General features: G+C 40.5%; 1 protein-coding gene and 1 non-coding gene across 5 annotated transcripts; both read left to right on the forward strand.

Moving 5' to 3' along the window:
* Nucleotides 1-40,801: 40,801 nt before the first annotated feature.
* On the forward strand, nucleotides 40,802-43,079 carry LOC118240896 (zinc finger BED domain-containing protein 4-like). 4 transcript variants are annotated; one of them, XM_035523445.1, is made up of 5 exons: nucleotides 40,802-40,953; nucleotides 41,103-41,119; nucleotides 41,732-41,809; nucleotides 42,135-42,179; nucleotides 42,919-43,079. In XM_035523445.1, exons 1-5 carry the CDS (start codon nucleotides 40,816-40,818, stop codon nucleotides 42,935-42,937), a joined length of 297 nt encoding a protein of 98 aa, XP_035379338.1. In that variant the 5' UTR covers nucleotides 40,802-40,815; the 3' UTR covers nucleotides 42,938-43,079. The 4 variants fall into 4 exon arrangements, with proteins under 4 accessions (XP_035379338.1, XP_035379335.1, XP_035379336.1 ...); XM_035523442.1 differs by lacking the exon at nucleotides 42,919-43,079 and adding an exon at nucleotides 42,261-42,592 and having other exon boundaries at nucleotides 41,095-41,119; XM_035523443.1 differs by lacking the exon at nucleotides 42,919-43,079 and adding an exon at nucleotides 42,261-42,592.
* Nucleotides 43,080-45,497: 2,418 nt separating this feature from the next.
* LOC113569200 lies at nucleotides 45,498-45,616 on the forward strand. The gene has a single exon (XR_004775692.1). It is a non-coding gene; the product is annotated as a 5S ribosomal RNA (ribosomal RNA).
* The last annotated feature ends 20,174 nt before the right edge of the window (nucleotides 45,617-65,790 follow it).

Consider the following 65,790-nt stretch of genomic DNA (forward strand, 5'->3'; position numbering starts at 1 on the left):
TCTACAGCACAGGGTGCAGGGTCAGCACTCTACAGCACAGGGTGCAGGGTCAACACTCTACAGCACAGGGTGCAAGGTCAGCACTCTACAGCACAGGGTGCAGGGTCAACACTCTACAGCACAGGGTGCAGGGTCAACACTCTACAGCACAGGGTGCAGGGTCAGCACTCTACAGCACAGGGTGCAGGGTCAACACTCTACAGCACAGGGTGCAGGGTCAACACTCTACAGCACAGGGTGCAGGGTCAACACTCTACAGCACAGAGTGCAGGGTCAACACTCTACAGCACATACTGGTAGTATCCATGATTGCTGTCCTCACAAGCAAGCACGCACACACACACACTCACAGATCAAACCTGCATGCTCTCACATATGATAATTTATCCATACTAATAATCACTTCCAGTATGAAGCATCACTAGACACATCAGTCCAACTGCACACAGTGTCCCACTGGGGGTTTTGGTACTGGACGGAGCAGTTTAGTCACGGCCAGGACGGACACTGCAGCTCCTCCTACAGGTCATTATACACATTATTCATGAAGGGTGCAGGCTAGAGGATCAGGAAACACACACACACACACACCCAACAGGAAGAGTCCAGACACTGGGATCAGATGGTACTAAACACATTGCACACATCTTACTGAAATGGAACTGTACATACCTGTTTAAACTTAGTCCGGTGGAGAGGCGTCAGGATCTAATTCTGATGTTCTGAGAGCAGGTTCTCATAAAGGTGCACAATACTGCCACCTGCTGTCCTACATGACAATCAGTATGTGGGGGCATTTGTGTGCTCTTCCATATTTCTTGAAAATGTGGACCCAAGCGCAACAGTGGCAAGGAAAACCTCCCTAGAGCAAACATAGTATAAAGTAGCTCTAGGGAGAAACCTTCAGAGGAACCAAGACGGGGATATAGTAGACCAGCTTACCTTGATGAGACCTTCTACCAATCAAGACCAGTGGGACAAAGCTAAACATCTTAAGACACCTCACACACCCTGCTTTTGTGTGACATCATCTCCCCTATTCACTACAATGTGTTTGTCCTTCCTGGAGCCCAAAGCAGGTAAACTGCTTGTGGGTAAAAAGTCAAAGTGACTGAAACCAAACTTTAAATCAGGTGTTGAACTGGAGCCAAAGAATGTGGGAACTTCACTGCCATCATCAACATGCACACACACGTGCACACACCTTTCTCTCTCACATACACACACACACTCTTTCTTAAACACAGATCTGATAGATTAGTATAATAGTACATTCACATTTACAGCATTTGTTAGATGCTCATATCCAGAGTAACTTACAATTTTATACACACACACACACACACACACACACACACACACACACACACACACACACACTATATATACACTTTACATGGAATATCATGATACTACAGTTCCTCTCTCCCTCCCTCCCAGTGTTAATGACCTCAGTCACTTCTTCATGTGGAATGTGGTTTGTTGTTCTGTGGAACCTGGAACCAGTTTTTGTTTTCTGATGAAACACCAACAAGTTTCAGACTTTTTAGCAGCCTTGAAGTTAAGTGAGCTTTGTCATCATAATCATACACTAGTCTATAGTGGAACTGCATAATATTACTGTAATCATACACTAGTCTATAGTGGAACTAAATAATGTTATTGTTATCATACACTAGTGTATAGTGGAACTAAATAATGTTACTGTATTCAAACACTAGTCTATAATAGAACTAAATAATGTTCCTGCAAGGTCTGGGTGTAACACAGCCCGAGTGCCGAAGGGCATGGAGCAGGACGCACAGACTCCCTCAGCTTGGACAAACATTTATTTACATAAAACATAAAGACGAGAATGGCACTTACATATAATACAAACAAGATAGACACACTAAACATTAATGATGTTTAACACTTAACAGGTTTAAGACATAGTTTCCACTGTTTACATACAAACAACACGCTACATCAGCAATGACCAACAACACTGCACCCACAGACACGGGTTTAAATACACATAGACAAAACAAGGTGCAGGTGTGTGCGGGTGTGACCACAAACGAAAATCCTCCCACTGCACGTGGCGGGCCAAACCACGTGATTCGCAGGAGGCGAGCATTCCGTGACACTTGGTGCATTATATAAGTCAGTAACTGTGTTATGTGTGAACTGTGTTTATAAGACACAGTACAGGTGAACAGACAAAAATAAATTGTTCACAGTGACTACAAATAGTGCACTTAGACATGACAGTGTAGGAAAGTTCACTAAATTACAGGCCAATAACCAAACACTGTAGTACTGATCTTCAAGCTCAATACAGAAAACACTGCACAATATATATGGCATATAGGGAATATGAAACAGGCAATATGAGCATGTATTGGGTGTTCAGACTATAGTGAAAATGGACCGCAGCACACATACCTGCTGAATGACATGAGATGGGCCCTGTCTGTTCAGAGGCATATGAGTAGCAGTCTCTCTACACAAGCACTTGCTTATAGTGCTTTGTTCTATTTGATTATTTTAATTACATTTACCTGGTGCACACATGTATACAAATTTGCAATATAGTTTGATTTGACTTCAGATATACTTGCTTTGTAATATGACTGAAATGTGTTCCAACTGGTTTTTCTCTTTCATAGAAAATGAAAGTACAGAAGAATTATAATTCAGTCTGTTCTAAAGCAGAGCAGAGTGAGTGTGTGTACAGGTGTGTGTATAACAAAGTATAACAGTATAACAAAGATATTGGACTGTGAGAAGCTGCAGTACTGAAATGGAGATGATGTGTGTGTTAGTGTGAAGAAAGGCTACTGTAGTCCTGGGTGATGAACTTTTCTACCTGAAGACTCACAGAATGACTTCAGGAAAAGGTAACACTGCTCTTTCATGTTTCTGGAGGATATAATCACTGCTTTACCTACTTGTGGATTTGACTTTCAGTATGAAACTGACTCTCAGTCAGAAAGTGTTAAACTAAACCCAGGTGCTGTGTCATTCAGTTCACATAACTGTAGGTGTCACTTTCTCTGAGGTTGATGGTTTAGCTCAGGTTTAAGAGCATGCCTTTTTGTATCTTATGCATTTTAGCACACTTTAAACTATGTATGATGCTATGTAGACCCTCCTGGCATCCCTGTTGTCATAGGTTCCCTGTTGTCTGTTTTCCTTCACTCCCTCGTTCCGCTCCTTGGTTTCGTTTTCTCCTCCCTTTGTCTGTTCCTTTATTCCAGTCCGTGTTTTGGTTCTCCTTGTTCCCATGTTCACCTGAGTCTATTTAGTGCCTGATTGTCTTGGTTATTTATGCCGTGTTTTGTCTTTTAGTTTGTTGGTTATTTTGGTAATTCACGTTCCTTCTGTCACGTCTATGTTACACTCCTTGTAGTGTCCTCGCCATTGGTTTCCGTTTAGTCCGTTCGTGTATCAGTTTTACCCTCACTGTTAACCCCGTGCCTCTGGTTATTTTGCCTTTTGTGTTTGTATTTCCCTTGTTAATAAACCGTCCCCCAGCACATGCATTCTGCCTCTTGCCTGTTACTATGGCAATCGTTACATTTACATACAACATAGACGACAATGTGGCACTGACAAACAACATTAACGGTAATCATGAATCTACATTTAACATTAGATGAATAACACACACACAATAACTCGTGACATACACAAACCAGCGTTACGGTTACAAAGATTGACGGTAACACATACGTAGTGACAATAACCAACCAAGGGAGTATATACGGACAGGGGTTTAAATAGATATACAAGACATTAACATTAAACCCTATACACGTGTGTGCAATCCCGGGGGGCGTGGTTACAAACACAAAGACACAGTACATTTATGAATCCCCCTGCACACGACGGGCCGTACCACGTCACTATGGGGGGGAGGAGCAGTCTGTGACAAAATGTAAAGACCAGCTGTGTTTTCACTCTATTACTCATATAGATGGGAAAATAGCAAACACTTCCTGATAAAAGACCTTTAGTCTTTTAATTATGGCTGTTACTCAGATGTATGTGTAAGCTGCAGGGCAGCAGGTCATTGAAGGAGACTGTGGGGGTCCATAAATATGGCAGAGTGAAGGATCAGCACTCTACAGCACAGGGTGCAGGGTCAACACTACATCACAGGGTGCAGGGTCGGCACCTTCAGTGGTGCAGAGTGTGAGGTTGGTGCTGTTGGTCCATGGTGTTAGAGGCTGGAGACACAGGTGTAGAAACAGGCACAGCAGTTTCTAGTGCCCTCCAAGGCCAGCAGGCTCTCCTGTGCAGGGGCTAGAGAAGGACTGTCATGCCAGAGAAGAGCTCGAACCAGAGGCGTCCAGAGACTTACTCCAAAAACATAGAAGTCCTCCTCTCTTGAGGATGGGGCATCAGTAGTAGATGGGGTTGGTGCAGCCAGGACCACAGGGCTATAGAGCCTGAGCTCTAAACTTCTGGTATTGGATCAAAGCCAGTAAGAGATAAAAGACACATTCCATATGTCTGCCACTTCATTCTCCTGCAGTGTTTCTGTCCACTCTGTCCTCCCTGATACATGCTCTTTTTTTGGGGGGTGGGGGGTATCAAATTACCAGGCACAATCAGCATGATTGGCAGCTGTTTCCCCAAACAGAGGAAGCTTAAACAAAAATGTAGACACCTCACTTGCCTTATATGGTCACCCACTAGGAGAACTAGAGCCATGCGCACAGCAAAACATCACTTGAGCAATCTAATCAGATAAAGTGTTGCACATGCGTGTGACGCTGTTTGGCAAAACTGATGCAGTCATGGATATTGTTTTTAGTGAATAATTTGGTCATCAATACATTTGGACATCATGGAAAGAAGAGGCTTATTTTAGCTGAAGTTTATGTGGAGGTGCATGAACATAAATGGTCCTTTATGTTGCACATGGATCAGGTGACAGTCCATAGTCATAAAGCTGGTATATACAGATATAACCAGAAAATATAGTACAAAGTGTAGTGAAACAAAAACATGAGGAACAACAAGGATACACTAGAGGAAGTTATGTAAGGCCTGAAAAAGGAAAACAGGGAAACAAGGGCTGTAAATACACAGGTGGATTATGGGAAATAAGATGCAGTTGCAAACATTGAAGGGCGAGACAGAGCAGAGACTAAAATGAAAACAAAAGCAAAGTCACACAGCCTTAGCCTCATGGAAACCCAACACCAGGGGCAAACCAGGACAGTGTGTGTATAACTCAAGCCTTAGCAAAAGCCCTCAGGACTTCTTCTACAATCACTATAGTGGATCTGACCTTTGGAATTTGACAGGAATTAAGTGTCTTATCAATGGTATGAAAAAACTTCTAACTGCCCCTTTTTCTGAAAATGTTCTGAATAATATTGTAGACTACACAGTAAATGTTATTAAAAACTTTCTTTCAGGGATGCAGTGGATGTGTGCTGCCCTGCTGATTTTCTCTGGATTTATGGAATCCACATCAGGTATATATGTGTGTGTGTGTGTGTGTGTGTGTGTGTGTGTGTGTGTGTGTGTGTGTGTGTGTGTGTGAGAGAGAGAGAGAGAGAGAGACAGACAGAGAGAGAGAGAGAGAGAGAGGGAGAGAGTGAGAGAGAGGCAGAACTATTGTGTGTGTGTGTGTGAGAGAGAGAGAGAGAAAGAGAGAGAGAGAGAGAGAGAGATACATTATTTATAACACAGTAACTGAGTTTTGTATCATCAAAAACTTCCTCTGTGAGTATTTTTGTGATTCATCTGTGAGTATTTCTGAGTATAGTCATCTGAAACACAGATTAATCGCATGTACAGTAATTATAGGATAAAAACAAATACAACCTGACCTGGGAGTCAACAGTGTTATATTGTGTGTTTTTACTGTACTGCACCAACTGAACCAGATTCAACATGTAGTGCTCAATGGGCATTTTCATGATCCTTAATGCCTGCAAAGATATAAACACTAACCACATAAGAACCTTCTGAGAACCTTCTATCAACCCTTTTCAGCTGATGTTCACTCCTCATGTTCAGGAGGAGGCTGATGGTAGTTCCACACCTGCATCTGTACCAGTATCCACTCTTATTGATTACATGGATGAGAACCTTCAGGTCTATGCAGAGCAGCAGTGGAGACAGAGACTGCCCAGTTCTTCATGGTTCTGACCTTCTCTTGGACATTACTGTTGTAAACCTGACTGGTTCCTACTCTGGGAGATTATAATACACTGAGATCTCTTAACCACTGATGACTGATGTCATGTGATGCCTTATTCTCCCATATGCTCTTCCAGTAATATTCTGTGTCAGTTCTGGGTGAATCCACAGTCACAGTTGCACTGTAACTCAGAGGATAATTTGGATGGTTCATTGGTGAAGAGGTATTTACTCTTTTATCTGCTGCTTCTTGTGTGTATCTCTGCAGTGTGGTTGCCAGTGCTGTTAACCTTTGATTAGCAGACTGTACAGCCTCACTTAGGGCTGTCCATTGTATTTGTCCTGCAGTCAGGCCCCATCTTTGATCTTTATGCCCTTCTGGAACTCTGCCAGTTTGCTAATATCCATCTAATTTGTGGTGTCCAGCCTCTTTATCTAAGTGCCCAGCCTCTTTATATAGGTGTGCAGCCTCTTTATCTAGGTGTTGAAGGGGAACAGCAGTAGTGGCCTGTGTTTTTTATTCTGTAGTCTAGGGTCTCAAACATGACTACTGCAGCAGCATATACCAATTTGCTGGTTTCAGTTTTACTAGTTGTTGGTATTGTGCTTATTGCTGCATTCATATCTGCTAGCATGCTGTCTGATGGTAGCTGTCCACTAAGTCAGGGAGCCACAGTGGTAGCTGACAGTAGTTAGCTAGTCATGATCATCTTCTGCATGTCCACACCTGGACCACACAACATGCCCACATTACATTACTGGTACTCCTGGATTCAAGTTGCATTTTGACCATTCTGTCTCAGATGTAGCAGGTGTCCTATCTGGGCAGTGACATTTCTTCTATATTTCATCCCTCCCTTTGTAACAAATTGAATAACTTCATGATGTTTCTGTATCTAAGTGATTGTTTGTGAGAGTAGATGAAGGCCTTCTCCTCATCCATAGTTCCCTCATGTGCTTAATATAGGCTCTTTGATTGGGCGTGCTGCTATAATTACATTCCAATAGACCATGTTGTCCAACCTCCTCTGTCTATGGTCTGATCTATTAAACTAACTGCACTCAGTCTGTGCTTTCTCTGACAGTATCTTTCATCCTGCTACTAGGTGCTGGATTTTCTCAGACACTCCATCAGGGGGATTATAAATATTTTTTTTTTACATTTTCTTTGGTGTTAATTACAGAGGACTTGAAGGTAGTCGGCCCATCAGTTCCTCTTGTTGCTAATGCTGGTGAAGACCTGGTTCTGCCCTGTTCTCTACAACCCAACATCAGTGCTGTGGACATGACAGTGGAGTGGCTCAGACCAGATCTGACTCAAGCAAACAGACTTGTGCATCTGTATGAAGGACATAAAGACAGAAATGAAGCTCAGATAAAGTCCTACAGAGGAAGGACAGGCCTATTTAAAGAAGAGCTACAGAAAGGCAACACCTCACTGAAGCTCTCAGCAGTCCAACCTTCTGATGAGGGAGATTACAAATGTTTAATCCAATCAGAGCCCTGGTATGATGACATCACTCTTGGAGTCACAGTTAAAGGTGAGAATCATCACAACAGTTTCTGTTATTATTATTGTTGTTCTGAGTAAAACAAAAGAATTTATCTTCATAACAAAAAACACTAGTATACTAGTACTAATACTTATGTGACATTTTGAGGGAAAGTGCAAGGCATGAGTGAGATGCAGAAAAACAGCTGTTTTATTGAAGACCTTAACAAGAACATAAAACAGAAGAAAACACAAACTAGAAAATAAAATGTAAAGGAAACAAGCCAAAAGTAAGATGAAGTGAAATTGAAGGCTTACCAGACATGAACTCAGGGGAGTCAGTCAGTGCAAAGGAAAGGGAGTGTGAAAGTGATTGGGTGTTGTGATTGGCAGAAAAGATGGTGATTGACAGATTGGAAGTGTCTGATTGGCTGGATGATACAGAGTGGTGATGTGTGGGTGATTTAATAAGTGTGTGTGTTTGGAGTCAGGACATTTTATATATATATATATATATATATAGCACAATTTTAAAATAGGTTTACAAAGGGCTCTACAGAATTATATATTTAGTTATTTATTGTTGATTTTTTTATTGTTAATTTATTTGGTTGCTTGTTTATATAATTGCAAAATGTAAAAAATTGTAAAAGATTTATTTTAGGTGGCCTTACTTATTTTAACAATATTTCTGCTGTCACAATATCCTGGGCACCCAGCCAGAAGGACATGCCCACTGACACACACACACACACACACACACACACACACACACACACACACACACACACACACACACACACACACACACACACATATCGTCTTTCCCTTCCCGTTCCCAGTCACCTGAGTATTAGTCACCTGACTAATCAGTGACACCTGTTCTTTGTACTGTTCTGCTGTTGAGTCTTCACTACAAGTACTTACTGCTACTGTGTTACTTTCAGTTTGCTGATTTAGTCAGCTTGATGCTGTGTTTGAGTTTTTATTATGCAGAATAAAGAAACTCCTTCACTACACTCACATCTTGCTCCCTGCATGTTGACATCACATCTGCTAATGTTTCCATAAAATAAGTATAAAGACACAGAGAAGTAAGTCTGAGCTTAGTGTTGTCCTTCAGTTTGAGCTCAGAACTGAGTTAGAGCAGCACTGCTTGTTGCTGTGTGTAGTTGGTGATCCTCTAGGAGGCCACTGAACTATATGTGACACCAACCATTCAGTTATTTATTGCATGGCTGGTAATATCAGACGTTTAGGTGCACAGTTACACTGACTACGTTTATATGCAGTCTGATTAATGTTAATAATCTCATTAATATATCAATCTGAACAGACTACACCAATTTAGGCCATTCCAAATACAATTTTTATACAAATGAATGAGGTGGACAATCCTATAAATATTCTGTTAAATAGAAGAATAGTAGCCATGTAAACTCCTGTATCTGATTACATTCTAATTAGAATCTTTGATTACATTCTGTGCATATGCATTTGCCTTATAGTGATAGTTTACAACAAGCAATTTTAAAAGATTTAAAAATAGTTATCAACATGGATGGCAAGTATAAGAGCAAATAAATGAGTGTGTCTACAGGAGCTAATAAACTATTAAAGAAAATTAAAATATATGTTGCAGAATGTTGCAGCACATGATGATAATATATTTGTTTGTTTTAATAACTAGGCTGTGAAGTACACTTTCCTGAGTCTGCCATAACTTTAAAGGAATTAAAAACAAAAGTGTGCCATCTGAAAACTTGGGTAACACTGCTGCTCATCTCACTAACTGGACTCATGTGTTTCTCATCTCACTGCCTGGACTCATGTGTTGCTCATCTCACTGCTTGGACTCGTGTGTTACTCATCTCACTGCCTGGACTCATGTGTTTCTCATCTCACTGCCTGGACTTGTGTGTTTCTCATCTCACTGCCTGGACTCATGTGTTTCTCATCTCACTGCCTGCACTCATGTGTTTCTCATCTCACTGCCTGGACTCATGTGTTGCTCATCTCACTGCCTGGACTCATGTGTTGCTCATCTCACTGCCTGAACTCATGTGTTACTCATCTCACTGCCTGGACTCATGTGTTTATCTCACTGACTGGACTCATGTGCTGCTCGTTGTCATGGTAGTGTTCACACTAAGTGGTGATCAAGCCATGTGTGTGATTTCAGATCTGATTAGTTGTAGAGATTTTCATTGGATAGTTGAGTAGAGAGTGTATGTATACAGCTGAGTCAGTCTATAATTGGAATGAAAATCTTGCATGTAAACATGGGGTGGAGATCTGCTGTGGTGCATTGTGGGACAGTCCTGCTACACACTGGTTATGACTAAACTGGGAGAATAATGAATAATGGGTATAACTGGATAAAACCTTTTTAATCTGAATATATCATATTCACTGACTTATGTGTTTGGCTTTCTTTTAGTGGATTTAAAACTAAGTGGTCCAGCTGCTCCTGTTGTTGCTGTAGCTGGTGAAGACCTGGTCCTGCCCTGTTCTATGCAACCCAGAGTCAGTGCTGAAGACCTGAGAGTGGAGTGGTACAGACTGTATATGAGACAAACACTAGTGCATCTCTATGTAGAATATAAAGACAGAAATGATGAGCAGATAGAGTCTTACAGAGGGAGGACAGACCTGTTTAAAGAAGAGCTACACAAAGGCAACACTTCACTGAAACTGTCAGCAGTCCAACCTTCTGATGAGGGAGTTTACAAATGTGAAGTTAGATCCATGTCCTGGTATGATGACATCACAGTTTATGTTGAAGTAAGAGGTAAGAGCTTTCACAATTTCAGTTTGCTAATATTACTCATGAATTGTTTATTTGCAACAAATTAATTGGTTCTTAACCTGTGACCACTACTACATACAGCTACAGACTATATTTCAAGTAAAATCCAAAATTATTTCTAAATGATATCTGTTATTAGCCTTCATTATGTGAGAAAACATTCATTTTATAGTTAAATGTAGGCGTCATTATAGGTTCAAACTGTCATGATCGTGGTTCCCTTGACTACCTGCCTCATTTGCTCTGTTCCTGTTTGTTTCCATGGTTCCTTGTCTCCACCTCTGATCTACTTTACTTGTTCCTCATTTATATCTATACTTAAGTCCGATGGTTTCACTCAAATATTTAAAAGATATTTAAAAGATATTTATATTTAAACCAAAATGTTTTTCAAAATATTTATTGTCTGTATTTTTTTAGCATGCTGTCTGTAACATATTGTAGGTGGGCCATTTGGAATCAGTTTTGTGGTATATGGCCTGCTGTAAAATGTTATGTGGTTTGTATTTCAGGAAAAGGTTTTCATACTTGGAAGATTGCGATCATCTGCATCTCAGTATTTCTTATTTTATTAATTGCATGCACAGTTTACATCTTGAAAGGTAAAATTTTAAAGAAAACTTTTAAGCATAATTCATATATTCACATCATTACCCCTTTCCTATTGTAGTTTAGTTAAATGTGTACATGATGTCTGTCATTAATGTTGTGTGTGAGTGCCACCATTATTCGTGTTATGTTAATAAATGTATCACTTTATCGAGGGAGTCTGTGCATCCTGCTGCGCACCCTGCGGCACCAGGGCCAATTACAAATGGGTGTAATTGCCATTTTTATTCATTAATCTAAACTTATTCAGCCATAATGACTAAGTGAAAACATGTTTTAAAGAGTTTCAAAAATTATTTAAAAATGAAAACCTCCATTAATTTGTATACATTAATCTAAACCTATTCAGCCACAATGATGAATCAAAATTTAAGATCTCTTATTCATAAAAATCATGCCCATTCATATCCACTATTCAATATTAGAAGCCCTTTTGGCAGCAATTACAGCTGTAAGTCTTCTCAGTTACATCTCTATAAAGTGTATACAAGTGGATTTGTGCACATTATCTCATTATTCATGCCAGACCCTCTCAAGCTCCATCAGGTTGTATGGCGTGTGTGAAGTGCCATCTTCAGGTCTCTCCACAGATGTTTCATTGGGTTTAAATCTGGGTTTTGGATGGACCAGTCAGCAACTTGCCCTGAAGCCACTCCAGTGTTGTTTTCTCTGTAGTTTTGGGTCATGGTCATTGTTGTGTAGAAAGCTGAATTGTCTCCGCAGTCTGAATTTTGATGCACTCTGGAGGAGGTTTTCATATATTCATGTGTTCATGTACTTGGCCATATTCATCTGTCCATCAGTTGTTACCAGCCTCCCTGTTCCTGCTGCTGAGATACACCACCATAACATGATGCTGCCATGTTTCATCTTGGGGATGGTATTAGCCAGGTCATGTGATGTGTCTGTTTTTCATCAGTCAGAGTGCTTGATGTTCTGTCAAATGATTTAATCTCATTGGACCAGAAAATCCATTTTCACATGTTGCCAGAGTCCTTTATGTCAGGTCTGTAGCCTGCAAACAACACCAAAAAAAATACATTCCCTATAAGCCTCCTGTTCAGTTCAAATCTCAGGTTTATTAGAACCACCTGAGTCTAGTTATTCGTCTACTTATACTCTGTGCATTAGGTCATTCTATGTGAAGTCTTGCTCTGTTTGTCATAGTGTTTCTGAGCCTTTCCTATTTAGTGTTTTGAATACTGCTTGGTTTGTTCCTTTCTGCCTTCTTGCCTGTTTCCTCTTGAATTTTGGTAACATTGTACTTATTGCTCTTTTGGATTGGACCCTAGATTTTGATTTTGCTTACACTTTTTGCATCTCCCTTTCTGCAATCAAACTTGTTTAGGTTTAGCTTTGTGCTACTCTGCTTCCTGAGCTAATCCCGACACAAACACCAAGAGGACTGTTCATATGCCTTTAACACAACAGTGGCTTCCATCTTTCCACTCTGTCATAAAGGCCTAATTTCTGGAGTGCTGCAGATGTTGTCTGGCCTAAAGTTTCTCCCATCTTTGCACAGGACTTTTGGAGCTCTTTTAGAGTGACGGTTGGGTTCTTTCTTACCACCTTGTGTGATGATTCAGAGAAAGTCAGACGCTCACGGATAAAATGAGGCTTGGTTTTAATAAGAAAAGGATATTCCAGCACAGTAGTCAATACACAGGCAAGGGTCGGAACCAGAACAACAGGAGCCAGGGAACATCAGAAACAAAGAGAGAACACAGTCCAGGTCGAACATTGTGTGGATTATTGGTGATTGGCTGGGTGCTCCTCCGAATTCTCATCAGAATTCTGGGAGTTGTAGTGATCCCTGGAAATGGGTAACATGACACTCTGAACAAGGCCCTTCTTGCCCAGATGCCCAGTTAGGCCAGACAGCCTGGAGTGCGAGATCAAAAAGTCTGAATATTGTTGTTGAAAAAAAGAATCACAATTTTAAATTTTCAACCATTTTTTTAAACTAAAAAAGCATATTGTCACTTCATCATTATGGGTTATCAAGTGTAGATTGATAGGTATAAATGGCAATTACATAAATTCAAAATCAAATCCCACAACACAATAAACTGAATAAAGTCTGAATTCTTTCTGAATCCACTGTATATTAATAACCGCTACAAATGTACCAGCTATGTTACAATACAAAATATGAAAGAATTACACACCATCTATATGGTCTCTCCTATATTTCACTTCACAGGTCCATTCAAAAAGAAACATTTGTTCCTACAGCTCCAGTGACTGGATGATAATGTCTAAAACCTTGCTATTGTTTCTGTAATTCCAGTGAAATCCTCAAAGAAGCAGCTTTCTCCTGCACAATGTTCAGCAGTAGCCTACCTGCGTCTCCAGTCACAGAATGTGAGGAAGGAGTGGAACCTGAATAAATACAACACATCAGAGGAGGGTTATAGGAGACTCATCCCAGCTGTCACTAACTGTAGAAAAGCTCAGTGAGTGATACATAACACTGTTATACAAGAAGATTTTGTAAAGGTAAAAAATTAATATTGATGGATAAAAGGACCAAAGATGAATAAAATTAGTCATTAAGCCAAAACAGCTAATGTATAGAGTTGGCGAAATATGTGGGTGAATTACACCTACTGATTTCAACAGGATTAAGAACTTTTCAGAAATGAGGGATACTGCACTACAGATATAAAAGAGAAAGAATCTGAAGTTGATTTAGTAGAAGAACAATACCTGGTGTATATTACAAACAAAAGTCATCAGCTTTCTTTTCTAAACAATAACTAATAGTGCATATACCTGTGTACCATAAATGACGTATGGTTAACCTCTACCACACTAGGCATGAAGATCCTAGAACACTCTAGAAGCTTCAGGAGTTTGTCCAATGTGTAGAGCGCACACACACACACACACACACACACACACACCCCACATTAAATCTACACAAAGTGTACACACATTTTTCCAGCCTGCTACATATGGATACAAAAAAAACTATGCAATTCTTAAAACTACATATATACACAACCTGCCCAGGAGGAATTATATATGGATACATAAAGCAGTGCATGGTTTTGATCAACTACTGATAGTTGATGCTGTAGTTAGACTATGATTTACTAACAAGGACAGTATTATACATTACTTTTAACTGTACTGTTTAACTTACCAGTCAGATCAGAACAGAAATTCTCAAAACTACTACCTCCACATCACGTAGCCACATGTGTACATTATAATCAATTTATCATTGTTTTGTACAAACAGCAACTGTTTTGGCACCTTATGCAAATGATGTACAAGTGTTTGTTGTTTCTTACATTATCGATTGCTTATGTCATGAATGAATGAACACACTTATATAGAGTTTTTCTCAGAAACCAAGGACACTTTACAGGCAACACACAACTAGGTAGTGGTAGGTCAGTGGTTAAGGTACTTGACTTGTAACCAGTTAAAGCCCCACTACTGCAAAGTGTCCACTGTTGGGCCCCTGTGCAAGGTCCTTAATGCTCAAATTGTACTCAGTCATAATTGTAAGTTGCTTTGGATAAAAGTGTCAGGTAAATATAACATTCTATTAGACTTTTTGGTGACTGTCTCTAGAACAGATGAATTGCTTACAGGTGAATCTTGACTCTTACATATGAAAGGGCTGTGTGTGTGTGTGTGTGTGTGTGTGTGTGTGTGTGTGTGTGTGTGTGTGTGTGTGTGTGTGTGTGAAGTGAGTGCTGTACATCAGTCTTGTCTTTCTTTTCTGTATCACTGTTCTCTGGTCTGTACTCTGTTGAGCTTGAATGTCTGAGGTGCATATCTATTGTAATAATTATAATCCTAAAACATAGCGAGATCTCTCCTCCACAAACTAAGCATGTGGCTTTGCCATTTATTTGAGTAAATAAAAACTTAGAAGACCATGTCTTGTTAAAAACTCCTCATTCCGTATCACCCTTTCTTTTTTTAATGTGTTGATATCTTCGGGAATTAACCAGCTAACTAACACCTCTTGCAAACAAGTGTCTTGGATTTGCATGATAGGCTGTGTTAATACATAAATCTAGATTTACACATAAAGCTACATTTTATTCATTTTATTCATACATGCACGCACAGTTTGTCAGTTGTTAAAATTAGCTGTTGCCTTGAAAATAAAAGCATGTAATTGCATTTCATTCACAGTGTGCATTTATTTACATGTGATTCCTGATTTCAAATGCTGGCCAGCCAGGGACATAGAATGCTGGTCTGTTGTACTGTAGGACACATACTATGAATCAGTTACAAAGCACTTTTTGTAAGTCACTCTGGATAAAAGTGCCTGCCAAATGCCTTACATTTAAATGGATTCTTTAACTGAACAGTACTGTATGTATTCCTACTTTGCAGGTTAACCACCTGTAATCTCACTGAGGAGTTTTGTAAATCTCTTGCATCAGCTCTACATACAGAACAATCCTCCCTGAAAGAGCTGATCCTTAATAACAACAATCTGCAGGACTCAGGAGTGGAGAAGCTCTCTGCTGGACTGAAGAGTTCACACTGTAAACTGGAGATTCTCAGGTGAGCTTTCTGTGAATTCATTCTTGAATGGAAATGTTAACCTGTGAAGGCACTGTATGGAAATTTTACAAAGGCCACTATGTCCTCTACTGTAGAATATAATAATGTTTACAGATATTATTATATTATAGTGAAACTGGATACATTTCTCATTACTGTGGTGATAAAGAATTAAATGTATGCTGCATGAGCAAATTTATCAACACATAGTATTGCAGAAATTTTGTATCCTAAGAAGATGACAGATGGTGGAGTTTATCACAAGATGATGTTTATATAAGATTTTACAGAACCATCATAGATCAGTCATGCTGTTACTTCACAAACTTGTGTATAACCTTCTATCATAATATCCATAGAAATAACAATATTAAATGCATGAATATTTTCCTCGTCTGCTTCATCAAACTATTTCTGTATGATTCCACATCCTCAGACTGAACTGCACTCTGTACTGTATTTATTCCTTTACAGACTAGCAAGCTGCAATCTCACTGTAAAGTCTTGTGAATACCTCACATCAGCTCTGCAAACAGAAAAATCCTCCCTGAAACAGATGATCCTTAATAACAGCAACCTGCAGGACTCAGGAGTGGAGCAGCTCTCTGCTGGACTGAAGAGTTCACACTGTAAACTGGAGATTCTCAGGTGAGCTTTCTGTGAATTCATTCTTGAATGGAAATGTTAACTTGTGAAGGCACTGTAGGTCAATTTTACAAAGGCCACTATGTCCTCTGCTGTAGAATATAATAATGTTTACAGATATTATTATATTATAGTGAAACTGGATACATTTTTCATTACTGTGGTGATAAAGAATTAAATTTATGCTGCATGAGCAAATTTATCAACACATAGTATTGCAGAAATATTGTATCCTAAGAAGATGCCAGATGGTGGAGTTGATCACAAGATGATGTTTATATAAGATTTTACAGAACCATCATAGATCAGTCATGCTGTTACTTCACAAACTTACGTGTATACCTTTCTATCATAATATCCACTGAAATAACAATATTAACTGTATGAACATTTTCCTCATCTGCTTCATCAAGGTATTTCTATATGATTCCAAATCCTCAGACTGAACTGCACTCTGTACTGTATTTACTCCTTTACAGACTAGCTAGATGCAATCTCACTGCGAAGTCTTGTGAATACCTCACATCAGCACTACAAACAGAAAACTCCTCCCTGAAACAGCTGGACCTTAATAACAACAACCTGCAGGACTCAGGAGTGGAGCAGCTCTCTGCTGGACTGAAGAGTTCACACTGTAAACTGGAGATACTCAGGTGAGCCTTCTGTGAATTCATTCTTGAAAGGAAATGTTAACCTATGAAGGCACTGTAGTGCAGTTTTATAAAGGCTAGTATGTCTTCTTTAAAAATCTCCAGACATTATTTTTAATTAAAAAAATGTTTGGATTATGTTGGATTTGCTCACAGGCATTGTCTTCTGAGAATAAATCTCAGGATGTTCATAAAACTGATTACTTTGTAGAATAGAAATCTGTAAACCATTCACCACAAAGCTGTAGACTGATATCTTTGGACTCATTGTTAGTCTTTGTCTTTCCTCCACTTAAGTTCAACTTTGTCATTAGGCTTTGTAAGGAATAAATCCCACTTTTCCTTAACCTGTCCCTTCTAATGCCACCATCTCCCAAAGGACAGATCTGTTATACACAAAGGAATTCTCCTTGTAGGACATTCTAACAGGCTTTCAGAACAAAAGGTAGACATACTACCTGGACGCAAGAATACATACACCTGTATGACTGTTCCCCTTCTTAGATTTTACTTGGACTGAGAGACTGGATAAAATCCTATGATTGGTCCCAGCCCAGATGACATGCTTGTACAGAAACTAGTGCTGTGTTCATTACTGAATCTTTGGAACATTCACTAGTTGTCCTGACAGCTTGAACTGTTTTGCCTTTTAAGTTTATGTGAAGAGTGCTGGGATGTTTTTGATTGCAGCTTTTACAAGTCAGTCACCTGTCGCACTCCTTGCTTAAAGGCCCAATACATAAGGAACCAAAACAGATAACTTTCTGTTTTAAAAAGGACATCTTTTCCATCTGCATGTTTCTGTCCAACTGTACACAAGCTCCAGCACATGATCTTTGGAACAACACATGCAGGTGACCTTTGCTCCTGGACAAGCTTTGTTGAACTTTTGTTTTTCTGTTTTTTGTGGTGATAGGGAATGTCACCTTTCAGTTTAGCTTTGAGTTATGAATTTCATTTATTCACAACCCTGCTTCAGTGTTCAGAATGTCATCAAAGATTTTTAATTGGTATTCAATAAAAGCAACAATAGCTCAGGATTAGGTTGTTTAGATTTCCTTGGTTTTTGTAGGGATTCTAATTTTCAAATGACACCTTTTCTGTAAGTTTAACCGAGTGTTTCTTGTCTGGCTCAGTGTTCATATTAAACCTATTATTCTCAGATAGAGCATCTCGGCATCAATCTCGACATCCATTTCAAACAGCATCTTGCTCACACTATAAGTAGAATTAGTCATGTAAGTCCACATTAATTTAAAACTTAACCACCAATGAGTGCTGGATTCGACTGAACCCTTTTTTAAAGTATGAACCCAATTTTACATTAAAGGGCCATTGTCTGAGTTTTAGGGTAGCACTACCATACTACCATACCCAGTGAGCTAAACATGTTTCCTCCTGCCATGATGTTTTTAAAGTAGATTTTTGCTTTGGCAGTCAGAAGACAAGACACTGTCCACACGTTCAGTTTCATAGATCCTCCAATAGCCCCCACCAAGATGAAGCTGTTCTTTCTCCAGTTTCCAGAAAGTCCTTAAAACCATGTCAGCTTCATTTCCCTTTGACAAAGTGAAAGAAAACTGTGAGTGAAGCAGACCCCAGTGTCCACAGTCCAAACAGCAGCTTTCTTAGTCAGTATTTTGATTTAATGTTGTGCTGAGTTTCCTATGAAGATGAGTAAAAACAAGTAAGTCAATACAATGAGGTAGATTGGCTATGGCTGTATTTGGACTCGTAGTTACAAGCAGGAGTAAAAGAATCACATGCCTTCGGGAAACATTGGATATGTTGATCCATTTATTTTGTCCAGGCATACTCCATAAACAGTGAACAAACTTACCGCTAAAATGAATCTGTTGCTGTGACCAATATGTTCAATATACTCTTGACTTCCAAAGTCAACCACACCTACTTCCTGCTGATTCTGAGTCAGCTTTAACTTCTCAAGCACAACCAAGTGGTCAAACAAAAAATATCAAAATGTAAATAAACAGTAAATTTGCTCCTCCACATATGTGAGTCTGTACATTAAAGAGTGATTTGGTAGACTCACCTAAGACCACAAAAGGATTCTTCATGTATGCATTAAAACAAGAAGGAAAGGTCTATATAGTGTTTATTTTCTATAGGGAACAAAAAAACAGAGGAAAAATGTCACTACACATACACAAATGTCATCATAGTTTAGAGTTACACTAACTGAGAATGTTCAAGTTCAAGTTCAAGTTTGGTTTATTCGTCACATACATAGTCATACACAGTATAACACGCAGTGAAATGGTGGAGAGTGCTCTGTCCAAACTGAGGAAGAGAAACAGGGGTGCATAGAGAAAAAATATATATATATGCAGATAAATATATATATTCTATGTATGTACAAAAATATATTAACAATGTATGTACAATATATGTATATTATGATTATATACACAATGTACAATGTATATGGTTGGGTATATATGTACACAATCTACAGAATGTACAGATCCATTTTGGATAATACCATATCTACAGTTGTTGTGTAACAGGGTAATTGAGTATAAATCTAAATCTATATATACAGATGTACAGATATACAGTCATGTTACATGGTGGTGGTGGTGGTCCCCACAGTTTATCAGTTTCCCTGATTCAGGGCCCGAATGGCCTGTGGGAAGAAGCTCCTCTTCAGCCTCTCTGTCTTGGTCTTCAGGGAGCGGAAGCGCCTCCCTGACCTCAACAGAGAGAAGAGTCTATTGTTGGGATGGGTGGGGTCCTTCACAATTTTCCTGGCCTTGGTGTGGCACCGCTTGTAGTAGATGGTCTGCAGGTCAGGAAGTTCCGTGTGAGTGATGCGCTCTGCTGAACGCACTACCCTTTGGAGTGCTTGTCTGTCCTGCTTGGTGCTATTCCCAAACCAGACTGTGATGTTCCCCATGAGGATGCTCTCGATAGTGCAGGTGTAGAAGTTCCGCAGTACCTTGGAGGGCAGTCTGAAGTCCCTTAGGCGTCTGAGGTGGTGAAGACGCTGACGAGCCTTCTTTGCCAGGGAGCTGGTATGGCAGGACCAGGACAGGTCCTGCGAGATGTGAACACCAAGGTACCTGAAACTATCTACTCTCTCCACCGTGGTTCCACTGATCCTCACAGGTTGGTAGTGCCGCTCCTGCTTCTTGCTGCAATCCACGATCAGCTCCTTTGTCTTACTGACGTTTAGGAGGAGATTATTTTCCTGGCACCAGTTTTCCAGGTGTTTAATCTCCTCCAGGTAGGCCCTCTCGTCGTTGTCCGAGATCAGACCCACGACAACGGTGTCGTCAGCAAACTTGACAATGATGTTAGAGCTGGAAGTGGCTGTGCAGTCGTAGGTGTACAGTGAGTAGAGCAGGGGGCTTAGGACACAACCCTGAGGAGCTCCAGTGCTGAGTGTGAGGGTGGATGAGGCGCAGTTGCCCACCCGTACTGATTGTGGTCTGTCTGTTAGGAAGTTGGAGATCCAGTCGTACAGGGATGTATGCAGTCCTAGATCTCCCAACTTAGTAGTGAGTAGGGAGGGGATGATAGTGTTAAATGCTGAACTGTAGTCGACAAATAGCATTTTAACATAATTTCCCCTCCCTTCGTCCAGGTGAGTCAGTGTAGTGTGGAGCAGATGTGCAATCGCATCGTCAGTGGAGCGGTTGTGGCGGTATGCAAACTGCAGTGGGTCCATGGAGGCTGGCAGTGAAGATGTGATGAAGTCTCTGACTAGCTTTTCAAAGCACTTCATCACGACTGATGTGAGGGTGACAGGGCGGTAGTCATTGAGGTCGGAGGAGGGTCGAGGTTTCTTCGGGACGGGGACGATGGTGGACCGCTTGAAGCTGGACGGGACAATACCGAGCGTCAGGGAGAGATTGAAGATGTCGGTGAATACCGGGGCTAGCTGATCTGCGCAGGCTTTGAGGACCCTCCCGCAGATACCGTCTGGTCCCATCGCCTTCCTGGTATTCACCCTTTTAAACACTCTCCTCACGTCACTCTCCGTGATGATGAGAGGGCGCTGTTCTATGGTGGGCCCCGCGCATGCGCCATTGGCTGCGCCGATAGTGCCATTAGCACTAGCGCCGTTAGCACTGGCGCTGTTAGCACTAGCGCCGTTAGCATTTGTGCTGCTAGCATTAGCGCTGCTAGATGTAGCCTCGAAGCGAGCAAAGAATGTATTCAGCTTGTTCGCCAGAGACTCATCTGCACTCATCAGTCCAGAGGGTGGGCTCCTGTAGTCCGTGATCATCCGTACTCCCTGCCACAGGGATCTAGAGCCACTCTGCTAGTTTCTTCCCGTAGCGCCGCTTCGCCTCCCTCACCGCCCTGCGCACTCCGTATGCTGCGGACTTGTACTCGTCCATGTTCCCGCTGATGATCCCCGCATTGTAGGCAGCAGTTCGAGAGTTCAGAGCCTCGCGTATGGTTCTGTCCACCCAGGGCTTCTGGTTGGAAAACTTCTTGATGGTGATTCTTGGGATCGTGTCATCCACCAGTTTCCCAATAAATCCTACTACTGCCTCCGTAAACTCGCTGACATCATCAGTGCTGTGCCGGAACATGTCCCAGTCCGCGTCATCCAGAGCGTCCTGCAGAGCGGCCACCGATTGGTCTGTCCAGCACGCGACCTCCCTCTGAACCGGAGCTTCCCGTTTCAGCCGTTGTTTATATTTTGGTAGGAGGAAGATGGCGGCGTGGTCCGACTTACCAAACGGTGGATGAGCTAGTGCCTTGTAACTGTCCTTGTATGGGGTGTAGCAGTGGTCTAGTGTCCTATTTCCCCTGGTGGGGAAGGTTACTGGACTCTAGATTAGGAGACTCAACATCAGATCAGAGGATTTACCTTTATTCCACCTTACAGTACAGGCCCAGACATTTCCCACCATTACCAGAGTCGAGACAAAGCTCTGTGGCATTGCTATACGGTGATGTCATTTTAAAGGTTTTAAACAGTGGTAAACAGGATAGGTCACTGGAGCTGTACATCCTTAAACAAGAGTAAATGTAATTAAACCAGTGGGATTTAAATGGCACTTTAATGGCACTTACTGTGATGCTATGATGTCTTTTAGCAGGTTATATCAGCTACTGGTTATTGGGGCTGACAATCATAAAAAACAGTAAATGCAGTTCAACCAGTGGGATTTAATACAATTGTGTTGTCCCCCACTGATAGAATGTGTTCCTCACTGGACCCCACTGATAGAATGTGTTCCTCACATGTCCCCCACTGACAGAATGTGCTCCTCACTGGACCCTCATTGATAGAATGTGTTCCTCACTGAACCCTCACTGATAGAATGTGTTCCTCACTGGACCCTCATTGATAGAATGTGTTCCTCACTGGACTCCCACTGATAGAATGTGTTCTTCACTGGACCTCTTGCTGTGCTCCTTGTCTTTCTGTTTCCTCCATACAGGAGAACAAACACTGACCACAGAGAGTACGTAAAACCACAAGATGTCTTGAGGGCTCAGAAGGTCAGAAACAATAGTGAAGGTGTTTTGCAGGGAAATTATATATTAAAAAAATAGTGGAGAGTCTAATTCTGTTCTGTTAAAAAAAGGAAAAATGTGTAAAAATATTTTATTTAATGCATTGTTCATAGTAACACTCTAATACAATGGTCATGCTAGTTTTAATATGTTACACATTAATATGTGTCCAGGCTACATCCCACACATTATAGCAACAGGGCCATCATTAGGGTTCACAAATTATGAAGAACATCATCAGTATTATCTTACAGTGTTTGATAAATGGTAAAGGAGTGTTGGAGGCAGCCATCTTCAGCTGCTGGTTATTTCAGCTGCAGATAATTAGAGAGAGATGTCAACCTTTATACATCTCTGTTATTTGCCAGTGTAGGGGGAGAGACCACAACAGGCACTTTATTCTGAGCACAAATCACTATTACAAAAAAGTGATAGAGATCTACAAACATGCCATCTGTCTCTATGGGGAGTATAAGCCACAATAAAAACCAAACCCAACACATGCTCCAGCCCAAACCTGTCTTCATTAAACATAAACCAGAAGAGGGAAAGGAAAATACAGTAGTAGATGTAACATGTTCAAATCCACTCAGTGAATGTACAGTAATCTACACCCACAATATTTTATGTTGATACTCACAGCCACACAATAGACTACACTACCCAACACTGGCACAAATGACCTGGTGGAGTTGTTCTAGGACAGAACCAACTCTGGAAACTGAAGGTACAAATCTGTGTTCTATTAGCATGCCTGTATTCAGTCTGTCTATTAAATCTTTTCAGGCTGCAGTTATGGAGTGTTTGTAGTTTCACTGTAACTGTAGTGTGGTAGCAGCAGGGTGTGTTTGGGTGTGTGTAGGGCACCAGAATGGTCAGAAACAGTATAACACCATTATATGTAGTGAAGATAATGTTCCTAATATTTTTCTCAACTAAAACTGGGAGCACACGAAACATCAGAAAACAGTTTGGTCTAGAAATACAGTAATAACCTTGTGATTGTTGCCCTTGTGTTTTTAGGAAGTCTATATTGACATATTAAAAAAATGTCAAAAGGTACAATAAAAACACTCCACAAATTCTTAAAATTGTACCAATTGAAAAAAAAAATGTAGTAATAACATGAATATCCAAGAAGCACTTGTATCCAGCAGTAACAGCAATATGAGTGACAAGTTTCTCAATTTGAGTGACAGTAATTTTATCCAGTCACATATGTGGTAGGACGGGCCGTGCTAGCAGAATATTGAATGACGTCATTACAGTGGCCAATAGCATCAGGGAAGCTGTTTTAACTTACTGATGTGAAGAGAACTGTAGTGGATCGTGAAAATGACAGAAAATCACAAACTGGAATTGGAGGATATTTGCTGCCATGGTGATTTCCAAGAGAAAAGGAAAATACCAGAAAGGGACAGACAAAAAGTAAAAGTAGATGGACTAAGACAGACAGACAAAGACTGTATGAGTTTTTCACTGAAGCTCTGATCGTCATTCATGGATAACAGCTAACTAGCTAATGTTAGCAAAGAAAGTCTAGCTATGCTGATTTGTTTAGTTGTTTACTGTTCAGCACAGATATCTAACCAGCTAACAGTCTCAACAATTTGACCAAATCGTCAATAAAAAAGATTTGACTTCTTGTCCTTGCAACAATCAAGTTACAGTCTTTAGGAGAAATGCAGTTGAGAGCAGGAGGAAGGAGGGTGAGGGTGTGACGGGAGATTTGACGGGGATGTGATTTATAACATCTGGTGTTCATGAAGTACAGCTGTGTATTAATCGGTCAGGTCCCCTACATCAGTTTAAACACATTTAAACCTTGTAGCTAGGTTACAGGTGGTTACTAGGTTACAGGTGGTCACTAGGTTACAACCGCTATCCGCGATTAACGGTCAAGTCATCCTCGCTTTAAATTATGCGCCTATATGCGTGATTTTACGGTATTTCGCTGCTCACCGCAATCTAACTCTCCCTAAGCAAAGAAACAGACTTGCATATTTTCTAAGAGCTTTGATGGACATGCACATTCACTACATTTAAAAGTACAAAATACAGTTAACTTGATTGAACTAGTTTAATTACATAATTAGATTAAATACAATTGGTAATATATTTACACAGCTTAATAAGAATTGTGAAAAATGCTTTTTCTACATAATGTTTCTCAGAAGGATATTATGGATCTTGACTGCCAGCTGAAACAGGGGTTATCACTAGTGAAATGTGGCAAATGTGCAGGGCAGGGGAACTCCAGGGCTGAAATATTCCACTGCCAATTGAATGATGGCCCTTGGCTATCACCAGATCATTAATAAATCTATATTGAAATTTATTACATATTTTTCTGAATTTTAACAAAATGCAAAAATAGTTCCACTACCACATGTGAGTAGAAGCCCTTGACTGTTAGCAGAGTAAGTTTGGACACATTTCACTGTACAATGTCTTCATAAATCCATATTAAAGTCAAACTACCTTTAGGCGAAATAATGCACTAATTTATTATAGACTGAATTTGCAGAGTATCAGCAGAGTAAGTCTGGACAGATTTCACTGTACCATTTTTCATAAACCCTTATTACAATCATAATACCTTTAGGTGAATTCATGTACTCATTTCATTTAGCCTGATTTTGGATATCTATTTGACGGAAATGTCCCATAAAGCCAAGACAATTCCATGACAACATAAGAGAACATTTAAATTTACAGCATTTGGCAGATTCTCTTATCCAGAGCGACTTACAAATGTGCTTTGTCATTTCCTCATAGAACACATTCTAGCCAGTAAAGTACGTTATAGTCCAAGATACCAATGAACTAGAATATTGTTGATATAGAGGGATCAGTGCTAATGCCTAGAAGTGCAAAATACATTTAAGCTCTATAACAGACAATCAGTGCAATAAACAATAAGTACTAGAGTTAGTCAACGTAGGAGCAGTCAACATCAGAGTAATAAACAATAAGTACTAGAGTTAGTCAACACAGGAGCAGTCAACATCAGTAATAAACAATAAGTACTAGAGTTAGTCAACATAGGAGCAGTCAACATCAGAGTAATAAACACCACCCTACAATAAGTACTAGAGTTTCAGTTAGTCAACATAGGGGCAGGATCAGTGGTCATTTAAATATTCCACAAACAGATGGGTCTTCAGTTGGTGTTTGAAGACTGCGAGGGACTCTGCTGTCAGGACAGCACGCAGAAGTTTAATAATCCCATATTAAACTCATACTACTATTAGGGGAATTCATGTACTCATTTACAATATGCTGATTTTGGATATCTGTTTCTCAGAAATCTCACATAATGCCAAAACAATTCCACTACAATATATACTATAGAGTATGTTGTGATATCTGTTGTATCTACTGTAGGGTATATTGTGATATTTGTTGTATCTACTATAGGGTATATTGTAATATCTGTTGTATCTACTGTAGGGTATATTGTAATATTTGTTGTATGTACTGTAGGGTATCTTGTGATATCTGTTGTATCTACTGTAGAGTATATTGTGATATCTGTTGTATCTACTGTAGGTTATATTGTATTGTCTGTTGTATCTACTGTAGGGTATACTGTAATGTCTGTTGTATCTACTTGCAGTCTAGCTATCTGTAATCTTGGGGAAAACACTTGTGAAAATCTGGCATCAGCTTTGCAACTGCCAAACTCCCTCCTGAGGGAACTGGACCTTAGTAACAATGACCTGAACAATTCAGGAGTGGAGAAGCTCTCTGCTGGACTGAAGAGTTCACAATGTAAACTGGAGATACTCAGGTGAGATTTGTTATATTCAATAAATATTCTTCTTGTATCTAAATAACAAGATGAGCTTTCTAGTGAAAATCACTGGGAATAAGCATTTGGCCACATCTTTGTGCTAGAATTCAATTTCTCCACTAATAGAGCAGGAATCAGCTTCTTCCTAAAGAAAAGAGTCCTAGATTACAGGACTGTTGTTTACACTTGTTTTAATGGCATAAACAAAACCCCCACACATATATATAAGTATACATCGCTTAGGATTCTTAGAATTTATCTCTGCATTGTCACTGGTCCTGTCTCTATATTACGAATGTCATTAAACAGCTTTCTCTGATTCACAGGTCCAGAAATGTGACAGTGTTTTTACTCCTGTTATCACAGCCAGATGTAGAATTCTGCCAAGAGTTTACTGGCATCATCTCATACAGTCTGACATGTAACAGTCTTATAAGACCACTGAAATCACACAATGTAAGTCCAGCTTTAGGGGTCTTCTGATGTAGGTTAATAGTGCACTAGAGTTCTGAAGGGCTGAATAAAAATAAGAGCTAAAATAAACACAGACAGCAGCGATCTGGAGAAGAGCGAACAAAGCCATCTGCCATGGAGGACGCCATCTTGGAGATGAGAGTGGAGGAACCTCCACTACAGTTACCAGCCTCTCTAGCTGCCCCATGCATGCTGGTCTGGAAGTGCATCTCACTCTCTTTGTCTCTCTCTACCTGTTTCCCTCCTTTCTGCAGACTGTCTGACTGTTTGGTCACAGAGGAAGGCTGTTCTTCTCTGGCTTCAGCTCTGAGGTCAAACCCCTCCCACCTGAAAGAATTGGACCTGACGTACAACCACCCAGGAGAGTCAGGAGGGAAGCTGCTCTCTGCTAGACTGGAGGATCCCCACTGCAGACTGGACACACTCAGGTATGTAGAAATCCCCTTAAACACACTGTGTTTGGTGTGAACACACACTCCAAATTTGAGACATATGTCAAATAATCACCCATAACAGCAGACACAGATATGAGGTTCAGTCACTTTAATAATTTTCATGTATGTGAGAGGAACAGCCAGTCCAATCTCCTCTGACCCACTTCTACAAAACAGACTACTTTATACTTCAGTATTACTTAAATAGATACAGTGTCATACATGACACACGTGTTCTTATTCCTCATATACATACAGTGTCATACATGAGAAACACGATCTTATTCCTCAAATACATAGTGTCATACTTGAGACACACGATCTTATTCCTCAAATACATAGTGTCATATAAGACACACACAATCTTATTCCTCAAATACATAGTGTCATATAAGACACACACGATCTTATTCCTCAAATACATACAGTGTCATTTATGACACACATATGGTCTTATTTCTCAAATACATACAGTGTCATACTGTAGTACAGTGTGCTGTTATTGTGAGTGTTATAATGAATTGTGGTACACTGTGCTGTTATTGTGAGCGTGTTATAGTGAATTCTAGTACAGTGTGTGCTGTTATTGTGAGTGTGTTCATAGTGAACTGTAGTAGTGATGTAAGCCATCTCAATACATGTAAAGGTGTATTCAGAATTGAAAATTTCAAAGATATCAGAATACATATAAATGTATAACGTAATGAAAACTGATGCACAGTTCAGTCCATATAAATCACTGCAGTTCAAACTGTGTGATGGGTTCTGAAAAAGTGAATCCAGAATTGACAAATGTTTGTTAACTGTAGAAATCTGTAAAACAATCATGATGAATCTTGTGTTCAGGTTAGTGTTAATACTGCCCTCTAGTTGTGATGTGCAGTAACACTGCCCTCTAGTGGTGATGTGGTGTAACACTGCCCTCTAGTGGGGATGTACAGTAATACTGCCCTCTAGTGGGGCTGTACTCTAATACAGCCCTCTAGTGTTGATGTCCAGTAACTGCTGTACTGCAGTATATCATAACTTCCAACCCTCAAAACACCTTCATCCCTTTAATTGATAAATTTGAACTGAAATTCCAGTCTATGATCTAAATAATTTTTGAACTTTCAATCTATGATTGAAATATAATCATTGAACGCAGGTGTTCCAATCTCTTCCATGGCCACAGGTGTATAAAGCCAAGCACCCAGGCATCCAGACTGCTTCTACTAACATTAGTGAAAGAATGGGTCACTCTCAGGGGCTCAGTGCATTCCAGCTTGGTACCGTGATAGGATGCCACCTGTGCAACAAATCCAGGCCTTTCAGTGTGAGAGAGGGAGTCAGAGAATCCTATTTCTGTGTGTGGGTGTGAGAGAGAGAACTATTATCTGTGTGTGAGAGAGAGAGACAGAACTATTATCTGTTTGTGAGACAGAGAGAGAGAGAGAGAGAGAGAGAGAGAACTGTTATCTCTGTGTGTGAGACAGAGATAGAGACAGAACTATTATCTGTGTGAGACCAAGAGAGAGAGACAGAACTATTATCTGTGTGAGAGAGAGAGAGAGAACTATTATCTGTGTGTGAGACAGAGAGAGACAGAACTATCATCTGTGTGTGTATGTGAAAGAGAGCGAGAGAGACAGAACTATTACCTGTGAGAGACAGAGAGAGAGAGAGAGAGACAGAACTATTATCTGCGTGTGTGTGAGAGAGAGAGAAAGACAGAACTATTATCTGTGTGAGAGAGAGACAGAACTAATATCTGTGTGTGAGACAGAGAGACAGAAAGAGAGAGAGAGAGAGAGAGAGAGAGAGAGAGACAGAACTATTATCTTTGTGTGTGACAGAAAGAGAGAGAGAGAAAGACAGAACTATTATCTGTGTGTGTGTGAGAGAGAAACAGAAAGGCAGAACTATTAACTGTGTGTGAGAGAGAGAGAGAGAGAGAGAGAGAGAGAGAGAGAGAGAGAGAGAGAGAGAGAGAGACAGAGAGAGACAGAACTATTATCTGTGTGTGTGTGTCTGTTTCTTTAGGCTGGAACACGCAGGGGAGATCAAACGAAGAAAATGTAAGAAGCAAATATAATGTACACGCTCACACACACTCACTCACACACACACCCAGTATTTGTGATCTCTCCTCTAATGTGTCTTCTTGTGTGCAGATGCGAGTGATCTCACACTGGATCCAAACACAGTACACACACGTCTCTCTCTGTCTGAGGGGAACAGAAAGGTGACACGTGTGGAGGAACAGCAGTCATATCCTGATTATCCAGAGAGATTTGATTACTGTGAGCAGGTTGTGTGTAGAGAGAGTCTGACTGGACGCTGTTACTGGGAGGTTGAGTGGAGTGGGAGGAGGGCTGAAATATCAGTGACATATAAAGGAATCAGCAGGAAAGGACGCAGTGATGACTGTGTGTTTGGACGTAATGTAAAGTCCTGGAGTCTGAGCTGCTCTGATAACAGATACACTGTCTGGCACAATAAGAAGGGAACTGTCATCTCTGCCCCCTCCAGCTCCAACAGGGTAGGACTGTATCTGGACTGGCCCGCCGGCACTCTGTCCTTCTACAGCGTCTCCTCTCACACACACACACTCACACACTTACACACACTCCACTCCACATTCACTGAGCCCCTCTATGCAGGGTTTTGGGTTGGTTCTGACTCCTCAGTGTGTGTGTGTGAGCTAGAATAGCCTCCTGTGTCCTGGAGGAACACCTGAGTCTGCAGGGAAACACACACTCCTCTACACACACAACTGGTGAACATCATACACACATGCCTGCTGAGTAAAAAACACAGACAGACACACACAGACAGACACACACAGACAGACACACACAGACAGACACACACAGACAGACACACACAGACCGACACACACAGACCTCTGTCACACACACACACTTTGCTCTTTCTCTCACATACACACACGCACTCTACACCTCTCTTGCACGCACTCTTGCACGCTTGCACACACACTCACACACACACACACACACACACAAAATACACCCCTATCTCTCACACACTCCTCTACACACACAACTAGTGGACATCATAATACACAAATTTCCTTACACGTACACACACACCTCTCTCTTTCTGTCTGTCTCACACACACACACACACACACACACACACACACACACTTTGCTCTTTCTCTCATACACACAAACACACTCTATACCTATCTCTTCACACATGCGCACACACACACACACACACACACACACACTACACCCTTGTGTGTGTTTCTCTCTCTCACACACACACACACACACATGCCACAAAATACACCTGTTATTTTTCTCTCACACACAGCCACACCTCTCTCTCACACATACACGATACAGATCTCTGTCATACACTCTATACCTCTCACTCTTTCATGCACACACCACTCACTCATACGAACACACACCTCTCACACACAAACACACAGTACATCTCTGTGACACACACACACACTACAGGTCTCTTATGCAAACGTATGCACACACATACAAAACACCCCCACCTCTCTCTCTCTTTCTCTCTCTCTCTCTCACACACACACACACACACAACAAGTGTCTTACACAAACGTATGCACGCACACACACACACACACACACACACACACAAAACACCTCTCTCTCTCTCTCTCTCTCTCTCTCTCTCACACACACACACAAAATACACCTTTATCATTCTCTCATACACATACACACACACACACACACACCTCTCACACACACTCTTACACACACTACACTTCTTTCTCACACATACATGCTACACATCTCTCTCTGTCATTCACTCTATACCTCTCACTCTCTTTCACACACAGACACACACACATATACACACACACACACACACACACACACACACACACTGTAAACCTCTCCCTCTCTCACACACCCACACACTAAAAATGATGCTCAAATAAAAGACTGAGCTGCAGTTGATTTCTGTACATATGACATAAATACTGTTCTACAAGTTACACATGCTGTGGAATCATAACCTCACTGTGTTAAACTCTGTACAAATCTACACATTAAAGGTGGAAATCTTTGGAAACTGAAGGGATTTTCATTCTGTTTTCTGAGTGTTGGAGTGACACAGTTACAGATGTTGTACACAGTATGAGTGAAATGTATTATAGAAATTTATTGTAAGTATTTGAGATGAAATATTGTTCTTATAATATGTTTCTAGAGTTTACGTATAATGTTTATCTAGCCAGGAAAGTCTGTATATTTGATTGAAGTAGGTAAAACAGAAGTAGATTAAGAGAAAAATAACTCATTTTTGTGGAGAGGCTTCCATGTTGTTTTGGAGGGAAAAGAAACCATAGTCTGTGTTAAAGGGGACTTTTATGGGGAATATGCCTGCCCAAAGACAGGAAGTGACATCACCTAATTTGCTGTTTTTCCATATTTAAGTTTCTAAGGGAAAATTCAAGAGAGTGATGTTTTGAAGTTGATTGATATTGGAGAATTTAAGATTGCAGGACTTTTATCATTGTAAATGCTAAACTTTCCTTTTTTGAACATTTTTGTATGTTTTTGATGGGATGTGGATTTTATTTTGCACTGGAGCACTGGGAGCCAATAAAAACCTTTTATTATGTATCCACTTGGATATCCACCAGATATTAGTGCATTACAGTAGTCCAATCTTGATGTAATAAATGCATGGACCATCTTTTCTGCATCATGTGAGGAGAGTGTTTTGATTTAAATTGTGAATGTGCTCATTATACCAAGGTACTAATTTTTTGTCCCTAATGATTGTATTCTTAAGTGGAGCAACATCATTAAAGGTGCACAGGAACACCACAAACAAAGCACACGGGGCAGAGCTGGGCAGAGATCTATTAATAATAAAGACAGAAGCAAGGGCAATTAAATTCTGGACACATTTACAACACAGCGAGCCAAACTTATATCATTCTAAGGGTCTGGAGTACCAAGAGCTGAGCAAAGAGAACAGTCACCTCACTCAGCTGGTCTGGTAATACAGTTCAGCATTAACACAGTAACACTACACTAACACACACTAACACTACACATGCTCAGGACCAGAAAATAACAGCAAACCCAATCAGAATCATCAAAATTACAAAACAATTCAAGCAAAATAACATCACTTATTGGAAACTCAATCACTATGTTATCTGGCCCTAAATCAAAGGTACAGCATGTCAGATTACCTAAGAACATGGTTTGATCCAAAACTGAGATCCACCCTGACCAAGTACAGACTCAGTGACCACCGCCTGGCCATAGAGACCAGCAGACATAAACAGTCCTGTTTACCTGAAGAGCAGAGACTGTATCAGCAGTGCCAGGACTATAAGATCCAGACAAAGCTACACTTTCTAAATGACTGTATAACATTAGATTAGAACTAAATTCTTTAAGAAAATTAGCCACATATTCCCTGAGTTTAAAAACCTCCTTGATGAGGAGAAGCTGCCGTATGTTGTTGGTGAACATAAAGAGTTCAGCACACTGGCAGCGCTGTATGTTCACTCCTGCCACAAGTCTGAGGGACAGTGAGTGACCAAGTCAGATACCAGAGACACAAAGACATTATTATTATTATTAACATTATTATTATTATTGTTATTATTATTATTATTATTATTATTATTATTATTGGTATTGGTATTAGGTGTATTATTGTAGTTTTATTATTATTGTTGTTGCTACTAATATTGTAAACGGTTATAATATTGTTGTTGTCATCTGCTGTTAGTGTTAATGTCTTTATCAAAGCTTTGGCAAGAGAGAGGGAGATCCACACAGGGACCAAGAGTCCTGATGGAGGGAGAGACAAGGAGAGAAAGAAAGAGAGAGAGAGAGAGAGAGAGAGAGAGAGAGAGAGAGAGAGGGAGGGCTACACTGTGACAGACTCTGAATGGAGGGAGAGAGTCTCCACTTCTCCATCTGGAGTCCTGGTCCCCTCCCTCTCTCTCCCTACATCTGTAGTCCTGTTTGGCCCTCCCTCTCATTTCTATTACTCTCTCTCTCTCTCTCTCTCTCTCTCTCTCTCTCTCTCTCTCTCTCTCTCTCTCTCTCTCTCTTTCCATCTGGAGTTTGGATCCCTGTGTGGCTCACCCTCTTTCTCTCTCTCCCTCTATTTCTCTCTCTCTCTCTCTCTCTCTCTCTCACTCCAACTGGAGTCTGGGTGCCTGTGCAACCATCCCTCTCTCTCTCCCTCTGTCTCTCCCTCAAACTGGAGTCTGGGTCGCCTCTCTCTCTCTCTCTCTCTCTCTCTCTCTCTCTCTCTCTCTCTCTCTCTCCGAGACCTGGACTCCAGATGTAGAAGGGGGAGAGAGAGAGAGAGAGAGACTCCCATGCGGACCCAGATGGAGAAGGACAGAGAGAAATTTTGAGATTTCTCAATAAACTTTATTAAACAATTATATACAAGTACATTCAAACACACCATACAGTTTTAAAAAGGAAAAAGAAAATTTAAAGAAACGTCAAAAAACACTCCCTCATCTTTGACAAAACATCACTGTAACCCCAAATATTTTCAAAAGTAGTCATATCATTTATAGCAGAATAAAACTTAAAATCTAACATTATACGACTCTTCACCACCTTTACAATACTACTGTCACTCTGACCCTCAAACACTTCCTACTGAGCCACACTGTCATCTTATTAAATTCAGAAGTTGACATTGTGTTTCTTTTTCTGTGTGATATTATACCCACAAATAAAGAGTGCTTCCTTTTGTGAGACTGTTGTTCATCGTTCAGCACATCCTCTCCACCCACAGACCAGAAGGATTTGTAAAACTCCACTGGCAGTCCATCAATACCTGGGGCTTTCCCACCCTCCATGATCTGAAGGGGAACCTGCAACTCCACCAGGGAGAGTGGCCCCTCGAGACCCAATACAGCCTCTTCTTCTACCTGAGGAGAACCATCTAAGTAAATATTTTCCATCTCTTGGTGTGATCTATATTTGCTGGTATACATACTAGTTTAAAACTGTGCTGCTCTTCTACGAATCTCCACAGGATCTGAGAGTACAGTACCAGACTTCAAGGCATGTAGCCATCTGCTCTGACCATGTTTATGCTCTAAACCAAAGAAGAACTTGGACAGAGAGTACATCTGTGTCACGTTCTGAAAATGAGAGCAGACCAGGGCCCCCTGTGCCTTTACCTCAAGCAGGTTGGCTAGTTTTGTTTTTTTTTACTTTAAGATCCTCAATATCCTCCACTACAAATTGTGGAACCCAGCTGTTGGTAAGGGGCACAGCCACGCCCCCAGACATGACACAGCCACGCCCCCAGACATGGTGCTGTTGTGACTAAGGAAGGCTTTACCTTCTCACTCTCTCGGCCAGTCTGCTTCATTCTGTCTATCACTATGAGTTACTTGAGCAAAATCTACATCATTTCCTTTAAATTTGATTACCTGAAAAAACTGTGTTCTTTTATTCACATCCCTGGCCCCATTAAGTGTTGCCACACCGCACACACTCATTTTGAAAATGAACGTTAAATCTAAACAAAAAAGTGACACAAAAATTAAGCAATCTTCTTACCTTCATCGTTAAGTTGCAGGTTTAGATCAGTAAAACCTTCCTCCTATAAATTGCTTCTCAAACACTGAAAAGACTGTATAAAACCTGCCAGATCTGGAAAGTCCTCTTCCACCCGAACCCCTTTGGCATGTTTCGTATTTTCCAAGAATGTTCTGATCATTTTCAAAGTACACATTTCTCGAGATCCACAGGGCTGTTAATACAAGGAAACGTTTCTTTCCTGATATCATTCTGACACACAGGTAAACAGGAATAGAAAAGACCTCCTGCAGCTCTGTCAAAATCTGGGTCTGTACATTGTCAACAGTAGGTTATGAGGGGACTCTTTGGGGAGATCCACCTTTTGCTCACCTCTTGGCAATACGGTGGATTACATGATAACATATTTAGATCCTTTCTCTCTCAGTACATTCACTGTAAAGCTACTAACCCCTCTGTCTGATCACAGCAAAATCACTGTTCATTAATACGACAGAGACTAACAGTGCTGCACCCACACAGACCAGTAAGCTGTTTAATATCAGGAGACGATACAGATGGGCCCAAAACAGCACAGAGGAGTTCCAGAAAGCAATCAACTCTCAAGAAATTCAAACACTTTTACACACATTTCTTGAACACTCTTAATAAATCTAAATAAGAAGAATTGGCTTTTCAAAACACATATTTGATAATACATATTAAATCTCTTTACAATCAATTACTCAGAAATACAAGACCTGAACAAAAGCATATAACTGAAAAATTTAATATATTAGAACTAACAATAAAGGACTTCTAGAATCGCTTGGACTCACCCACTACTGAGCAGGAACTTAGAAATCAAATTTCTACTCTTAAAACCAAAAAAAGCAAGTGGGTCTGATGGCATTTGAAATGAAATGATTAAACACACAAGTAAAAAATTCCTGAAAAAGACCAAAACCATCATTTTCCAAAAAGAGCCAGATCTCAGGCAAACACACCACACAAGTTTCACATTATGGAAACAAACACTAGAAACCTGTACAAATTACAATTACTCAGGATTAAAGATTCATTCAACTGGAAACTTCAATCCAGCAGTCAGTCAACTGAGAGAGAAAACACGCAGGGCATTCTGTGCAATCAAACTTCAAATTCACAATCAAATACCAATTCAAATTTGGCTCAAAATATTCCAGTCTATCATACAACCAATTCTGCTGTATGGTTGTGAAGTGTGAGGGCTACTCATAATGGAACAAACACCCAGCTGAAATTATGCACTCTGAATTTTGTAAAAATATCCTGAAAGTGCACAGGAAAACAACAAATAATGCCTGTAGAGCTGAATTAGGCCAATTTACACTATTATTCCAAATTCAAAAAAGGATTATTAAATACTGGCTATACTATAAAAAACGGTGACTACCACTGGTACCACTATAAAGCCCTGCATTGCCAAGAGCTGAGCAGAGAAAAGAGTCCCTTCACACAGCTGGTTCCCTCACACAGCAGGTCCCCTCACACAGCTGGTCCCGTCACACAGCAGGTCCCCTCACATAGCTGGTCCTGACACTGAGTTCATTAACAAACACTAACACTGTAACACACAAGGAACAGTCTGAAATACAAACAATCAGACCAAACCAAATGATAACACTACAAAAGCTAAACTACATTACCCGTTGGAACACACAAACACAAACTCAAAGCAAAATGCACTGTTATCTGACCCTAAAATGTTACTACACTGTAGCAGACTACCTGTACAAAGTGAGTGACATTAAACACAGAAACACGTTGACAAAGTACAGACTCAGGGAACACAGCCTGCCCATCCAGACCAGCCAATATAAGTCATGCAGTCTGCAGAAGAACAGAGACTCTGTCAGCAGTGTAAAAATGACACTGTAGAGACAGAGCTGCACTTTCTCACTGAATGTGAAACATTCAGTCAAACACAACAAATTTACTTTACAAAATTTGAGACGACCCACCCCAACTCTAAGTATCTATTAAACACTGACAAATTGTCGATCCTATTGGGTGAAAAGAAAGCAGCGCTTTAACTGGACAATATACAGCTCCAGAAAAAAATAAGAGACCACTCCAATTATTTCTTAAATCAGCATCTCCACATGTACAGCAGCCCTTCCATTCAAGTGTTTGTTGAAATCCTTCACAGACACACCTCATTCTACTTAATGAGATGCTGAATAGGTGATCACCTTAACAAAATCCTGTTCTAACGAGCAACAGGATAAAAACCACTGCTGCTGTCATCACTATTCTCTTGTTATAGAACCAGCTGGATGGGAAAAGCAGTGCTAGGACTACCCAAAAATAAGTATAGTCAAAATACAGCTACAGACCATGCCAAAAGAGTTGAAAAGAAAGTTTCTTAATGAGGAAAGCTTTACTGGCAGAGGGATACAGTGAGCATCAGGTTGCTTCTATCTTGAAAATTTCAAAAACTGCGGTTCATAAGTATCCAGTCAAGCAGCAAACACATGGGACAACAACAGCTCCAAACTGGCAGAGGTCAAAAACGACTCTCTACCAACTGTGATGGTCGCCACCTAATTCGAATGTCACTTAATAACCGTAAGATGACATCAAGTGACCTACAAAAAGAATGGCATGCAGCAGCTGGGGTGAATTCCACAGTGAGGACGGTTCGAAACAGGCTTCTGGAGGCAGGGCTGAAGTCATGCAAAGCTAGAAAAAAGCCCTTCATCAATGAGAAGCAAAGAAGAACCAGACTGAAGTTTGCAAAAGACCATAAGGATTGGACTGTAGAGGACTGGAGTAAGGTCATCTTCTCTGATGAGTGCAATTTTCAACTTTGTCCAACACCTGGTCATGTAATGGTTAGACAGAGACCTGGAGAAGCCCACAAGCCAGAGTGTCTTGCACCCACTGTGAAATTTGGTGCATGATCAGTGATGATTTGGGGGTGTTTCAGCAAGGCTGGAATCGGGAAGATTTCTCTTTGTGAAGGACACATAAATCAAGCCACTTACCAAACTGCTGGAAGAAAACTTGCTTCCTTCTGCTCTGATAATGTTCCCCAACTCTGATGATTGTTTTTTCAACAGGGTAATGCTCCATGTCACACATCAAAGTGTGGATGATGTACCACCAGATCAAGATCCTATCATGGTCAGCCCAATCTCCAGACCTGAACCCCATTGAAAACCTCTGGAATGTGATCAAAAGGAAGCTGGATGGTCACAAGCCATCAAACAAAGCTGAGCTCCTGGAATTTCTTTGCCAGGCGTGGCGTAAAGTTACCCAACAGCAATGTGAAAGACTGGTGGAAAGCATGCCAAGACGCATGAAAGCTGTGATTAAAAATCAGGTTTATTCCACCAAATATTGATTTCTTGACTCATTCTATGTTGAAATATTAGTACTGTGTTGTTTATAAATGAATATGAGCTTGTTTTCTTTGCATTATTTGTGGTCTGAAATTTCTGTAACTGTTTTGTTCTTTTGACCATTAGTCATTTCATTTTCATGCTCTAAAATACAATATATTTATCTGGAATTTGGAAGAAATGTTGCCACTAATTTATAGAATAAAACAAAACTGCTCAGCCTGGTCAAACACATACACATCAATTGTAAAACGAGAGAAACTGTTAATTTTGTAGTGGTCTCTTATTTTTTAATGGTATCAACTGAGACAACTTAAATGAACATTTAACACTGTTATTTTCTGCACTGTTTGCTTAAGTATATTTGTACTCTGTCAACAGGGCACTTATTTTAAATAAAAATCTCCACAGGTAATCAAAAATAAATAAAGAAGACCCACCCCTCACCCCCCGCCCAACCTTCTCAGTCAACGGCAGGAAGGAAAAGAACAATGCCAGTGCTGATTATAAAAAAGACATTTAATTGGCCAATGAATCGGTCGACCACTACTTCACCCTGTGCTTCATGATAAACAACTGACATGGTGAGGTCTCGTACGGAGGTCTAGGATCCATTCCTCAGCTATGATTCTACACCAATAAATTCCCCTCCAAAAAAAGAAACCCAATTACCATAGCAACATGTTGTCACGGTTAGTCCCTCCCAGCTTCTGTGCTCCATGTGTTCCATCTTGTGTATTTTAGTTCCATTCCGTAGTTTCATTTTCTCCGCCCCTCGTTTGATTTTCCACACCTGTCCCTCGTTTAGTTCATGTATTTAAACACTGTCTTCTTGCCCTTGTCTTGGCTGTTCATGGCATTTGCGTGTTCATGGTGGTTGTTAGGCTTCAATGTGTTTGGTGACCCGTATATGCAGGTATTTAAGTTTGTACTTTGTGTTTCCTAGCCTTTGTTATAGCCTGCTTCACCTGTTTGCCTTCGTGTGTTTTGTTTGTTTGCTCATGTATCCACGTACTCTCCGTGTTGGCTCCATCACCCTGGACTGCTACAATGACTCTGATTTTGGATTTGCCCATAATAAATCTTGTTCTTCTCCGCTCTTGCGTCCGCCTCCTTACTGCTCACTTACATTTGTACAGGTCATTTACTGAACAGTTCTGTGGTTACCACTGTATTCATCACCCATTCCACACTGCCACTCAGTTTTTAACTGTTTATATGTGATTGTCATGTAAGAGAGAGTTAAACAGATGAAATATAAATGACCACTGTGAACCACAAACATTACTGGGTGCTGAAATAGATTCAGTAATGAAACTTCATTAATTCTAGTTAACAAAAACCTTATAGCCAGACCTGCCTAATCATGAACACACAACTAATTAGACACCACCATAAAACAGACTAATAAACATTATCTACATGTAGCCCTGTGGGGAAAGGAATGTGCATATGATGTTATATGTGTATGTACGTATAAGTACTGTATATATTTATTTCCTTTCTTCTTGTTGTTTGAAGGAGAAACGGTGAAATTGTTTAGTTTTTCATGTGTATACTTGATTTCTGTGAGCATTATTGTCACAGACTGCTACTCACCCATAAGTCACGTGGTGAGGCCCGCTGTGTGCAGGGGGATCCACACGTACTGGGAATAAATGTTTTGTAACCACGCCACTTCGGGATTACATACACAGGGTTTATTGTTAAGTGTCAATGTGTCTATTTAAACCCTGTCCACGTGTGTCCCTTTGTTGGTCATTGTCGCTACGTGTGTGTTAACGCCTGGCCCTGTAGCAGTCAGTGATGGTGTAGTAGTTATGCTGTGTGTTAATATGTAAATGTAGTCAGTGATGGTGCAGTAATTATGCTGTGTGTTAATAAGTAAATGTAGTCAGTGATGGTGCAGTAATTATGCTGTGTGTTAATATGTAAATGTAGTCAGTGATGGTGCAGTAATTATGCTGTGTGTTAATATGTAAATGTAGTCAGTGATGGTGCAGTAATTATGCTGTGTGTTAATATGTAAATGTAGTCAGTGATGGTGCAGTAATTATGCTGTGTGTTAATATGACAGACTGGAGCTTCAGCAGTGATCATAGTTATGACGGAGCACAGGTGGTGATCAGGGTGGTGGTGGTTGTTGTTGTTATTGTTGTGTACACCCCCCCCCCCCCCTTTGTGTAGCTCATTCTCTCTACTGGTTCATTCACTTTGAACTCTGAATATATTTCTATTCTACATTTACAACAATATCTCTCTACAATATCTCTCCTCATTCTCACCCCTCATTCTTCTCACTCCTCATTCTCACCCCTCACTCCTACTTACTCTCTCACCCCTCAAACCTACTCTCTCTCACCCCTCACTATCACTGCTCACTCCTACTCCTCACTCTCACCCCTCACTCCTACTCACTATCACCCCTCACTCCTACTCACTCTCACACCTCACTCATACTCATTACTCCTACTCTTCACTCTCACCTCTCACTCTCACCCCTCACCCTCAATCCTCACTCTCACCCCTCATTCCTACTCACTCTCATCCCTCATTCTCATCCCTCACACTTACCCCTCACTCCTACTCCTCACTCTCACTCCTCACTCTCACCCTTCACTCCTACTTCTCACTCCAAGTGAGATACTAGTGATGGCCCCTACTGTGCTGAGGCTTCAGAGCACATGTTGAGAGATCCAGGAAGTCTTTTATGAAACATGTATCGAGGCTTGCTTCTTTAAGTACGAATGACACCTGAAACCTCACTGGTTCAGGAAGCATTTCAAATGTTGGCGCAATTTATGAACACACATAAAGCGCAATGGATCCACGCAAAATTTGCATGTTTGTGTTCTGTCAATTTGCCTGTGACATTGATGAGCTTGTTTTCATGGAGCCTGCTAAAAGGAAAAGGGTTTCCCTTGTATGGAAACACTTTGAGCAGATCTCTACAAATAAGGTATTGCACATAATATGCCTGTAAATAATGAAATGTGTTACTACTATAATATTCACAAGGCATTTTTTTTTTCCATTCCAAGCCACTGGGATACAACAACAACATCTCATCTGTGTTATTGTACTTGTCATGTATAATGAGGGGGATAGAGTTGGATCCAGCCAAGGTGGGTATGGGTTTCCAATTTTCATATTTGTTAATCAACCATGATAATAATGACATTGACCACGATGCTACATTCATCACACACATCAAAAAATAAAAACAAAACATGTGCACATGTTCATGTAATGACTTCTGACATGCAAATACTGTAATTAAACCATAACCTAATTTAATTTTATTCACTGTTAACATTAATATGCATATATATATATATATATATATATATATATATATATATATATATATATATATATATATATATATATATAATATAATGTGTATATACTGTGTATATATATATTTATATACTGCATTATTCTCTGCACCTTACATGTTATTTGCAGTTTGGATTGGATTACAAAGTGTAAAAATGACAAAGTGTAATCTAATCTTTACAAAGCAGTGACCAGAAAGGAAGAGCTGGATGAGGCTTTGGTCTTCATGATTGTTAGAGACACACAGCCATTTAGCACAGTTGAGGATAAAGGCTTCAGGGATTTAGTAGCAAAATTTGATCCAATCTATATTTTCCCAACTAGGAAAGTATGTGTGGTGACATGGATAAATTATGAGAGTAGTATTAAAAAAATAATATTTTCTTCCTTCCCTTTAGACCGCAAAGGCCATGGTTGAGACCAAATATCAACAAGAGAAAGAGAAGACCAAAGTTGAGGTCCAGAAAGTTCCTGCAGTGAGTGTGACAGCAGACAAACTACTTGGCTGTGACCTGCCATTTTATAGATGACAACACATGACTGAAGTCCACATTACTCGGTGTAGTGAAATTCCCACAGGCGCACACAGCTGAAAATTTGGCCTGTGTGAAATCCTCTCTTATGGAAGAATGGGAAATAAAATCCAAAGTAACATGTCTAGTTACTGATGGCGCATCTGATATGATTGCCTGTGGTAAACAGCTGAAGCTGCATCATGCCTTCTGCATTGCTTACACCCTGAAAATAGTTGTTAAAAAAGCTCTTGAACTAACCCCAGTGCTGTCTGCCATTCCTACAAAGGCAAGGAAGCTGGTGGGCTATTTTAGAAGCAGCACAACTGTCAAAGTTAGTAACATTATTTTCACATTTGTTTACACATTGTTTTATATTGCTACATATGTAACGTTTAGGTTTTTATTGTTAAAGGAGAAGCTGGACCTTGTTCAAGAGCATATGGGAAAACCAAAAAAGAAACTGATTCAGGAGGTTGAAACAAGGTGGTACAGCAGCTTTCAAATGCTGGAGCGATTAGTAGAACTCAGGGAGCCTGTAAGCACTGGCAGGCTTACAAACTGGTATTCCTGCGCTGACCTCTGATGAGTACAATAATGTTTGTGAGCTCCTGTCTATACTGTCTCCTTTTCACACGGCCACTGTGGTGCTGTCAGAGGAGAAAAAGGTATCTGGCTCCAAAGTGGTGCTATTATTGAAAATGGTGGAAAAGATGCTCCAGGAAGAGGCAGCAAAGGCAACGGTCCCAGTAGCTAGTGAACTGGGAGAGACCTCATCAGGCTCATTAGGGAAAAGCTCCACACAGCATGAGCATTATATCACTGGCAATGCTACTAGACCCAAGATACAAATCACTTGGATCCTTTAGCCCAAAAAAGGCAGATAAAGGAATAAAACAACTCACCTTTGAATGTACCAATGTAATAGGGTCTAGACAGTCACATTCAATACCAGCTGCAGCTTCAACATCACAAGATGCTGTAGCTGAAAGACCTGGTTAATATTTTTGCATTGGATTAAAGTCAATTTCAGAGTTATGACCTCATTCATATTATCTGGTTTTGCTTCTCAGGAAACAAACTGTGGTGTGATTTTGATGCCACATTCATGGAGGCCAGAAGAACACACAATGTCACTGCTGATGCCACAGTTGAAGTGCAGACCTGGCAGAACTGAAGAAAAGCAGAACACAGGGTCCCCTCCAGTACTGGGAGAGGCAGAGGTGCATATATCCAAATCTCTACAGGCTTGCTGTGGGATATTTGTGCACCTCTGCCTCCTCAGTACCACGTGAAAGTGTTTTCTTCAAAGCCAGGGAAGTTATTTTCAAACAGAGAAACCAACTGAGTCCAAGCACAGTGGAAAAAATATTATTTCTTAATAAAAGTGAATAAAGTCACCACAGTATTCATAAGCATAACCATTTTCCCATCTTTGAAAAACACTGCAACAGTCTTAAAAACATCTCAACATAAACATCTCATGTCCTATTTGGTTTATTTAAACAATGACTGAAATCAACCTGTTTTTTGACACTAGTAGACCTCCAAAACCATTACCTACACATCAAAAACAGATTAGATGAATGAATGAACCACACAAAATCATATTAAGGTGTTTTTATTTCTATTGTTGGCAGTGACTATTCCCATGCTGTCACTGGTGCAAAACAGCCAAGAGATCCATCACAAATAGTTGGAATGACAATAAAGGTTTAGCCAGCAGGGGGGTTTGTGTGCACATGAAGCCTCCAGATATGAACCTTTTTTTGAACCAATTGGATGGAAAGCTTCAAGGATTCATCTGGCAATCACTACAAAAACAAACAAAAATGTTTTAAAAAATAGAATTTAGCATTTACAAGTTACAAGTTCAATAAAAGAAAATCAGCAATCATAAATTCTCCAAAATAAGTCAACATCAAAACTCCACTCTTGAAATTTCCTTTGGAAACAAATACAAGGAAAAACAGGAAATTGGGTGATGTCACTTCCTGTCTTTAAGCAGGACAATTCCCCATAAAGCTCCCCTTCAAAGACAACATGGAAGACTCGCCACAAAAAAGTCACAGGTAAGTTCATTTTTTCTTAATATACTTTTGTTTTACCTACTTTGTTAAAATATACAAACTTTTCTGTGTTAATCCTGTGTTTTAATTTACATACATATATAAATATATATACACACAGCATATGTGCATTTCAAACCCACAGTCCATGAACACACGGTGGTGGAGGGTAACTATCACAAGACATTACACTCATACTGTGTGCATCTGCACCTGTATCACTCCACCACACAGAAAACAGCATGAAAAACCTTTCCCAGTTTCCAAAGTTTTCCAACTTTAATGTGTTGATTTGTACAGAGACTTTAACACAGTGAGTTATGATTCCAAAGCATGTGTAACTTGTAGAACAGCGTGTATCATACGTACAGAAATAAACTGCAGCTGAAGAGTCCTTTAGCATGATTTATTGTGCATGTGTTTTTTTTTGGGCGACTTCTCACTGGTACTCACAATTTATTATTACATGGGTAGTACACACACACACACGCACACACATACTAACAAGCAATTTTTACATGTTTATATGTCATCAAAGGTACAGAGATATTATTGTTTATTTTATGTTTCTTTTGAAAATGTTACTTTGCTAATCGCAATGTCATGAAATCTTGTATCCTGTGTAAAAACCCCAGCTGCTGTGGTTGCTATGGTGACAGCGATGCTTGTTAATGTTAGCGCAGATCTTTTCTACATGTTATGTTGTTGTTTTTTGTTGTTGTGATTTTCTATCTTTCATTGGTTAAATGATAGAATATGGGTTTTCTGGTTAAGTTTCACTTTCTAAATGTTTACTCGATTTGTAATCAACTCGTTATTTTTAGTATTTTAACATGCTGTTTGTAGTGGTTGATCATTCCTGTTCATATTTGTTATTATGACATTAGGCTACTTACGTTATTTATGTGACCTACAGGACATTGTTGTGCTGCGCTTAACATTACACAGCACAATATAGCAACTTAGATTTCCAGATGAAATTTTTTTTTTTACTAACGGACCTTGAGGGGAGGAGAGTCTGCCAGTCTCTCTCTCTCACATGCACACACACGCACGCAATTTCATTTTTCCATGTTTTTACAGTAAAGGTTCACAGACCCAGTACTGCCGCTTGCCTCGTGATGTTAACAGTGCCAGAACAAAACGCAGCATCACAGCGAGTAGACAGAATTGTCGGGGTACACAAGCTGGCTTGGTATTGTGAAACAGTGCGGTTGTGCACAGCTGGATCTCTTGAGTTGTCGCGTATTTGTTCACTGAACGTATGGATGGACAGGTAGCTAGCTCACGTTAGTTGTAGGAACTAAGCACAGCTTAGCTTGCTCTAGCTAGAAGTGTCCAATACAGCGATACGCTGTATAATGATCCCATAAACTAAACTTCATATCATTTTAAGCAACGGATCATCCAGCATATTGCAGAGAGGAAAAGCATGTTAAAGCAATGAAAAAAAGAAAGCAAAAACATGAAGGCATTGTGTAAGGCATTGTTTTATCGCTTCGACAAGAGCTTAATCGGGTGATTGTGTCTGTAGCCACGCTGTCGATGTATTGCATAAAGGCGCATTTTTCGCCGCTTTTATCGCTTACGGCCATACCACTCTGAACACGCCCGATCTCGTCCGATCTCGGAAGCTAAGCAGGGTCGGGCCTGGTTAGTACTTGGATGGGAGACCGCCTGGGAATACCAGGTGCTGTAAGCTTTTCTTCTTAGCTATGTTTCTTTTCATTTTTGCCTCTTTTCACGTACAACGTGGCTTCATTTCTTTAGGGTTTTATTTTATGCTTTCTTTCTTGCTTTTAGGTTTAGAACTGTAGCATTTTGGAACTTAGTAAGTGCACCGGGTTCTCATAAACGTATGTATGTTTGTCTTATCAATTTCACTAAAACAACTCCATGTTTCTTTACTTTTACATCTTTCTCTTACCTTCATGTATTATGCCGTTTGTGTGTGCGAACACTTTCGGAGCAATTATATAGGTGCTTTGGACCGCACGCCACTCAAAGCTTTTATTAACGGAACTGGAGGTTGGTTGCGTCGAGTTCAACTCCGTCCAATCATTTTGGGATTAGAACATGGTTTTACTCTTGAATCCCTTTCGACATTATATGTGCTATGTACATTTTAATGGGTGTTGTTTTGGGAAGGGATAGACTAATTTTAGTTACTGCAGCCTTTCTTTCGTTTGCTAACTATATTCATTCTGTTCCTTCTACCAGGGGAGCCAAGTCTGTCTCTCACTCATACACACACATTAACAAGCAATTGATTTTTTACATGTTTATATATCATCACAGGTACAGAGATATTATTTTTTATTTTATGTTTCTTTTGAAAATGTTAGTTTGCTAATCGCAATGTAATGAAATCTTGTATCCTGTGGAAAAGCACAGTGGAAAAAATATTATTTCTTAATAAAAGTGAATAAAGTCACCACAGTATTCATAAGCATAACCATTTTCCCATCTTTGAAAAACACTGCAACAGTCTTAAAAACATCTCAACATAAACATCTCATGTCCTATTTGGTTTATTTAAACATTGACTGAAATCAACCTGTTTTTTGACACTAGTAGACGTCCAAAACCATTACCTACACATCAAAAACAGATTAGATGAATGAATGAACCACACAAAATCATATTAAGGTGTTTTTATTTCTATTGTTGGCAGTGACTATTCCCATGCTGTCACTGGTGCAAAACAGCCAAGAGATCCATCACAAATAGTTGAAATGACAATAAAGGTTTAGCCAGCAGGGGGGTTTGTGTGCACATGAAGCCTCCAGATATGAACCTTTTTTTGAACCAATTGGATGGAAAGCTTCAAGGATTCATCTGGCAATCACTACAAAAACAAACAAAAATGTTTTAAAAAATAGAATTTAGCATTTACAAGTTACAAGTTCAATAAAAGAAAATCAGCAATCATAAATTCCCTAAAATAAGTCAACATCAAAACTCCACTCTTGAAATTTCCTTTGGAAACTAATACAAGGAAAAACAGGAAATTGGGTGATGTCACTTCCTGTCTTTAAGCAGGACAATTCCCCATAAAGCTCCCCTTCAAAGACAACATGGAAGACTCTCCACAAAAAAAATCACAGGTAAGTTCAATTTTTCTTAATATACTTTTGTTTTACCTACTTTGTTAAAATATACAAACTTTTCTGTGTTAATCCTGTGTTTTAATTTACATACATATATAAATATATATACACACAGCATATGTGCATTTCAAACCCACATTCCATGAACACACTGTGGTGGAGGGTAACTATCACAAGACATTACACTCATACTGTGTGTATCTGCACCTGTATCACTCCACCACACAGAAAACAGCATGAAAAGCCTTTCCCAGTTTCTAAAGTTTTCCAACTTTAATGTGTTGATTTGTACAGAGACTTCAATACAGTGAGTTATGATTCCAAAGCATGTGTAACTTGTAGAACAGCGTGTATCATATGTACAGAAATAAACTGCAGCTGAAGAGTCCTTTAGCATCGTTTATTGTGCATGTGTTTTTTTTGGGGACTTCTCGCTGGCACTCACAATTTATTATTACATGGGTAGTACACACACACACACACACACACACACACACACACACACATACTAACAAGCAATTTTTACATGTTTATATGTCATCAAAGGTACAGAGATATTATTGTTTATTTTATGTTTCTTTTGAAAATGTTACTTTGCTAATCGCAATGTCATGAAATCTTGTATCCTGTGTAAAAACCCCAGCTGCTGTGGTTGCTATGGTGACAGCGATGCTTGTTAATGTTAGCGCAGATCTTTTCGACATGTTATTGTGTTGTTTTTTGTTGTTGTGATTTTCTATCTTTCATTGGTTAAATGATAGAATATGGGTTTTCTGGTTAAGTTTCACTTTCTAAATGTTTACTCGATTTGTGATCAACTCGTTATTTTTAGTATATTAACATGCTGTTTGTAGTGGTTGATCATTCCTGTTCATATTTGTTATTATGACATTAGGCTACTTGCGTTATTTATGTGACCTACAGGACATTGTTGTGCTGCGCTTAACATTACACAGCACAATATAGCAACTTAGATTTCCAGATGAAATTTTTTTTTTACTAACGGACCTTGAGGGGAGGAGAGTCTGCCAGTCTCTCTCTCTCTCTCTCACATGCACACACACGCACGCAATTTCATTTTTCCATGTTTTTACAGTAAAGGTTCACAGACCCAGTACTGCCGCTTGCCTCGTGATGTTAACAGTGCCAGAACAAAACGCAGCATCACAGCGAGTAGACAGAATTGTCGGGGTACACAAGCTGGCTTGGTATTGTGAAACAGTGCGGTTGTGCACAGCTGGATCTCTTGAGTTGTCGCGTATTTGTTCACTGAACGTATGGATGGACAGGTAGCTAGCTCACGTTAGTTGTAGGAACTAACCACAGCTTAGCTTGCTCTAGCTAGAAGTGTCCAATACAGCGATACGCTGTATAATGATCCCATAAACTAAACTTCATATCATTTTAAGCAACGGATCATCCTGCATATTGCAGAGAGGAAGAGCATGTTAAAGCAATGAAAAAAAGAAAGCAAAAACATGAAGGCATTGTGTAAGGCATTGTTTATGTCTGTACCGACATATTCTGGAGGAGGAGCGGACGGCATGCCACACCTGCCCTCTATACTAACCTCAACTCTCTATTGCAGCGTGAAACTTTGGAGCATGGCTCCATCCCCCCATGAATATTTCTGCTCCATTCATGATGCTGGGTAAGAAACTGTGTAGGGTTATGCCTCCTAACATGACTGATATCAAAAATGGGCAGCTATCACATTTTTCTAGATGGCCCATGTTTTAAACCGTCTGACCGTTTCAATCGGTTATTCTGTCTGCTCTCTGCCTAACCTCATTTGGGAGGCTTACTTTCTCCCTTACAGGTCTGCTCAAGAATCTGAGCTGATGCTGTTGACCAGGGTCTGCCATCTACTCCGGGATCAGGTTGTCACCATCTACACTGATTCTCGTTATGCATTTGGGGTTGCTCATGACTTCAATAAGATTTGTCGCTTCGGGGGTTTTGTATCTTGGAAGGTAAGCCAATTTCTAATCCAGGACTAGTGTCTGCAATTTTGTCTGCATGTACACTACCAGCTTGGCTGGCTATCGTAATGGTCAAGGGTCATGACACAACCTCTGAGTCTGACACGGCCACTGGCAATGCTTTAGCAGATGAGATTCCACATTGGGCAGCTGTTAATGCCCCCTCATGCCCGTACACTATATCCTCGATGTGTGAAGCTGTCGCCATGTTTTCTCATTGCTTTGTGCCGAATAATATCAATCTGCGTTTCTTACAAACTCAGAGTACACAACAGGACTGCTCTCACTGGGCTGATTAGGGCTGTAGTCCTGATTAAAATGGTCTAATCCGTGACCCGGAGGGGCATGTGACCCAGAGGGGCGTATCACCCTTCCTAAATCTATTTTGCCATTTCTTGTGTGCCATTTTCATGGGATTTCACATATTGCACAAAGGGGGAGTGACGGTTAACATTCAAAAACAGTTTTGTATTCCTGCAAAACGTATAACTGTAAAACTCCTCCTAGATAGCTGTTTAACCTGTGCCAGAAGCAACCAACACAAGCCAAATATGATGCCTTACTGGCTCAAGAATATTCCTTTCAGTGTCTACAGATAGACTTTATGCACATTCCACCTTGTGGTCAGTTGAAGTACTTGTTAGTGATTGTAGACAGGTTTTCCAAGTGCACTGAGGCGTTTCCTTGTTCTAAGGAAGACTTTCAACAGGCCTGTCATCCCATTGGAACTTACGCTAACTTAATTTAGATTTAAAAAACTGATCAAAATGTTTCCTCTTTCATTTAAATCATCACATCCGTGTTCAGGGAATTCTTGCATCTTTATGGGACTCCCAGGAAGTTCAAGAAACATGTGTAAGAGCCCTGCTGTTCATACTGCCTTGTGTAACCCTAGTCAGATGTTTCTATCAACAAGAATACAAAACAAAAAACAACAAAACTCCCCAAAACTGTCCAAACCATCATAAAACAATAAAACTGTTCTAGGTACAGCTGCAATTTAGCAATTCCTGAAAAATGTATTTTCATCTCGATCAGTTCCACTCCTTGGTCCTCTGTGTTTCTTTGCACCTATAAGGCTTGTCTTGTACATATTGTTTGTTGGTGGAGTTGTTTGTGTTTACACTGCTTGTTTACACTCACCTGCTGTCAGAGGGTATATGTATTTTTTCTGTCATTTAGGCATCTGATAAAGTGAAAAAGGAATTAATCTACAAAACCAGAGTCGATCTACTAACAGGTGGTAGTGTTGTAACACTGACAGTGGTAGAAAAGAGAAATTTTTTAAAACCAGAATTTATTTTTCACGTTACATTCTATATTAAATAAAAATAAATTTACTTCAGATCTCAGGGCAGAGCTGTGTACTGTATGGCAAATAGTAAATTGTTAATACATATATTTAATTAAGTATTTAATGCAGATCATTCATATTGACTGAATGAACCTTTCACTCTTCTGTCATGTCTATCTGCCTAACTATCAGGTGTGTGTGTGTGTGTGGGTTTTTTTTTTTCTCTCTCTCTCACTCTCTCACACACACACACACACACTCACACTCTCTCTCTGTCTCTCTCTCTCTCTCTCTCTGTCTCTCTCAATGTCACATTCTCTCACTCTCACTCTTGCATGCTGGCCTTTGGTAACATTGCCCTCCACCACCTGCACCTCCCGTTCTCCACCTGTACCTTGTGGCCTCTGCCCCCTGCCCTGTCCTGCCTTGCCCTGCACTGCCCTTCCACCCCACCTGGCTGACTGAGTGAGTACTTGGCCATTCCAGCCAATCCGAGCATCAGGGTCAGCTGTTGCAGAGGACAGACGAGTGTCACACAGTACACTGATTTAAGCCCTCTATTCAGCCGTACACTGATCTAAGCCCTCTATTCAGCCGTACACTGATCTAAGCCCTCTATTCAGCCGTACACTGATCTAAGCCCTCTATTCAGCCGTACACTGTAATGATACATTGCAAACTGCCCTGACTGCCTCTGTCTCAAATGCAGAGCTCCAGTGTAAGATCTGTCATCTACTCCACTAGTCAGCAGTCTGGCAGGAATGATCCACAAAGCATCAGCTATTATGGAGCTCTGTATGGACCTCCATTCTCAGACGAGGACCATGGCAAGACTTTAAGGCCCATGCAGTCAAGAGTTTGCCAGTCTAAGACCACATCCTGTTTTATTAATGGACTAAACAAGGTACAGTTTGTTTGAGTCGAAACATCTGGTTTATGAAGCTCATGTGATACACCCATCATCTTTAACCCAAACTGGATCAATGGCACCAGTCGTTGAAGCTATGGCGGCATTCACGACAAATAAACAAAGAAGGATATATGACTGGAGGAGAGCGGCTCAAAGTGGTGTGTGTTCTACTGCTTGCGGTGAGCTAGGAGAGTGGTGGATGTTGTATAAAGGCTTCGTCCTAGAGGGCCATTATGGTGTTTTTTTGCTAGCCATTCATACCATTCTATTACTATCCAGTGATCCTTTAACAGCTCCCCTGTGCAGTTGCTTCTAAACTTCCAAACAGTTTCCTTGTATGTTCTCCAGGCCCTCTCTATATGCTGGGTGTGAGCCCCTGTAGGAGCATCCATGTATGATATACTGTGGTTAACTGTGTAATGTCTGTAGCCAAGCTGAGACAGAGCCTGCTGGTAGACACGTCACTCACCACTGAGGATTGTGGATCCCCTCCTTACATGCTGAATGATAAGTGACACTAGTTCCCTTCTGGACCTTCTCTGAACTAGGTGAAGAACTGGCTCTCTTTGTTTAGTATGGACAGCATTTTCACCCAGCATCCCAGAGATCCACTGCCTCCTCCACAACGCCCCAGCCATCCGCCCTCTTCCATACTGTGTAACATAAAACGTAAAGCTTTATTACATTAATTAAGAACTATTAACAAGATGAAAGAATTAAAGGTATGAAGCATGAAGACTTGTATGTCCATTATACATTATTAAGACTATACAAAATTCTATACCCACATAAAAGATGCACCTGCATTTCTTCTATGCCTGAAGTTACTCTCATCTATGACAGTGAACTGTCTGCATCCTCCTTTCCTTCTTCTGAGTTCTTCCATCGCCACCACACAAGCCTCTCTCACTTTCTTAGACATTTTTGACAAGAAACTTGAGAAAATCTGAAGGGACATAATAGTGCTAAATTTATTAAATAATTTAATAACTGTATTTAACACTTCCTTACTTAGATATTGAATGTACTCAGTAAAATTGTGAAGTTTATTCTTTAATTAAGTTAATTTGTTCATGTGAACTGTTCTGGTTATTTTGCTTCTTTTAATCAAACAATTGACTTGATTTGAATAAAACCAATTAACCTGCTTGTTACACATGGATGTTTGAGATTGCAACATTAAAATATTTTTTACACTACAGAAAGTGTCTAGATGTGCTGAACAAAAATCTGTTTGATTACAGTTCAAATGGCCACTCAGTTCACACTTGTATAAAGTAAGACACATAAGCCTGTGTGTGTTAGCTGCTCCCACCTGTACACAGATGTCATCCCTTTGAAGAGACACTTCAGAACACTAAACACAGAGTTGTGTCTGATTGATCTCCTCGTCTGCCTTCCCCTGAGCACAGCACGTTGACACCTCCTGTATGAAAACAATAATATGTACCAGGATAGCGATCTGTACAGAGAGTCTAACAGTCTAGACCCAACGTTACATATGTTCTGCCTATTTAACACTGTTAAATTACTATTTGATGTTAGAATGTGCAAAAAATCACAATGAAAAATGCTTGTAATTAATCTCTGCATTCTTTAAGGGACAACGTTATTTGATAAAGTCTACGTTAGCTAGAAAGTTTAATTTAAGATAAAGTTACAGTAAAACATCTAAGTAAACTCGTTAGCCTACCATTCATAGCAGTCCCAGCAGTCGCTGTTGTGTAGTTTCATTTTGTGGTGACAAAGATCGCATTTCATCTTTCTTTGTAGTACTTTCTTATTTTGCAGCCACTTTATTAATTTCAAATGTTTTCTTTTTGATTTCTTGCCCTCCATCAGCTTCCTCAATTTCTTCGGCATTTTGACCCAATTAAAACCGGATGCCTCCCCTTTACATTTGTTATACTGGAATTTATGGCATTCCAGATTATCATCAAGCTTTTAAACTTAACAATACAATGAATAATACATATAAATGTTTTTTATATTGTGCATGTTTATATTCAGCAGACACATTAATATTTTCTGGACAAACAGCTCTTTGTGAATTTCATATAAACCATCAACAGTAAAGGTGGAGCGTTCGTGGACGTTGGAGTTCATTCAGGTCTGCGCCTCTAATGAGGAGACGCCGGTACAGGTGTGTTTGGAGTCGGATGACAGTGGAGATCAGCACAGCACCTGACACTCCTCCACACAATACACAAAGAAGAAGTGAGTTCACAGTTCAGAGAGAAAACCGGGGCAAAAATAATCAAAAAACAAAACAAAACAGCCAAGACACTGGAGAGAAATACAGATGGAGAGGCTGGAACAGGTCAATGCTGTACTGTACTGTAGCTACAGTGCAGCTAAACTAGCGTTAGCTAGAAATCAACATTAGCAGATGTGTTTTCAGTAGTTTTCTTGAATACTAACATTAGTGGGTTATGCTTGAACAACGCCATGGTAGTTCACCGTCTTTATGACCTTTAGTACATTTTATTCAGTATGAGTGGAATCTGAACACATCCGCTTTGTTAGATTACTCTGAAAGAAAGCTGTCGTACGTTAGCCAACTAGCTAGTAAACTAGCGTGACTGGAAAAGGTGCCGAACACCAGCTGACTGTCTCCGGATTACAGTGGAGATCAGCACAGCCGGTTTCTCCTGTTGTCTGAAGTTTAGCCCTTCGATCCGTTTTCGGTAGGTTTTACGGTCTGGTTCTTTACCTGGCTTTTATTCCCCGTGTCTACGTACGTCAAGAATGTAAAAGTGAGATTTAATGGGCGAAATTAGCGGGCACAACCGACCGACCGAGCTAGCTCGCTAAATCGGTCGCTCGTTTCGGTCATTTCTATGTAAAATTCAGAGTGTCTGACTATTTGGCTAGATGACATTAAAATGGATGATTAAATGCACCCAGTTAGCTTGCATGCGCGTCCGAAGTGGTGCTTCACAACTCGAGATCGACCGTATTGCGGTATTGTCTATATTGCTGACGTGCAGCGGTGTACCGCGTTCATTGTACGTGTTCACTAAGCAAATCGCGACCGTGTCGGTACTATTCTATATGTGGCACTGATGTGTGTGTTCTTCTTTCTACAGTTTGGGTATCGACTAGGGATTCAAGTAAGTAGCCTGTCAAAGATTTATGCGTGCGCATGTCGTATTTTGTCTCCACTTGTATATCAGCCCTTATTTATCTCTGACCATCTTTCAGACTGGGTCACAATCATACTTCCTTTTGTTGAGTTTTAGCCAATTGAGCCACAAAAAGTGAAGCTAAACAAAACAGAAAAAAGACCAGTTTGTTTCATACTGTTGAAAAGTTCACAGATCAGGTGCAATGTCTACAACCAGCTTAAAACGTTTGACAACTGCAGAAAAACCTATGTTGTCAAGCTCAGTGAGGCCCACAACCGAAATGCATATAGAGATATGTGTGACGTGAATAACAGTACACAAAGGCTGATTTTTGTGAATTTTCATTGGAAGATACTGTACATAACATATGTGACTGACAGATTCCCTAAAGAATGATTAGAACATTATTTGATGCCAGTTCTGTCGCCCCTTGTCTGGTATTCTCTGCCTTACTTCATTGTTCTCACATGTTTTTCTCATTTGTAATTGTGTATATATACCTTGTGTTTGTACTTGTGTATATATACCTTGTGTTTGTGTATATACGTATATATACTGTGTTCATATTGTGTATATACGCAACCTATGTATATACTGAGGTAATAAAAAGAGTGTTTACAGGGAAAAGAGGTTTAACATTGAATTAGGCATATTAATAACATAAAACATAAGGGAGTATAGAGATTCTGTGTCCTCTCAGTGTAACGCGAGTGCCGAAGGGTGTGGAGCAGGATCCACAGACTCTCTCGACGTGGACAAACATTTATTTAAAGACTATAGTGGCATTCCATATAACACAAACAGTGAACATAGAGACACTGAACACTAACAATTTTTAACATTAACACAAGCTAGACAAACACAGTTACGAATGTTACATTTAGACATTAACTCACGAACAACATGCTACATCAACGATGACCAACAACACTGCACACACTGATGCAGGTTTAAATACGCAAAGACAAACAAGGTGCAGGTGTGTGCAGGTGTGGATACAAACAAAGATCCTGTCACTGCACGTGGCGGGCCAAACCACATGACTCGCGAGAGGCGAGCGTTCTGTTACAGAACCTCCTCCCAAGGGGCACAGCTCCCGACGCATTCTTCCAGTGAACACGACTCTCAGGACAAAGTGTACATGTACACACAAGCAGCCGCCTGGGAGAAAGGCAGCTTCTCTGTCTCTGTCAGGGCAGTCCGGTACGCCCCCAACAACGTTATGCCTGTAGATGTACAAAAGTTGTAAACACAAACAAACAATAGCGCCCACACACAAACATATAAGGTGCTGTGACATGGTGCCCGCTGTCTGCGCAGGCACCTTGTATGTGTCCGTGGCCTCAATGGACATGCGGGGGTGCACGTCCACCCCGGTTCCAGACGTGCTACCTCCCCCAACGGTCCTCCACTCGCCTGCCACTCTAGGAGCATCCCAGCGGCGGTTTGCCTCCGGGGCTTTGGGCAGACCCCTCCAGTCTCGCTGGTGAGTCCGCTGAAGGGAAGGGACACGGGCTTCAGCTCTGCACGCTGGTCCACCCAACCACCCTCTTTCTGGTTGTTGTGGTGCATTTCGGTCTTCCTCGGCCCAGGCTCAAGGCTCCCCCTAGCCCCCCCCAAGAAATTCTTGGGGGTGTTTCCCTTCACTTCCGGGGTGGACATAGACACCAGTCACGGTCCTCTGCCCAATCTCTTGGGATCCAGGCAGCAGGGCAGGGTGCCTACGCATCTCCCGCTAGGAAGTCCATCTTTAGCTGTGGTGGTTGGTCATTCTGTAACGCATTGGCCCGAGTGCTGAAGGGCGTAGAGCAGGATGCGCAGACTCTCTCGACGTGGACAAACATTTATTTACATAAAACATAAAGACTATAGTGGCACTCCCGTGTAACACAAACAGTGAACATAGAGACACTTAGCACTAACGATTTTTAACATTAACACAAGCTAGACAAAAATGGTTACGAATGTTACATTTAGACATTAACTCACGCACCTCCTGCTAGGAAGTCCGTCATTTGCCGAGGGAGTAAGCGTCCTGTGGTGGTTGGTCATTCTGTAATGTTGCTGCTGGCCTGAGCGCTGTAAGGCATGGGCCAGGACACACAGACTCCCTTGACTTTGTGAAACATTTATTAACATTAAACACAGAAAACACAAGTGGCAATCGCATACAACTATAACAGTGAACATTATTAAACATTTAACACTAATGATCTACACATAATACGGAAACAGTGAAAACAAACACAGACGTTACTTGCTATGGTTTTTTTTTTTACATAAGAGACTCAAGAGACTAAGCTAGAGACAATGACCAACAACGGTGCACACACTGACAGGGGTTTAAGTAGACAGACAGTAAACCCTGTGCAGGTGTGTGCCAACCATGGAAGCGTGGCTACAAAACAAACATACAAGATCCCCCCACTGCACGCGGCGGGCCAAACCACTTGACTCGTGACAGGCGAGCATTCTGTGACATCCGGCTTGTGTTGGCCCATAAATTAATCTATGAGCCCAACCCAGCCCCCTTGTTTATAAATTAAACAAGATCTCCATTTTTGAGATTTTTTGCTTCAGCATTACAGAGTATAAAATAAAAACATTTTAACTCTTCATCAAAGTACTCTCCACCGAAGTGGTGCTTCACAACTCGAGATCGACCGTATTGTCTGTATTGTATGTATTGCAGACGTGCAGCGGTGTACCGCGTTCATTGTAAGTGTTCACTAAGCAAATCGCAACCGTGTCGGTACTATTCTATATGTGGCACTGATGTGTGTGTTCTTCTTTCTACAGTTTGGGTATCGACTAGGGATTCAAGTAAGTAGCCTGTCGTATTTTGTCTCCACAGACGTGCGTGCGCACGATGTCTCTTCCTCTCGTTACCTTTTGGACAGAATTGGACTGCTCAGTGGCCCAGCGTCAGCCACCTTGTCCAGGCCGTGTGCCTGGCGCTTTGTCGACTTCACCTGGCTGGTCAGACCATCATCAGGGTGAACAGGTGGGTTGTTGTCATGAGGGACTACAGGACGTAGTCCTCAGCATCCCCGGCCTCATGGCCCAGACCCGTATTCAACTTTTTGAGTTGAATCAGCAGACACTGACCCAGTGCTGAGTTTACCGGGTTTTATATTGACCTTATTAGCACTGTGGACTATAAAGGCTGAGCACTAATAGGCTGGGCTGCATTTTTCATTACGGGTACAATGCAAGGAACAAAAAGCAGGAACAGGATGTTCTGCGCCTGAGTGTTGGCCAGTCCAACACACCCATGTTGGCCCTGAAACCTCTCCCTCCCGCGCTGAGTAAGCTCCCGGAGCGTCTGACTCACGGGCACCCTGCTTTTGACTTTAACATCCAGCAGGATGTGTCTGGGTAGGCTTCTCAGCGTGTCCGAGGCCAGCCTCCTCTTCCTCCCAGTGAGACCCTAGCACTAATGGATATGTAGCTGTCGGAGAGTGATGTCTTATTATTGGTCTTATTTTGGCACAAATATATTTTACCTGGTTTTTCAGTGATAGACACTTCTGACCTTTTTTCAAAAATGCCGGTAACTCAGATACCACAGGTGCAAACTAAAATTAATTTCTTTACTCATAATGTCTTTAATCATATAGTCAATGTGTCAGCAATCCCTCTTCTGGCCAACAGAGGTCCTCCTAATCTGCAGTGCCATGGTATGAAACATTCATTGAAGTTTAGATTTTTGAGGAGTTCAGTTAACTCACTGACTCAGTACAAGAACACGTGGCTACTATCTTAGTGTTTTTGAAATGATCTTACATATAAAATATGCATGTTACACCATATACATAAAAGACACATTTTACATGCTTTTTATGTGTAAGACTCATCATCTAATTATAGGAGAAATATAATCTACTTGTGTGTTAATATTTTTAAGTAGCTACTAGTATAAGGCCAGAATGGGAAATGGGAAATATTATATACTTTAACAAGCTTTAATATTACTATGCTTCAGTGTAACCAAAACCATATCTCATAGTTAAAAACACTACCAACCACAATATGAAAGTCCTCTGTAGTGACAGGTGGATCCTTTTGAGTTTCTCTCTGCACTGCACTGGCCAAATCTGTCAGCTTCTTCTGTAGCAGAAAACAAACACATAATACAACATCAAGTTGACAAGACATTGAGAACAGCAATTAATGACTGAGAAAACAATTTGACCGTGGATGTCTAAGCATTACATAAGCCCAATTTTGTACTGATATATCAGCCCTTATTTATCTCTGACAGTCTTTCAGACTGGGTCACAATCATACTTCCCTTTGTTGAGTTTTAGCCAATTGAGCAACAAAAAGTGAAGCTAAACACAACAGAAAAAAGACCAGTTTGTTTCATACTGTTGAAAAGTTCACAGATTAGGTGCAATGTCTACAACCAGCTTGAAAAGTTTGACAACTGCAGAAAAACCTATGTTGTCAAGCTCAGTGAGGCCCACAACCGAAATACATATGAGTGAGATATGTGTGACGTGAATAACAGTACACAAAGGCTGATTTTTGTGAATTTTCATTGGAAGATACTGTACATATGTGACTGACAGATTCCCTAAAGAATGATTAGAACATTATTTGATGCCAGTTCTGTCGCCCCTTGTCTGGTATTCTCTGCCTTACTTCATTGTTCTCACATGTTTTTCTCATTTGTAATTGTGTATATATACCTTGTGTTTGTGTATATACGTATATATACTGTGTTCATATTGTGTATATACGCAACCTATGTATATACTGAGGTAATAAAAAGAGTGTTTATAGGGAAAAGAGGTTTTTAACATTGAATTAGACATATTAATAACATAAAACATAAGGGAGTATAGAGATTCTGTGTCCTCTCAGTGTAACGCGTTGGCCCGAGTGCTGAAGGGTGTGGAGCAGGACGCACAGACTCTCTCGACGTAGACAAACATTTATTTACATAAAATATAAAGACTATAGTGGCACTCCCATATAACACAAACAGTGAACATAGAGACACTTAACACTAACAATTTTTAACATTAATACAAGCTAGACAAACACGGTTATGAATGTTACATTTAGACATTAACTCACGCACCTCCTGCTAGGAAGTCTGTCATTTGCCGAGGGAGTAAGCGTCCTGTGGTGGTTGGTCATTCTGTAATGTTGCTGCTGGCCTGAGCGCTGTAAGGCATGGGCCAGGACACACAGACTCCCTTGACTTTGTGAAACATTTATTAACATTAAACACAGAAAACACAAGTGGCAATCTCATACAACTATAACAGTGAACATTATTAAACATTTAACACTAATGATCTACACATAATACGGAAACGGTGAAAACAAACACAGACGTTACTTGCTGTGGGTTTTTTTTTTACATAAGAGACTCAAGAGACTAAGCTAGAGACAGTGACCAACAACGGTGCACACACTGACAGGGGTTTAAGTAGACAGACAGTAAACCCTGTGCAGGTGTGTGCCAACCATGGAAGCGTGGCTACAAAACAAACATACAAGATCCCCCCAATGCACGCGGCGGGCCAAACCACTTGACTCGTGACAGGCGAGCATTCTGTGACATCCGGCTTGTGTTGGCCCATAAATTAATCTATGAGCCCAACCCAGCCCCCTTGTTTATAAATTAAACAAGATCTCCATTTTTGAGATTTTTTGCTTCAGCATTACAGAGTATAAAATAAAAACATTTTAACTCTTCATCAAAGTACTCTCCACCGAAGTGGTGCTTCACAACTCGAGATCGACCGTATTGTCTGTATTGTATGTATTGCAGACGTGCAGCGGTGTACCGCGTTCATTGTAAGTGTTCACTAAGCAAATCGCAACCGTGTCGGTACTATTCTATATGTGGCACTGATGTGTGTGTTCTTCTTTCTACAGTTTGGGTATCGACTAGGGATTCAAGTAAGTAGCCTGTCGTATTTTGTCTCCACAGACGTGCGTGCGCACGATGTCTCTTCCTCTCGTTACCTTTTGGACAGAATTGGACTGCTCAGTGGCCCAGCGTCAGCCACCTTGTCCAGGCCGTGTGCCTGGCGCTTTGTCGACTTCACCTGGCTGGTCAGACCATCATCAGGGTGAACAGGTGGGTTGTTGTCATGAGGGACTACAGGACGTAGTCCTCAGCATCCCCGGCCTCATGGCCCAGACCCGTATTCAACTTTTTGAGTTGAATCAGCAGACACTGACCCAGTGCTGAGTTTACCGGGTTTTATATTGACCTTATTAGCACTGTGGACTATAAAGGCTGAGCACTAATAGGCTGGGCTGCATTTTTCATTACGGGTACAATGCAAGGAACAAAAAGCAGGAACAGGATGTTCTGCGCCTGAGCGTTGGCCAGTCCAACACACTCATGTTGGCCCTGAAACCTCTCCCTCCCGCGCTGAGTAAGCTCCCAGAGCGTCTGACTCACGGGCACCCTGCTTTTGACTTTAACATCCAGCAGGATGTGTCTGGGTAGGCTTCCCAGCGTGTCCGAGGCCAGCCTCCTCTTCCTCCCAGTGAGACCCTAGCACTAATGGATATGTAGATGTCGGAGAGTGATGTCTTATTATTGGTCTTATTTTGGCACAAATATATTTTACCTGGTTTTTCAGTGATAGACACTTCTGACCTTTTTTAAAAAATGCCGGTAACTCAGATACCACAGGTGCAAACTAAAATTAATTTCTTTACTCATAATGTCTTTAATCATATAGTCAATGTGTCAGCAATCCCTCTTCTGGCCAACAGAGGTCCTCCTAATCTGCAGTGCGATGGTATGAAACATTCATTGAAGTTTAGATTGTTGAGGAGTTCAGTTAACTCACTGACTCAGTACAAGAACACGTGGCTACTATCTTAGTGTTTTTGAAATGATCTTACATATAAAATATGCATGTTACACCATATACATAAAAGACACATTTTACATGCTTTTTATGTGTAAGACTCATCATCTAATTATAGGAGAAATATAATCTACTTGTGTGTTAATATTTTTAAGTAGCTACTACTATAAGGCCAGAATGGGAAATGGGAAATATTATATACTTTAACAAGTTTTAATATTACTATGCTTCAGTGTAACCAAAACCATATCTCATAGCTAGAAACACTACCAACCACAATATGAAAGTCCTCTGTTGTGACAGGTGGATCCTTTTGAGTTTCTCTCTGCACTGCACTGGCCAAATCTGTCAGCTTCTTCTGTAGCAGAAAACAAACACATAATACAACATCAAGTTGACAAGACATTGAGAACAGCAATTAATGACTGAGAAAACAATTTGACCGTGGATGTCTAAGCATTACATAAGCCCAATTTTGTACTGATATATCAGCCCTTATTTATCTCTGACAGTCTTTCAGACTGGGTCACAATCATACTTCCCTTTGTTGAGTTTTAGCCAATTGAGCAACAAAAAGTGAAGCTAAACACAACAGAAAAAAGACCAGTTTGTTTCATACTGTTGAAAAGTTCACAGATTAGGTGCAATGTCTACAACCAGCTTGAAAAGTTTGACAACTGCAGAAAAACCTATGTTGTCAAGCTCAGTGAGGCCCACAACCGAAATACATATGAGTGAGATATGTGTGACGTGAATAACAGTACACAAAGGCTGATTTTTGTGAATTTTCATTGGAAGATACTGTACATAACATATATGTGACTGACAGATTCCCTAAAGAATGATTAGAACATTTGATGCCAGTTCTGTCGCCCCTTGTCTGGTATTCTCTGCCTTACTTCATTGTTCTCACATGTTTTTCTCATTTGCAATTGTGTATATATACCTTGTGTTTGTGTATATACATATATATACTGTGTTCATATTGTGTATATACGCAACCTATGTATATACTGAGGTAATAAAAAGAGTGTTTATAGGGAAAAGAGGTTTTTAACATTGAATTAGACATATTAATAACATAAAACATAAGGGAGTATAGAGATTCTGTGTCCTCTCAGTGTAACGCGTTGGCCCGAGTGCTGAAGGGTGTGGAGCAGGACGCACAGACTCTCTCGACGTAGACAAACATTTATTTACATAAAATATAAAGACTATAGTGGCACTCCCATATAACACAAACAGTGAACATAGAGACACTTAACACTAACAATTTTTAACATTAATACAAGCTAGACAAACACGGTTATGAATGTTACATTTAGACATTAACTCACGCACCTCCTGCTAGGAAGTCCGTCATTTGCCGAGGGAGTAAGCGTCCTGTGGTGGTTGGTCATTCTGTAATGTTGCTGCTGGCCTGAGCGCTGTAAGGCATGGGCCAGGACACACAGACTCCCTTGACTTTGTGAAACATTTATTAACATTAAACACAGAAAACACAAGTGGCAATCTCATACAACTATAACAGTGAACATTATTAAACATTTAACACTAATGATCTACACATAATACGGAAACGGTGAAAACAAACACAGACGTTACTTGCTATTGGTTTTTTTTTAACATAAGAGACTCAAGAGACTAAGCTAGAGACAGTGACCAACAACGGTGCACACACTGACAGGGGTTTAAGTAGACAGACAGTAAACCCTGTGCAGGTGTGTGCCAACCATGGAAGCGTGGCTACAAAACAAACATACAAGATCCCCCCACTGCACGCGGCGGGCCAAACCACTTGACTCGTGACAGGCGAGCATTCTGTGACATCCGGCTTGTGTTGGCCCATAAATTAATCTATGAGCCCAACCCAGCCCCCTTGTTTATAAATTAAACAAGATCTCCATTTTTGAGATTTTTTGCTTCAGCATTACAGAGTATAAAATAAAAACATTTTAACTCTTCATCAAAGTACTCTCCACCGAAGTGGTGCTTCACAACTCGAGATCGACCGTATTGTCTGTATTGTATGTATTGCAGACGTGCAGCGGTGTACCGCGTTCATTGTAAGTGTTCACTAAGCAAATCGCAACCGTGTCGGTACTATTCTATATGTGGCACTGATGTGTGTGTTCTTCTTTCTACAGTTTGGGTATCGACTAGGGATTCAAGTAAGTAGCCTGTCGTATTTTGTCTCCACAGACGTGCGTGCGCACGATGTCTCTTCCTCTCGTTACCTTTTGGACAGAATTGGACTGCTCAGTGGCCCAGCGTCAGCCACCTTGTCCAGGCCGTGTGCCTGGCGCTTTGTCGACTTCACCTGGCTGGTCAGACCATCATCAGGGTGAACAGGTGGGTTGTTGTCATGAGGGACTACAGGACGTAGTCCTCAGCATCCCCGGCCTCATGGCCCAGACCCGTATTCAACTTTTTGAGTTGAATCAGCAGACACTGACCCAGTGCTGAGTTTACCGGGTTTTATATTGACCTTATTAGCACTGTGGACTATAAAGGCTGAGCACTAATAGGCTGGGCTGCATTTTTCATTACGGGTACAATGCAAGGAACAAAAAGCAGGAACAGGATGTTCTGCGCCTGAGCGTTGGCCAGTCCAACACACTCATGTTGGCCCTGAAACCTCTCCCTCCCGCGCTGAGTAAGCTCCCAGAGCGTCTGACTCACGGGCACCCTGCTTTTGACTTTAACATCCAGCAGGATGTGTCTGGGTAGGCTTCCCAGCGTGTCCGAGGCCAGCCTCCTCTTCCTCCCAGTGAGACCCTAGCACTAATGGATATGTAGATGTCGGAGAGTGATGTCTTATTATTGGTCTTATTTTGGCACAAATATATTTTACCTGGTTTTTCAGTGATAGACACTTCTGACCTTTTTTAAAAAATGCCGGTAACTCAGATACCACAGGTGCAAACTAAAATTAATTTCTTTACTCATAATGTCTTTAATCATATAGTCAATGTGTCAGCAATCCCTCTTCTGGCCAACAGAGATCCTCCTAATCTGCAGTGCCATGGTATGAAACATTCATTGAAGTTTAGATTTTTGAGGAGTTCAGTTAACTCACTGACTCAGTACAAGAACACGTGGCTACTATCTTAGTGTTTTTGAAATGATCTTACATATAAAATATGCATGTTACACCATATACATAAAAGACACATTTTACATGCTTTTTATGTGTAAGACTCATCATCTAATTATAGGAGAAATATAATCTACTTGTGTGTTAATATTTTTAAGTAGCTACTAGTATAAGGCCAGAATGGGAAATGGGAAATATTATATACTTTAACAAGCTTTAATATTACTATGCTTCAGTGTAACCAAAACCATATCTCATAGCTAGAAACACTACCAACCACAATATGAAAGTCCTCTGTTGTGACAGGTGGATCCTTTTGAGTTTCTCTCTGCACTGCACTGGCCAAATCTGTCAGCTTCTTCTGTAGCAGAAAACAAACACATAATACAACATCAAGTTGACAAGACATTGAGAACAGCAATTAATGACTGAGAAAACAATTTGACCGTGGATGTCTAAGCATTACATAAGCCCAATTTTGTACTGATATATCAGCCCTTATTTATCTCTGACCATCTTTCAGACTGGGTCACAATCATACTTCCCTTTGTTGAGTTTTAGCCAATTGAGCAATAAAAAGTGAAGCTAAACACAACAGAAAAAAGACCAGTTTGTTTCATACTGTTGAAAAGTTCACAGATCAGGTGCAATGTCTACAACTAGCTTGAAAAGTTTGACAACTGCAGAAAAACCTATGTTGTCAAGCTCAGTGAGGCCCACAACCGAAATACATATGAGTGAGATATGTGTGATGTGAATAACAGTACACAAAGGCTGATTTTTGTGAATTTTCATTGGAAGATACTGTACATAACATATGTGACTGACAGATTCCCTAAAGAATGATTAGAACATTATTTGATGCCAGTTCTGTCGCCCCTTGTCTGGTATTCTCTGCCTTACTTCATTGTTCTCACATGTTTTTCTCATTTGTAATTGTGTATATATACCTTGTGTTTGTGTATATACGTATATATACTGTGTTCATATTGTGTATATATGCAACCTATGTATATACTGAGGTAATAAAAAGAGTGTTTATAGGGAAAAGAGGTTTTTAACATTGAATTAGACATATTAATAACATAAAACATAAGGGAGTATAGAGATTCTGTGTCCTCTCAGTGTAACGCGTTGGCCCGAGTGCTGAAGGGTGTGGAGCAGGACGCACAGACTCTCTCGACGTAGACAAACATTTATTTACATAAAATATAAAGACTATAGTGGCACTCCCATATAACACAAACAGTGAACATAGAGACACTTAACACTAACAATTTTTAACATTAATACAAGCTAGACAAACACGATTATGAATGTTACATTTAGACATTAACTCACGCACCTCCTGCTAGGAAGTCCGTCATTTGCCGAGGGAGTAAGCGTCCTGTGGTGGTTGGTCATTCTGTAATGTTGCTGCTGGCCTGAGCGCTGTAAGGCATGGGCCAGGACACACAGACTCCCTTGACTTTGTGAAACATTTATTAACATTAAACACAGAAAACAC

Source organism: Electrophorus electricus (genome assembly GCF_013358815.1).
Source record: "Electrophorus electricus isolate fEleEle1 chromosome 5 unlocalized genomic scaffold, fEleEle1.pri SUPER_5_unloc_5, whole genome shotgun sequence".
NCBI classification, from domain to species: Eukaryota; Metazoa; Chordata; class Actinopteri; order Gymnotiformes; family Gymnotidae; genus Electrophorus; species Electrophorus electricus.

Bases quoted from the DNA above. Each gene is read 5' to 3' on its own strand.
- LOC118240896 (XM_035523442.1), top strand. From the start codon at position 40,871: ATGAGCTTGTTTTCATGGAGCCTGCTAAAAGGAAAAGGGTTTCCCTTG. The intron at 41,120-41,731 runs GTGGGTATGGGT...CCTTCCCTTTAG, and splicing joins TAGAGTTGGATCCAGCCAAG to ACCGCAAAGGCCATGGTTGA. The intron at 42,180-42,260 runs GTTAGTAACATT...TTATTGTTAAAG, and splicing joins GAAGCAGCACAACTGTCAAA to GAGAAGCTGGACCTTGTTCA.